This window comes from Schistocerca americana, chromosome 11 (assembly GCF_021461395.2).
Source record: "Schistocerca americana isolate TAMUIC-IGC-003095 chromosome 11, iqSchAmer2.1, whole genome shotgun sequence".
In the NCBI taxonomy this organism is placed as follows: Eukaryota; Metazoa; Arthropoda; class Insecta; order Orthoptera; family Acrididae; genus Schistocerca; species Schistocerca americana.
Genome location: NC_060129.1, coordinates 36,123,129 through 36,195,217, shown reverse-complemented (window position 1 = coordinate 36,195,217; position 72,089 = coordinate 36,123,129). Strand labels below are relative to the sequence as shown.

Genomic DNA, 72,089 nt, shown 5'->3' with positions numbered 1-72,089 from the left:
TAGGGCATTGCATTATGTTCAGGTGTAGTTGTCGTATCCAAGATGGTGACTAGTGGGTCGTAAAAGGCTTCACTGGACTCATCAATGTCGTAGATGTGTACATGGTACCTGTCTAAGATACGCACTATATCGGCTTGCGCCTTTACCTTCATGAGAGAATGAATAAAAGAGCGTCGGCGACGGGTGTGATGCCGAAGCAAATGATATAAGGAAGTTAGTTCCTCCGTCACCAATGAGCGCGTCTTCGATCGGATTTTCAAACCTTCCATTTGCATTCTCTTCAAGGTCAACAATTTTGCCATTACTCGCCTAATATCCACAATTCGCAGAGGTTCGTGATCCGAAGCAGCATAAAGCTCACACGGCATGGAATAGTAATATTCGTAAATTCTTCGCAAGTGTCGCGCTTTGGCAACACAGAAAAGTATCACAGTTTGCCTGAGTCTCGCTTTTGCCAGCTGTGTCCACCAGTCAACAGTGGAAGAGTACCACCCAGTGGACCGTAGAGTACGCTCCCACACGGCTCACATCACGTCATCGAGAGAGCGGTCAGCTAGGCGGTTGACGTTCAACATCCACGAAGGGCAAAACAATTTTACTGGTTGCCGTTCATGATTGAGAGTCCTTGGCACAGCATAGTGCACCGGAAAAGGAAGATGGGATGGCTACAACATTAATAATACTATATCTCAGGCACTCCGATAAGTAAAATCTATCTAAGCTGCTACTAGAAGTCGCAGTAAAGTGGATAAATTTAACTAACGTCTGGTATTTCCATATCCAGACTTCTTTCAGGTGCAAGGAGCGGACCAATTCATGTAATTCACGAGAGAAATTAAAATTTGAAGGTTAGTCGGTAGGGCGCAACACACAGTTGAAATCACAACTCGACAGAATACCAGCACGACTTTACGCAACAAATAAAGAATTTCCTCTTTGTAAAAGCGCGGTCGATCTACTATCCGACCAGTGCCAGAAGAGGCATATAAAAGAACCAAGGTAAGAGAACCTATGCCATTGCCAGAATCTAACATTTGCATATCAGCAATAGAAATGCCTTCACGAAAGAATAAGGCAGTCTAGGTAGAAAATTTGGGTGCTACATTTAAGATTACACGATAACCGGGTATGGAGAAATGTCTAAATAACACATCCGACTATGTCCGCACATGTATCATAAATGAACTGACGCAGCGATGCCAATCGCAGTTATGATTCCACACAATTAACATTTAAGGAAATTGAACGTGTAGGTTTGGGTTACTGATCACAGCTATACAGGGATATCGAGCAGAATTAGGCTGCGTGAGGGTCCATTGCGGAGTCTGTAGATGAATCGGACATCGCCGGGGACTAGAATCCCCGTCACTGCAATCTTTTTTCTTAGATTTCTTGCGTGCCACCGCACGGTGTGGTTGTGTACGCTGTTTCTGTCAGCTACGTGGCATGGCGGCCTCTGCAGACGGAGGTGTGGGAGGGGTCGTAGGCACAGCTTCCTGACCCTCAGAACAAGGGACATGTAATGCAGATCCAGTCACGAAGGCGCAAGCATTCTGTGGAACTGGCAATGCAACAGGTAATACTTGGTCGCTGATTTTATTCTCCTCGGGAGTTGGTGTAGGCGGCACATTCGGGAAACCGTCGGTGGCTGGAAACGAAGGAGAAGGAGGGCACTGCATCGTCTCAGACTGTAACGGAGGACACAAAGACAAAGGGGGGGAGGGGGAGGGGGGAGCGCTCTCTCTCAGCATCTCAGAAGGAGGGAAGTTGGAGATAACTTCTTCGCCACTCACCGTACCACGGGTGGGAGGTATCTTAATACCGAGAGAGCAGGGGAGATAATCGATGCGGAGGAGATTGGGGCAGATGAAGGCACAGCCAAATCCTCACCCTCACCATCTTGAATCTGACGTCTTGTTGCAAACCTGCAAAAAATATTGAAAATTCGTAAAGGCATACATGTCCGATACTATTAGACTTTGTACTGAAACTTCCCAGCAGATAAGACCGGTTGCCGGACTGAGATTCGAACTCGGGACCTTTGCCTTTCGCAGGAAAATGCTCTACCGTCTGAGCTTACCCAAGAACTACTCAGGACCCGTCCACACAGCTTTACGTCCGTCAGTAGCTCATCTCCTACCTTCCAAACTTCACAGGAGCTCTCCCGCGAACCTTGCAAGACTACCGCTTCTGGAAGAAATAATACCGCGGAGACACGGCTTAGCCGCAGCCTGGGGGATGTTTCCAGAAGGAAATTTTCACTCTGCAGCGGAGTGCGCGCTGATACGAAACTTCCTGGCAGATGAAAACTGTGTGCCGAGCCGAAATTCTTCGAAGTACTTGGGTCGAATTAGTATATTGTTCCTCAAAGGCTGTTGGTATAGATTTTTCTGAAATTTAGTCACGAGCGTTGTCGAAACATGTCACAGGCAAAGTGGTGATTCGTATTCGCTTCTCCGTCCTGTAACCACGTGCTCTACTTACAAACGGTCTGTTGTTCCGTACCCTATCTTGATGTCAGCCTGTTGCACTGCCCAATTTAAATGTGATGGGTTTTCTGTGCGATTATTGATAATTTCAGAGAATCTTATACATTATAGAAAACAGACAGGCATATGCAAAGCGTATTGTGTCTTCTCCGTCTGTTTTCTCGTGGAGTAGGATAACGATAGCGTTGTAGCGAATACTTCGCGACGGTTGAGAATCTGTTCCAGACCTCGACGCGAACCCGCCTTTTGCATCCAGGCGCCTTAATCGTTTATTCTCTTTAGTCTTTTCTTGTTATCTTAAATTCAAGAAGAGTTTATTATATGTTACTGTCCCCCCAACAACTACTTACAGGAAGACGGTCCCGTCTGACACATCAATGGAGCTGAAGACCGTGCGTGGTGGTTGAGAAGACTGACGTTGCAGGCAGAGAATAGCGCCGTGTCCTGCTGGAACATGGCGTATCGCCGATGTTGTGCGACCGACATAGGGTACTCTTCATTTATACTGCACACTGCAATACTGCCGTAGAAAACACGAGAGGTTATTACAGTTTATCGTCCCTACAGAATAGCACTCAAATTTCGTCTTGTATATCACGCGCAAGATGCTTAGGATCCCACATGAAGGTTGAGAACAGTAACTTTGTAAGCAACTACTGGTGCATTGTGCAGCTTGAAAATCAAGGGCTTCTTGACGTTGCGGGAGCTGAAGCAGTATGGTCTTTATGTGTGCTCAACAGTTGAATGTTCACCCCACAAATGGGAAATGATATTTCAGTTTCCTGTCGCTCACAGTATATTATCACTTACTTATTTATAAGTATTTACTCATTTATATATCAGATTCTCTGTGACTATACGAGCCAGAGATACATTTTCTTGGAACCAATCAGTCCATAGTTTACCGAATTCTGATTACATAGTATAAACAAAGAATTGAGCACCGGTAATCACAACAACATGAAAAAGAGCATAAATATATAACGCATTAGAGAGAATAGTTATCACCTACTGTCAGGAAAATCTGCGCAGAGTAGGTGAAGAGTGCCACAAGGAAACCCTCCCAGTTGCGTTTGACTCCCAGGATTTTATCACTCATTTATCTCAGTTGTGCTGGAAGCCTGTAGAGTATCAAAAATGCTGAATATTGCATACCATCTGCACTTTCCTTAAGACCAGCATCACTGCATGCAAGCTACTACCTGTACAGTCATGCTCAAAAGTATCCCAACGACCTGAATTGCATTTCACCTGATTTCCATGCAACCCGCATAACGTAGCTGTCTAGCACGTCCTCTAATCGCTGCTCGGTACAGTCGTTTGACTATTGAAAATGGTTCCACCAAGTCACCACTAGAAACCACTGCTCTGTATCGCAATCTCTCAAGATGTAAAGTAATACCGCGATACGACAAATATCAGGGAACACCTTATCACAGATAATACTGTCCTTAAGGCTTGTAAGCTCACATTTATTACAATAAATGACGTACCTGAAATGTTACCACTCTCATTATTACGTCAGGTAGGTAATGCACGTAGTAAGTTCGTCGTATTCATGATTTCCTCTTCAAAGTAACATACCGTACTTATTATTTAACGCAAAAAGGCATTAAAATGTAAGCTATTCACGAGCAGCTACTTGCGAATATGTATGAAGATTAAATGACACGACGAACCGTCTCGTTCTGCATATGGATTCAAACTCAGGTCATGCAGATTAAGCAAAGATTTCGTGACTGACAGAAACTAACCGTCATTCCTGACTAGGCAGATAGAGAGCAATATACCTCGATTTTAGACAGTATCAAGTACCAAATATCAACTTTAAATTACATAATGTAAACATTTTTAATGGACGCTAATTCCTATCGAGCATCTATTGTCCATGTTAACGAACTACGAGAGATGTTAAATATTGCTTCTTCACACGCAACTTACTTGAAATGCTGTGAGGTAAAGATTTGTGTTGCACAGGGATTCGAACCCAGAACCTAATCGGATTGGTATTGAAGCTTAATCAATTGTGACCTATCGGATTTTCTCGGCAGTAGCTAGATGTTTTAACTGAAATGACGAGACGAAACATTAATTTCTTCCTACCCAGGTCTCCAACTTGGCACCTATCGCTGTTATATTCTAGGGAAAACGAACGTTAAATATGGGTTTGTTACACCAGTGCTGACTGGGAATTGACCCCCACACATATCGTTGTTGACTACAACAAAGAGACGCAAGCAACCGAATTTTTCTCCACCAACAGCTCGGAATAACATCCTTGAAATTACAGTGATCTCGAAAATAGTTCTGCGTCTCTCTGGGAGACAAAACCGTCAGATATCGTTAGTGTTGACAACGAATGAAAATACATTAAAAATCAAAATTATTATACACCAGCAGATGGGTATTCTCATGCTAGAGCTTGATAATACATAATGAAAACTTCAGTGCCGGACCAGGATTCGAACCGATTAACACACAATATGTAGAGATGTTGAGGAATCCGCTGTTTTGAACAAACAACAAATTGTAGTCGAGCTGTGTTGTCACAAAGGGATCAAATTCAGCATTAAGGGCTGTCTGAGTTGCATTCCCAGTTGAGAACCAATTATATCGACATGCAGAAGCTCAAATAAAAGATGGAATAAGTGTCCTGTGACCCTACATGGCGTTTGTTTCGTCACTAGAAATAAATAACTAGTATAAGAAAAGAAACTGGTGATAGAGTTTCTACATGTAGCCACTCCTGACTTTATTGTGGTTCAACCTAACATCTACTTGATAGAGAAGGAATAACGTGTTTAATGTGAATTTCAGACCACAAAGGCATTATACCTTCTTCTGGCGTTGCCAGAAGAGAATAGATTCTGTCTCTCCCTATCAAAAACCATCAGCAGAAATTGGAATCGAACCCAGACTATAACTGTGTGAAACTATCATCAATCCAACATACCACCAAATCCTCTTCTCTGTGACTCATTTTTATATCGTAACGCCGTTGCGCCACACTGGATGAGAATTCTAACACACAGGCTCCCTGTAGTGGTTTGCAACATGTTCAATACATTCCTTTACTCTACTGCGCTATCTGTTTGTTGAAAACATCGTGCAGTGCATAAGAAAAGCTGTAACTATTTGTCTCTCAGAAGTCTAGATCTGGCCGTATGCATTATCTCACAGCACTGTAGAATGCGGAAGTTCTGGAGGAATTGTTGTTGACTTCTGGAGTTGGTGTAGGTGCGTGGCAGCTAGTAGCGTAACAGTAAGCGTGATACACTGTAGATAAGAGATCCCGAGTTCGAGTACATTCACTGTCACATTTTTGTTAAACGCAATTCTGCTGTCTGCTGAAGTTATCAATCTAACAGAACTTTGAACATAATTCCATTCACTTCTCAACCGATAATAGTCGCATGTGGAAAAAAGGCTAACTTCTGCGATATTATGTTCTTTTCAGGTTTAATAGAGGGCCAGTCAGCAGATGCATCTCGAAACTTTTGTATTATGTATGGAGAGAGCGTGTCGTGCCTAAATACGTAAGAAAAGTATTTCCTACATTAACTGTCGTGTGGTAGTGGCATTTTATTCTTCTTCAAACCTTGTTTGACAGCTGTAACTCAGAACAAGTTTTCTACATGCATGTAATCAATAAACTACATGCAAATTGTCAGACTGCTAAAGATAACATCAAAGAATTCACATATACCGTTGATGACTAATTTCTCTCTCATGTTTACTATTGTTTTAACAACACTAAAAGAAACCTTACGAAAATTGTGCACTGTATTATAAGAAATGAAATAAAACTACCCACGATAACCTTACAACAAAAGTCTGCTTTAATAAAACTGAATCTGTTCACAAATGTGCCTCTGTCGGCATGTATTAGTAAAATACTACTCACTTAGATTTCGATTGGGTCTGTGTTTAATTGGTATGCTGCGTCATACTCGAGAGGTATGCAAATGTGGCATTTCGTAAATAAAGTTATGTATTCCCAGAAACCCAAAATTTGCATGTCAGCAGCGGAAGGAGGCGTTACCTGTTGTCCAGCATTGTAAGTTTTTCACCATTGCACTATGAGCCAAAAGTATTTTCTTGCATTTTCCTTATCAAAGTTTGATCTGATTGCTTGTAGCTCTTTCACAGAAGGGATTAAAACGTTACATTCATTGACACTGAATCTGCGACCCTAACAGACGCTTTTTACAGGTCAGCATGTTACCACAGAGTTAGCAAAGAGGAATGTGTCTTGCTTTCCTCTTAGGAGGACAATGGTGGCTAGAACTCGTATACCGCTATTTAAAGGACGAGATTAGTTGCGATATCCACGTTCAACGACTTTCTTGGGCTGTAAACCGTAAATTTACAATCTTTTGTTACACCAGAAGCGACAATAACTCAGATTATTCAATGGAAATGACAGGAAACATCAAGTGAAATTTGATGCTTGATTCCGTACATACCAGAAAGTTACTCGTGTGTCACAGAGTTCCCAAACATACCTTGCCTTGTTGCCAAATCTCAGTTACAGTTCCAGCAGGAAGAAGACGAACCGATGTGATCCTGCAGTGGGCTGGGAAGTGACCATAGCTGGCGTCTCAAAGACGCGTCTGCTGTGGCCTGGAATACGTAATGCGTCTGATTCGCATTTCTGTAACTAGGTATAGGGACTGGAGCGCAGTTACTAATAATCCTCAGATCTGACTGCAAACTAAGCATCACAAATCAGTAACCTCTTTCCTAACTGTACTCAAAACTAAGAAAATCATTCACGGACGTCTTCGTGGCTTGCCGATAGTCGAGCGCACCAAACAAATAAAAATAAAAAAGAAATGTATGTGTGTGTGTGAGAGAGAGAGAGACAGATAGAGAGAGAGAGACAGAGAGAGAGAGAGAGAGAGGGAGAGAGAGAGAAATAAAAAGGAATGCGAGAGAAGGTAAAAAACTGTTGTAAAGAAATTGAATACTGGTGTGTAAAGAAGTCTTTCATTACAATGACACGTTCCACATAATTGCGAAATGTCGTATTCATGATCTATGGAACAAGTATTGGCTAAGTGGTTCAAATGGCTCTGAGCACTACGAGACTTAACTTCTGACGTCATCAGTCCCCTAGAACTTAGAACTACTTAAACCTAACTAACCTATGGACATCACACACATCCATGCCCGAGGCAGGATTCGAACCTGCGACCGTAGCAGTAGCGCGGTTCCAGACTGAAGCGCCTAGAACCGCACGGCCACGCGGCCGGCGAACAAGTATTAATCTAATCTAATTATATCATATCATATTGCTGACTAGCCGTGAAGAGTCATGAATTACCGAAATTTTCGCAAGTATCAGTAACGAAATCTAAACTTGGAAGTAAAAGACGGCAGTTTTTGTAATAAACCGGTACTCCTATCAAGACCCTATCATCCCTGATAACTAACCACGAAAGATGTCTGATATACCTCCATTCAGAAGTAACAAAGTGTGTATGCATTTAAAAATGAAGCGCATGATGGGAAGTTCTGTGACGGAGATATGAACCCAACACGTAATCGAACTGTTAACTATTTAAAATCAAATGTTTACATATCGGTTTGTCTTACCAGCTGCTAAGTGTTTGTATCTAAAATGAGGATACAAATTTTTGTGCCTGAGTGACAATCTAACCACACTCCTATCGTTCTTTTTTATCGTCCACGAATATAGCTTAAGTATCAATTTCTTACTCACCATTAGTAAGATGTCTGCGTGTTGGACCAGAAATTGTTGACAACACATGAACAGACATTAAAAACGCACGTTAATTTTCACTAGCAGGCCGGTGTGCACGTGATAGGGCTTGAAATGAAATTATGAATATTTTTGTACTGGATCAGGATTTGGACCAACATACTTACCTTTGGGAGAGACCTAGTGAAGATTGCAGTCTTGCGAAAAGGAACGAAATGATTGAACTACACTGTTCCGAGAGATTCATATCCTCGAAAGAGAAGTTACGAATTCGAATCACAGTCCAGCACCAAATTTTTCTACGTCTCTGATTCAATCAAGTGCAAGTAAAATAAGAGCCCTGTTCCCTTAAACGTCTATCGGTTCACCAAATAAAATAAAATTTCCTAGTGTAAGTAAGTTTACCGACGACAGTATTTCTGTTTACCATGACATCCGGCTAAGTCATTTCCCAACGTAAACCAGCTCTGCCCAGTTGGTAATGAAGGAACGTGATGTTTAATGCGGATTCTGGATTATAATGTCTTTCTCCTGAGGTTGCCAGAGGTTAAGTAAATCTGTTTGTGCCTCTTAGAAGTAAATGCCTGAACCCATGCATTGAATCTGTGATAGTTCGTTCCACCAGACCATTGTGGCCACATTTCCCAGCCCAAGGAGTGTGCTGTGATGGATGATGTGCTTAGCTTACAAAATTAGTCACGGTGGAAAAAATGCGAGTCTATTAAATATGTAAGTAGAAGTAAGCTTCTGACACGGAGATTATGCTATTCTCATGTCAGCAGGATGTAAAGACTCTTCTAGGCCTCATAACCACGATATGAAGCCATTTTGAAATTTTCACTAATTCAGCAAATTTCTTAGTTCGAGAAAATCCACTGTGAAGTGTGAGGTTACCGGATAATTCGATTATTACCGTCATTATTAATATTATTTTCTTTATAACACTGCTGGAACACATGTGCTTGAAGATCATTTAATACCTTTTGGTCATTATAGAAGTAGTTGCCCAAGAACAGGTTCGTTCCCCGTCTACGGAATCCTTTTCATGTTATTATCAAACATCAGCAACTACTCGTAGATTACATTAAAACTAAACTAATTGTTCAAGACGTTATTTGTTAAGAAAAACGCGCTACCTTTCTTCATTTACTTGCGCCTAGAAATGGCTTTCGAATACTGCCAAACCAAAAGCCAAGGGATCTTACTGCCTTCTAATATACGTCGATCTCAGTTCTTCCATATGATTTGGTCGACATGACCTGTTTCAAGTTGTGTATGACAGAGAATGCTTTAGAAAATCAATTGTTTTCCTTTGCAATGAACAGAAAGATTTTCATTCTAAGCTATCCAAGTTCAAAATTTCTGCAATATTAGTTGAAATTTAATATTCGCTTCTATAATGTAGGAAAGCATTTCTCAGTTGCAAAACCCGCATCCGACTCATTGACCTTACACTTAGTTGCTGACCATAAATTCTAGCTCAGAGTGACGCCAGTTTAAGTAACCTAATGTAGCGAAGACTGATTGCCAGTGCTCTTTCTCACCGGGAAATACGCAATTCACTCATTGGGTTCCATACGTACACTGTAACAGTAATTTTATGTGTATACAATGCATACGGATTGTAGAATTTACTGGTGCTGTCTCTCCCACGTATGTACACAATATACCTGACCTAAACGGGCCCTTCATCATTACAGGCCCTGGGTAGTGCAACATCATACTGACAACAGTAATGTGCTTATACTGACCACCTCACTGTTCGTTTTACCTGATTTTGTAATCATTTAAATAAAACAACATGACATTCCAGTGGGAGACATTTTGTCCCCATTTTTCCTTCTGTGAAATTTGTCAGTAAGCTTTTTGCCTTCCAACCAGCGAAATGCGGCAGAGTACGGCCGGTAAACGTTTCACAAACCACGATTTAGTGCTGTTAAGACGATTTCTTTAAACATTGTCATAGCTGAAGAAATTTAGTTTCTTCTTAAAATCGTTTTATGCAGCAGCAACGGTCAAAGATATCTCAAATAGGAAAAGCTCTTTATCGAGGTACGAAGCTTGTAAAACAAACTTCCCACTGCTTTGTCAGGTTGATCTTTTCGTCTGATAGCACTGCGTAAGTATTTTGTCCAAGAGGTATCACAAGTAGTGCTCCTGTAGCTGTGGGAATCATTGGTTGAAAACGAGTTTAACACCAATGGGTACAGTACTGCAAATATTCAAAATGATTATCAACCTAAACTTGAGTTCATTCACAACCTGAGGTGTATTTATAATAATGAAGCTAGACTGTGTATCCTTGTGTTCCTTGAGTGGGCATTGGAAGGCATTTACACACACGTATACGATACTATGAAAACTTCAAACGCTATAGTTAACGTTGCTCTCCAAAACTAATTTTGTTTTTTTAATTCTTCGGGGTCTTCAGAGTTGAATATGTGTTGTAGATACAGTCTTAGACAAAAACAATGGATCGCCGAGTAGTTCACGTAAGGTGGACAATACAGTCGTGCTCCCCTCAGAATTCTATGTCCGGGAATATGCTCGATCTGGAAACATCGTAGACTGTGCTACTTCCTGGAGGAAGTCTTGACTGCAGTCTGAGTACATCATTCATGACTGTGACTTTAGTCTTGAGGTAAAACGTGAGATTAGCTAATATGACGTCCTGCAACCGAAAGTACACGTCGACAAAATTTTTACCGCCCCTTTCCCCTTGGTGCTGAAGCTGTGAGTGTAATTTAAGCGAATCTACAATGTATTTCGCTTTCTGTCACATTGGTAATAACAGTTTGGTTCAACAATATTTTAGCGAGAGATTTCTTTGCTGACCATCTGCCTCTGAACACCGCATGCGTCTGAGTTCTCTGGGACCCGTTTGCCTACAGGCACTGCGCTGCCTCGCCTTTTGCCCACAACGTCTGCTCCACTCCTCACTCTCGACAGTGTAAAATGCTTTAATATGGTTGAGTGGTGACGCATAAAATCTGTCTACGATTTGTGTTTCACACTCGATAGCAACGAAGGCACAAAACCATTTTTATTTGATGAGTATTTTATTACACTAATATGAATACATCAATGTGGCACAGAATTAATTTCATTGTTTGTGATCCATTGTGCTATAATTAAAGCATCACTTCCTGTTCTTTTTCCTTTCACAGGAGATTCTTCAAATAATTTATTTTTGTCATGGATTCATATGTGTTAGTCAGGTCACAGAGAGTAAATGCAATGTAACGTGTTTGGTTTCTCTCTTTGATTCCCTATGGTAAATGGATGCGAAGCATTGTGTCAATAACTTTCAGAACCTGTTCTATAGCTACTCAGGTAAATCGCTTGTTTTGGGGTCCATACATTAATTAATGGAGAAGTGAATGCTGTTCAAAAGTGATATTTAAAACATTCGATGGGATTTAAGGCGACAAAATTCCCCATATTTGAAGCTACCCAAAGGAAAAAGTAAGTTGCTAGAGCTGCTGTTAACAAATTTCTGCATAGAGTTCCTAATTACTACTGTGGAAATTCAACATAGAGGCCCTATAGTAATCAAGAGGTTTATTTACTTCATACTTATCATCCTGGCATGTGAGTCTTAAGTGATGAACAATATTGAAATTCGTATTGTTGACGGTCGATTCGAATTTCTTCAGAGACGCTTGTATTGTGAAGCAGCTTGTCAGTCAAAAAGCCGAGATCTATTACCATTAACACAACTTACTAAGTCGAGCTACCCAGAGGACTTGTTGTGTAAGGGTTTTCTTCCGATTTCATTACATAATTTTTTTTGGAAATTCGCAGCTCAATAAAATAAATCAGAAAAAAAGGCTCACACACGGTGGCCCCTACCACGGTTAGAACTGACGACTCATTGAGAAGTTGCGACACGAGACGCGGGCGGGTACCATGGGTCTACAGACACACTGCTGCCAGAATGCCATTCTCATCATGGTATAGGGCGCTCAGCCTCATAACGCATCGTGAAAGATAATAAAAGTTGTCACTTATGTGAAGAATAGCACTTCTTTAGCCAAAAAATTGAATTTTCTGTTTCAGTGTCCTAATTTACGTGAGGATTACGTAGCACGAGTCATTCAAATGGAAAGGGAATATGAAGTGAATTTAGTGTGTCAATTCAGTACCATATACTGAAGTGATTTCAGTGTCACAGTGTTGCCAAATGTTTCTGACGATGTTGCCAATTCTCAGCTGTGCTAGAAACAGCTCTGTAGCGGTAATCCTGTGCTCGTGTCATAGGAGGATACGGAGAGGAGGCACAGGTTTTGATTAATATGCAGTGTTTTCTCCTACCAATTGTCTCAAACATTCAGGTGTATAATCTTCCATCACGATTACAGATTCCTAGAAAATATATACGAATAAAACACTTACCTTGTTACTTTGTGACAAAAGTTTGTTTCAATACAATAAAAAGTCATTGGGAATCAACTTTGCCCACTTGTCATGAAAAGTAAGATAACAAACACTTTGCACCTCGAAATCGATTGCATCTATGTGCAGTCTTGTGATTATACAAGTAGAATTTCATGAATTGCACTGGAATGTAGAAAGATGTCGGTGCAAATGGAAGCTATAAGAAACACAGTTAACTAATTATTCTGTGCCACGTAATAATCAATTCATTTGAAAATTCAGAAGAGAAGAAATTAAAAATTATGCCAATTAAGAGAGAAACTAAAGTGCAGATGAGAGCACTGTGCAGATCTGCGCTTTTTCATCTTCAGATCTATACAAATAATGTATACTAACCAGAGTACTCATTGCTTTCGTAATATTTCCCTCTTGTTTAGTCTTCTAATGATGAACTGGATGCACACCCATGAGTCTGATTGTTTCTTTGTATCCTATCTTTGCGTGTTATTGCTCGGTGTTCAAAAAGCAAAATATTATGCTGTCATGGTGTTAAGTCGACAGAAATAGTTGGGTATTATTGCCTGCATCACCGGCATCCCATTGTCGTCATCCCTTACTGAAATTTTCATATTACCCTGAAGACAAGATACCGAGATAAATGTGTATATTCTCCGTGACGAAACATCCCACATTCCATTCATCCTGATCCATTCATTATGTGCATCGGCAGCAATGAGTGATTGGGAAGCTGTTGTGAGGTGACAAATAACAATAACAATGGTAGTAATAACAAATCAGTAATCAAAGATGTTTACTGCATTACAGACAATTGTTAACGATTAACAAAATAACCAAGAAAGGCTGAGTGTTTAATTGGCGCACTGCATAGGTGTACTTACCACTTTGTTACTGAATTCTGTTCTGGTTGTTTGCAGAGAGAAAAGAAAGAACCCTGTAGCCATACATATCGCTAGTGCAACGAGATAATGCCTATCAACTATCCTTGCTTTACATCACGAGACGAACATGGCGTCACCGAGCTGATATTTGAAATAAATTTCTGTTTTCTCTGTGTCTCCCCCTCTCTTTTTACTTTTATTTTTATTTTTTAAGGAAAGCATCGAGAAGCGCGAGTGATAAGCAAGTAGGTATATAATCTTTTTACAGTTATTTTCATCGGCATAAGTAATGCAAAAATACGCCTTCTAAGTGTATTATTGCGTAATTCCAATTATTGACAGTCTGTTCGTGAGCTTTCTCGCATTCAGTGGGGTGAAACCTATCACAGAACCAAGCAAAGCAAAAATTTTTATTGTACCATGTCCACCACACAATCGAAATCTCGCTGCACTGACATGTTGTCCGATATATAGCTCGGAAAACATATCTGATTCATGTTGCTAAAAGCAGCTCTATCAGATATCAATTTGGATGCGTGCCAGGTGTATAAAAGTACATTTTGAAATACACAAAAGGCACATATTGGTATTCGACTGAAACATAGCCAAGACTGTGAATGGGGTAGACAGCATCGTCGTCTACCACCTTGACAACTCGAACGGTGACAGTGCTCGGCCGGTTACTTACATTTACTGGAATCAAAGCTACATCATGAAAACATAAAAACGTTAATAACCTGAAGACCATTAACTTTGGAACCCATAGTAAAGTAAAGCCGTCATCAGTCGGAAGATTGGTTTGAACACCACAGTGCTTTAATAGGCTTGTTGGAGGTGGTATGCCGTTGCTTTCCTCCAACCACTGAGTTGACTTACCTAGCAAGTTAATAGGGGAACCTACAGTTTAACGTGGCTATCGTACCACAGAGCAACTCGGCATTTTTCATATCAACAAACAGTGCCCGAGGGGAAATAAGTGTAAAATGGACATAAAGATGGTGGGAGTGACCAGAGATCGAACCCAAGATCTTTATATTCATAGTCTTGCTCTTTACCACTTTGCCACCATGTATCCACTACTGTGGCTTCTTCTTGGCATTAAAAGTAAAAATCTCTCGCTTGTGCCTGCGTTAGCGGTTGCGTTTCCCTGCACCAAAGTAAAGAGAACTTAATTGAATGTAGTGCCAATGTTTAAAGAAATCGTCTTGACGGCACTAAATCTTGGTTTGTGAATCGTTTACCGGCCGAATTCTGCCGCATATCTCTGGTTGGAAGGCAAAAAGCTTACTGACAAATTTCACAGAAGGAAGAGGAGGACGAAATGTCTCCCGATGGAAGGTCATGTTGCTTTATTTAAATGATTACAAAATCAGGTAAAACGAACAGTGAGGTTGTCAGTGTAAGCACATTACTGTTGTCAGTACGATGTTGCACTGCCCACGGCCAGTAATGATAAAGGGTCCGTTTAGGGGCACAATGGTCTGGTGGAACGAACTATCACCGGTGCAATGCGTGGGTTCAGGTATTTACTTTTAAGAGGCACAAACAGATTTACTTTACCTCTGTGAACCTCAAGAGAAAGACGTTGTAATCCAGAATCCGCATTAAACATCGCGTTCCTTCATTACCAAATGGGCAGAGCCAGTTTACGTTGGGAAATGACATAGGTGGAAGTCATGGTAAACAGAAATACTGTCGCCAGTAAACTTACTTAGAAAATTTCATTTTATTTGATGAACCGCTAGCCGTTTAAAGGAACACGGCTCTTATTTTACTTGTACTTGATTGAGCTACAGACGTTGAAGGATTTGGTACTGGACTGCGATTCGAATTCGTATCTCCTCTTTCGAGGATCTGAATCTCTCGGAATAGTACAATCATTTCGTTCCTCTTCCCAATACTGCAGTCTTCTCTAGGTCTCCTCCAAAGATAATTATGTGGGTGCGAATCCTGATCCAGTAAAAAAATATTCATAATTTCATTTCAAGCCCTATCACGTGCACACCAGTTTGCTAGTGAAAATTAATGTGCGTTTTTAATGTCTGTTCATGTGTTGCCAACAATCGCAATAGGTGTCGTTATTTCTGGTCAAACACGCAACCATCTTACTGTTGGCGAGTAAGCAATTGATACTTAAGCTATTTTCGTGGATGATAAGGAAGGACGGTAGTTACTTCCTGGTGTGCATGGAATTAAACCTCAGAGTTCGCTTGATTTTTCCTGTCATTTCCATTGAATAATCTCAGTTATTATCACTTGAGGTGTAACAAAAGATTGTAAATTTACAGTGTTCAGCCCAGGAAAGTCGTTTCACGTGGAAATCGCAACTAATCTCGTCCTTTAAATAGCAGTTTACGAGTTCTAGGCACTATTGGTCTCGTAAGAGGCAGCCATGACATATACCTTTTCGGTAGGAAAATGTCCTGAAATGCGAAAAAGCGTCTGCATGGGCTTGTGGTTCCAGTCCCGCTATCCCTTGTGTGAAAGAGCTACAAGCATTCAGATCAAACTTTGATAAGGAAATTGCAAGAAAATACTTTCGGCTCATAGTGCAATGGTAAAACACTTACAATGCTGCACAACAGGTAACGCCTCTTTCCGCTGCTGACATGCAAATTTTGGGTTTCTGGGAATACATAACTTTATTTACGAAATGCCACATTTGCATACCTCTCGAGTATGACGCAGCATACCAATTAAACACAGACCCAATCGAAATCTATGTGAGTAGTATTTTACTAATACATGCCGACAGAGGGACATTTGTGAACAGATTCAGTTTTATTAAAGCAGACTTTCGTTGTAAGGTTATCGTGGGTAGTTTTATTTCATTTCTTATAATACAGTGCACAATTTTCGTAAGGTTTCTTTTAGTGTTGTTAAAACAATAGTAAACATGAGAGAGAAATTAATCATCAACGGTATATGTGAATTCTTTGATGTTATCTTTAGCAGTCTGACAATTTGCATGTAGTTTATTGATTACATGCATGTAGAAAACTTGTTCTGAGTTAAAGCTGTCAAACTAGGTTTGAAGACGAATAAAATGCCACTACCACACGACAGTTAATGTAGGAAATACTTTTCTTACGTATTTAGGCACGACACGCTCTCTCCATACACAATACAAAAGTTTCGAGATGCATCTGCTGACTGGCCGTCTATTAAACCTGAAAAGAACATAATATCGCAGAAGTTAGCCTTCATTCTCCATGGATTATTTTGGGTTGAGAAGTGAAGGGAATTATGTTCAAAGTTCTGTTAGATTGATAACTTCATCTGACAGCAGAAATGCATCTTGAAAAATGTAGTAGTGGTTGTACTCAAACTCGCGACATCTTATCTACAGGGCATGGCGCTTACTGTTACGCTAGCAGCTGACGTTTAGCTACAGCAGCTCAAGATGTCAACAACAATTCCTCTAGAACTTCCACATTCCACAGTGCTGTGAGATAATGTATATGGCCGGATCTAGACTTCCGAAAGACAGCATTTCTTTTGCACTTCTCGACGTTTTCAACAAACAACTAGCGCAACAGAGTAGCTCAAGTGGAAAGGAAAACTTCCTGTTTAAATTTCTGCATCCTACACTCTTAGCAGTTCTGTGTAGGTGGCAGTTACGTGATTTTATTTTGGGTGAGTCGAATGTATGCACTGGGTAGCCGAGGCAGTTAGTTCATGGCAATTCAGTCAACCAAGTAAATGAATGTACTGAATATGCTGCAAACCACTACAGGGAGCCTGTGTGTCAGAACTCTCATCCAGTGTGCCGAAACGGCATTATGAGAGAAAAATTAAGCACAGAGATTGGGCTTTGGAGGTCTGTTGGATTGATGATGGGTTTATATACTTTTGGTCTGGGCTCGATTCCAATTTCTGCCGATGATTTTTGATAGGGAGAGACAGATTCTATTCGCTTGTGGCTACGCCAAGTGAAAAAGATATAACGGCATTGTGGTCTGAAATTCACATTAAACACGATATTCCTTCTCTATCAAGTAGACGTTAGGTTGAACCACAATAAAGTCAGCAGTGGCGACATGTAGAAACTCTGTCGCCAGTAACCTTTCTTATACTAGTTATTTATTTCTAGTGAGGAAACAAACGCTATGTAGGGTCACAAGACACTTATTCTATCTTTTATTTGAGCTTCCGTATGTCGATAAAATTGGTTCCGGACTGGGAATGCAACTCAGACCGCCCTTAACGCGGAATTTGAGCCTTTCGTGCCAGTGCAGCTCGACTACAATTTGTTGTTTGTTCAAAACAGCAGATTCCTCAACATCTCTACATATTGTGTGTTAATCGGTTTGAATCCTGGTCCGGTACTGAAGTTTTCATTATGTATTATGAAGCTCTAGCATGAGAATACCTATCTGCTGGTGGATAATAATTTTCACTTTTAATGTATTTTCATTCGTTGTCAACACTAACGGTATCTGATGGTTTTGACACCCAGTGAGACACAGAACTCCAGAATGAGATTTTCACTCTGCAGCGGAGTGTGCGCTGATATGAAACTTCCTGGCAGATTAAAAGTGTGTGCCCGACCGAGACTCGAACTCGGGACCTTTGCCTTTCGCGGGCAAGTGCTCTACCAACTGAGCTACCGAAGCACGACTCACGCCCGGTACTCACAGCTTTACTTCTGCCAGTACCTCGTCTCCTACCTTCCAAAGTTTACAGAAGCTCTCCTGCGAACCTTGCAGAACTAGCACTCCTGAAAGAAAGGATACTGCGGAGACATGGCTTAGCCACAGCCTGGGGGATGTTTCCAGAATGAGATTTTCACTCTGCAGCGGAGTGTGCGCAGATATGAAACTTCCTGGCAGATTAAAACTGTGTGCCCGACCGAGACTCGAACTCGGGACCTTTGCCTTTCGCGGGCAAGTGCTCTACCAACTGAGCTACCGAAGCACGACTCACGCCCGGTACTCACAGCTTTACTTCTGCCAGTACCTCGTCTCCTACCTTCCAAGTTTCATATCAGCACACACTCCGCTGCAGAGTGAAAATCTCATTCTGGAAACATCCCCCAGGCTGTGGCTAAGCCATGTCTCCGCAGTATCCTTTCTTTCAGGAGTGCTAGTTCTGCAAGGTTCGCAGGAGAGCTTCTGTAAAATTTGGAAGGTAGGAGACGAGGTACTGGCAGAAGTAAAGCTGTGAGTACCGGGCGTGAGTCGTGCTTCGGTAGCTCAGTTGGTAGAGCACTTGCCCGCGAAAGGCAAAGGTCCCGAGTTCGAGTCTCGGTCGGGCACACAGTTTTAATCTGCCAGGAAGTTTCATATCAGCGCACACTCCGCTGCAGAGTGAAAATCTCATTCTGGAAACATCCCCCAGGCTGTGGCTAAGCCATGTCTCCGCAGTATCCTTTCTTTCAGGAGTGCTAGTTCTGCAAGGTTCGCAGGAGAGCTTCTGTAAACTTTGGAAGGTAGGAGACGAGGTACTGGCAGAAGTAAAGCTGTGAGTACCGGGCGTGAGTCGTGCTTCGGTAGCTCAGTTGGTAGAGCACTTATCCGCGAAAGGCAAAGGTCCCGAGTTCGAGTCTCGGTCGGGCACACAGTTTTAATCTGCCAGGAAGTTTCATATCAGCGCACACTCCGCTGCAGAGTGAAAATCTCATTCTGGAAACATCCCCCAGGCTGTGGCTAAGCCATGTCTCCGCAGTATCCTTTCTTTCAGGAGTGCTAGTTCTGCAAGGTTCGCAGGAGAGCTTCTGTAAAGTTTGGAAGGTAGGAGACGAGGTACTGGCAGAAGTAAAGCTGTGAGTACCGGGCGTGAGTCGTGCTTCGGTAGCTCAGTTGGTAGAGCACTTGCCCGCGAAAGGCAAAGGTCCCGAGTTCGAGTCTCGGTCGGGCACACAGTTTTAATCTGCCAGGAAGTTTCATATCAGCGCACACTCCGCTGCAGAGTGAAAATCTCATTCTGGAAACATCCCCCAGGCTGTGGCTAAGCCATGTCTCCGCAGTATCCTTTCTTTCAGGAGTGCTAGTTCTGCAAGGTTCGCAGGAGAGCTTCTGTAAAGTTTGGAAGGTAGGAGACGAGGTTCTGGCAGAAGTAAAGCTGTGAGTACCGGGCGTGAGTCGTGCTTCGGTAGCTCAGTTGGTAGAGCACTTGCCCGCGAAAGGCAAAGGTCCCGAGTTCGAGTCTCGGTCGGGCACACAGTTATAATCTGCCAGGAAGTTTCATATCAGCGCACACTCCGCTGCAGAGTGAAAATCTCATTCTGGAAACATCCCCCAGGCTGTGGCTAAGCCATGTCTCCGCAGTATCCTTTCTTTCGGGAGTGCTAGTTCTGCAAGGTTCGCAGGAGAGCTTCTGTAAAGTTTGGAAGGTAGGAGACGAGGTACTGGCAGAAGTAAAGCTGTGAGTACCGGGCGTGAGTCGTGCTTCGGTGGCTCAGTTGGTAGAGCACTTGCCCGCGAAAGGCAAAGGTCCCGAGTTCGAGTCTCGGTGGGGCACACAGTTTTAATCTGCCAGGAAGTTTCAGACACAGAACTATTTTCGAGATCACTGTAAGTTCAAGGATGTTATTTGAGTTGTTGGTGGAGAAAAATTCGGTAGCTTGCGTCTCTTTGTTGTAGTCAACAACGATATATGTGGGGTTCGATTCCCAGTCAGCACTGAACTCTTCGTCATTTAAGCTCTAGTTCAAACATGCTCACATGTCGCTGCTCGAGTAACAAACCCATATTTAACGTTCGTTTTCTCTAGAAAATAACAGCGATAGGTGCCGGGGTGGAGACCTGGGTAGGAAAAAATTAATGTTTTGTCTCGTCATTTCAGTTAAAACATCTAGCTACTGCCGAGAAAATCCGATATGTCACAGGGATTAAGCTTCAATACCAATCCGATTAGGTTCTGAGTTCGAATCCCTGTGCAACACAAAGCTTTACCTCACGGCATTTCAAGTAAGTTGCGTGTGAAGAAGCAATATTTAACATCTCTCGTAATTCGTTAACATGGACAATAGATGCTCGATAGGAATTAGCGTCCGTTAAAAATGTTTACATTATGTAATTTAAAGTTGATATTTGGTACTTGATACTGTCTAAAATCGAGGTATATTACTCTCTATCTGCCTAGTCAGGAATGGCGGTTAGTTTCTGTCAGTCACGAAATCTTTGCTTAATCTGCATGACCTGAGTTTGAATCCATATGCAGAACGAGACGGTTCGTCGTGTCATTTAATCTTCATACATATTCGCAAGTAGCTGCTCGTGAATAGCTTACATTTTAATGCCTTTTTGCGTTAAATAATAAGTACGGTATGTTACTTTGAAGAGGAAATCATGAATACGACGAACTTACTACGTGCATTACCTACCTGACGTAATAATGAGAGTGGTAACATTTCAGGTTTGTCATTTACTGTAATAAATGTGAGCTTACAATCCTTAAGGACAGTCTTATCTGTGATAAGGTGTTCCCTGATATTTGTGGTATCATGGTATTACTTTACATCTTGAGTTACTGCGATACAGAGCAGTGTTTTCTATTTGTGACATGTTGGAACCGTTTTCAGTAGTCAAACGTCTGTACCGAGGAGCGATTAGAGGACCTGCTAGACAGCTGCGTTATGCGGCTTGTATGAGAATAAGGCGCAATGCAATTCAGGTCGTTCGGATACTTTTGATCATGACTGTACATGACATTTGTACCCTGTTCTTCTGTTTATCTATGTAGTTAAATGACATCAATGTTACATATGTCGCTTTTTTCGTCTATCTAGCACCTGTATCCCGTACTTCAGTTGACCTATGTACGTAAGTCCGTCTTTTCGCCTTCAGTAGTCCCTGTATAGAACTGAAAATATCGTTGTGATACTAGTACTAGGTAAGGGAAGAAGAGCAACGACCACAAAATTTGAATCCATACTTAACGCAGATCAATGTAATACAACAAATAAATACATCAAAATAGACAAATTCAGTACAACATAAAATTAAAAAACTAAACATACAATACGCAAACTCCTCAGCGAAAAACCGAAGCTCGCCTTGAAACATGTCAAGAAAAATCACATATTAAAATACAAAAGAATCATAATATCACCAAAAAACATACATACACACATGCATACACACATACATTCAAATATATGAACCCAAAAATTCACATTACACATGCAGACACACATACATTCAAACATATAAACCCAAAAATTCACATCAACCAAATGAAGCAAAATAATAAAAAAAAATCTACAGAAGAAAATGACCTAAGAAAATGAAGAACGATGGATCAATCCCAAAGAATCCAAATCAATATTTTAACCATCCCCATCACACCAACCCTTTTCCCTAATTATCAGTTACATTCCGTAACCGCCATCCCAACCTGAAATTAACGAACGAAATTGGACGATACATTTGCCCAACACGTTCAAGGAAACACTTAAATGGGCAATATGTACCGGGTACACTTCACTTCCATGAATATTCATCCAAATGGCTCTGTAGTGTCGAAATGAGTCGTGTCCCCCTCCCTACAACTGTTTTTATGGCTGACCAGAAACCTTCTATACCATTGCTACAACCACCAACTGATGTCTGGCCGCTGTGGTCGAGCCGTTCTAGGCGCTCCAGTCCGGAACCGTGCTGCTGCTATGGTCACAGGTTCGAATCCCGCCTCGGGCATGGATGAGTGTGATGTCCTTAGCTTAGTTACGTTTAAGTAGTTCTACGTTCTAGGGGACTGAGGACCTCAGATGTTAAGTCCCATAGTGCTTAGAGCCATTTGAACCATTTTCAACTAATTGTTGAAGATCTGAATTCAATATTATGATTCACGACAGGATGCTGAAACACCCTATTCCCCATATCCCTACATGAAAAAAAGAAAAACATCGGAAATAACTACAGAACCCTTTGCAACATGATCCTCAATTAATTTCACCAACACTTTCTTCGTTCGATTAAGAACTACTTTAACAACTACATCTTCACATTGTGGACCTGAAATTACAGCCCCAAAACCCATAACCCCACCGCCGGTCGTCCCCTGCTGTACTTGGTTTTGCCAAAATGAGACTCATCGATTTCGACTGTATCACCCCCACGTTCCCGCCCCCAAAGGCCCCCTATACTTTATATATTCCCAAAATCTTCGCTACGAAACGAATACCAGTCTGAAAAGGTACGCTCACTCACACGACTCACACGACAGTCACACAGGATACCTCAAACACCAGCAGTATGTAGGTTTTATTATATCCCTCAAGGCCAGCGTCGATTTCTCAAACCACGCTCTTCGTTTAATTGAGCATCATAGTCGATCCTTGCTAAACCTCCGCATGAATAAATCGTGAGTCCGTCGAGCAGACACACTTATATGGCGCATATGCTCGCCGCACTCACGACATCGAACGTAATCAGCAAGAAGACCAGACATTTGCAAAAATCGAATGGTTGCCATCATATCTACGCCCAAAGCCTGCTGTAAGTCTTCCATATTCATGGGAATAGATAAATACACAACTACGAACGAAATTGAAAAACTAAACACTCTTCTAAATGAAAAGCTATTCTTCCAAATTGTCTCAAACTTACTAAGAACGAAATTGAATACCGAAAGAGTAGGAAAGAACCAATTATTTAAACAAATGCAAAGGAAAAAAACTCTTACCCAATATTTAGCGCTGTCTTTTAAAAACACATTGAGTCACTTCAGTTTACAATGATGGCGCTTGTACGCAGTAGACAACCGATTTATTATCCATGGCTCGAAAGTAAAGACATTAATATCTATGAGCAAGCTATGATGTCAGTTGCCGAAGTCGACGGGTTGTATCCCGTTCTTCAGTGGACCGCCCACTGTTTAATTAAACAGTTTACTGACTCACCGATTCGCGGAAAACCAGCCAGACAGCTCGCCTCGTGCGGAACGTCGCCGGAACTGGGACGCTTCGTTGCCCGCAGCCGTTTCCGTAGTAACGGCTCCCCCCCTCAACAATGCGCCTCGGCGCGATCTCTCCAGAGCTGGTGAGCTGGACGCTTCACAGACTCCAGGCCCGCCGCTGGCGTCGGAACGCGTCCCGTCTGCGTCTGCACACTGCGTGTCACAGTGAGGTGTGTGACGGAGGATGCTTTCTACTGAACCCTGCATTACGGCTACTTTCCTTTACTGTTTTAAGAGGGAGAGCGCTATAAAATTGCAGGATACACTTTACGTCTGACATCAGCGATCCTCTGCACATACGAAACGCAGCAGTAGTATTGAGTCTAGCTGGGAAGCTGACACACCCAGTCCCCATAAAAGCACGTTGAAGCGGAAGTGTACCCCACCTCGCACCGTATTTAATGTCCACACACAGGTTGCTAATCGCAGATGGAGTTTTATAGTGAATGTTGGCCTACTGCTGATTTATCTGCCACCGTTAGAAGCACTTCTCTGTGCTGACAACCTTACAGCGAAAATGGCCTATCAGCTGTATAGGGATCCAATAAAATGGGTTGCACTAGTATAGCTATGGGGCCTGCAGCCCACTTTGGTTACATTGTACATTCAGGCCCGCTCTTTTTGTTTCTGGGCGGGTGGTGGGAAACAATTTCACGAGCACGCGGTACAACACAACACCCGCGTCGGCAATGAAAAAAAAATGGTTCAAATGGCTCTGAGCACTATGGGACTCAACTGCTGAGGTCATTAGTCCCCTAGAACTTAGAAGTAGTTAAACCTAACTAACCTAAGGACATCACAAACATCCATGCCCGAGGCAGGATTCGAACCTGCGACCGTAGCGGTCTTGCGGTTCCAGACTGCAGCGCCTTTAACCGCACGGCCACTTCGGCCGGCAGGCAATGAAAAAGGCAAGCCGCTCTGTACCTGATATGTTGTAAGCTGCGAAGTGTGCCTCGATCTGGGCGATGTATTTTGGCCAGCGTTCCACGTCAGGATTCAAGGCACGAAATGGCGGCGCCGTCGGTAGAGGCGGCGGCGTCGGAGGCACCGAAGTAGCTGCAGTTTGTAGCGAGATCAGTCCACTTATGGCAGCAAGCAGCTGCGTCATTTGCTGAGCCTGAAACCGGACAAGATTGGACAGCGAAGCCCGTTCCTGTGGCGAAACCACGGTTTACACAAATGAAAGGCTTATCCTGAGGCTAGCACGAAAAGAAAGCAGTACCGAGCAAAGAAAGGAAATGTTAGGCGAAACCTCGTCGCCAACTTTTGTATCCTGCCCGGAAGGCGGCGCGTGGGTAGGAGCAGTAAAAGGCAAAACACCTCGGTACTGCTTTTCAAATATAAATCACCTTTACTCTAGCAAGAAGAATACATAACTTTGCAATGTGATGCGAAGTGTCCCGGCCGTCTGCTCTCCATCAAATAGGCAGAATGTGGAGCGGAGCTCGTAGATCTGCACAGCTCCGACTAGAGGGCGCTGTCGTCGGTGTCAGTCGTCGTGCCGACCTAATAACTCTAATACGCCCTGGCATCGTTGCTATCGATACCACAAAAAGAGTGGGCCTGAATGTACAATGTAACCAAAGTGGGCTGCAGGCCCCATAGCTATACTAGTGCAACCCATTTTATTGCATCCCTATACAGCTGATAGGCCATTTTCGCTGTAAGGTTGTCAGCACAGAGAAGTGCTTCTAACGGTGGCAGATAAAACAGCAGTAGGCCAACATTCACTTTAAAACTCCATCTGCGATTAGCAACCTGTGTGTGGACATTAAATACGGTGCGAGGTGGGGTACACTTCCGCTTCAACGTGCTTTTATGGGGACTGGGTGTGTCAGCTTCCCAGCTAGACTCAATACTACTGCTGCGTTTCTACATCTACATCTACATTGATACTCCGCAAGCCACCCAACGGTGTGTGGCGGAGGGCACTTTACGTGCCACTGTCATTACCTCCCTTTCCTTTTCCAGTCGCGTATGGTTCGCGGGAAGAACGACTGTCTGAAAGCCTCCGTGCGCGCTCTAATCTCTCTAATTTTACATTCGTGATCTCCTCGGGAAGTATAAGTAGGGGGAAGCAATATATTCGATACCTCATCCAGAAACGCACCCTCTCGAAACCTGGCGAGCAAGCTACACCGCGATGCAGAGCGCCTCTCTTGCAGAGTCTGCCACTTGAGTTTATTAAACATCTCCGTAACGCTATCACGGTTACCAAATAACCCAGTGACGAAACGCGCCGCTCTTCTTTGGATCTTCTCTATCTCCTCCGTCAACCCGACCTGGTACGGATCCCACACTGATGAGCAATACTCAAGTATAGGTCGAACGAGTGTTTTGTAAGCCACCTCCTTTGTTGATGGACTACATTTTCTAAGCACTCTCCCAATGAATCTCAACCTGGTACCCGCCTTACCAACAATTAGTTTTATATGATCATTCCACTTCAAATCGTTCCGTACGCATACTCCCAGATATTTTACAGAAGTAACTGCTACCAGTGTTTGTTCCGCTATCATATAATCATACAATAAAGGATCCTTCTTTCTATGTATTCGCAATACATTACATTTGTCTATGTTAAGGGTCAGTTGCCACTCCCTGCACCAAGTGCCTATCCGCTGCAGATCTTCCTGTATTTCGCTACAATTTTCTAATGCAGCAACTTCTCTGTATACTACAGCATCATCCGCGAAAAGCCGCATGGAACTTCCGACACTATCTACTAAGTATGTGCAGAGGATCGCTGATGTCAGACGTAAAGTGTATCCTGCAATTTTATAGCGCTCTCCCTCTTAAAACAGTAAAGGAAAGTAGCCGTAATGCAGGGTTCAGTAGAAAGCATCCTCCGTCACACACCTCACTGTGACACGCAGTGTGCAGGCGCAGACGGGACGCGTTCCGACGCCAGCGGCGGGCCTGGAGTCTGTGAAGCGTCCAGCTCACCAGCTCTGGAGAGATCGCGCCGAGGCACATTGTTGAGGGGGGGAGCCGTTACTACGGAAACGGCTGCGGGCAACGAAGCGTCCCAGTTCCGGCGACGTTCCGCACGAGGCGAGCTGTCTGGCTGGTTTTCCGCGAATCGGTGAGTCAGTAAACTGTTTAATTAAACAGTGGGCGGTCCACTGAAGAACGGGATACAACCCGTCGACTTCGGCAACTGACATCATAGCTTGCTCATAGATATTAATGTCTTTACTTTCGAGCCATGGATAATAAATCGGTTGTCTACTGCGTACAAGCGCCATCATTGTAAACTGAAGTGACTCAATGTGTTTTTAAAAGACAGCGCTAAATATTGGGTAAGAGTTTTTTTCCTTTGCATTTGTTTAAATAATTGGTTCTTTCCTACTCTTTCGGTATTCAATTTCGTTCTTAGTAAGTTTGAGACAATTTGGAAGAATAGCTTTTCATTTAGAAGAAGTATGATGAGGTGACCGATGCTTTGAGCTCCCACTTCCGTGAGAGTGTCAATGAGGTGGCTGCACGCTACAAATTCTTTCGCCACCGGCGTGGCCCTACTCAGCCGAATAAATCTTGATTAGCCGACCTTCAGGGACTAACTTCTGATTCCGACTTTAATTGCTCATGTGGACGCTCATATATGGATGTAATGATTGGAGACGCTATTGCGCAGAATGTGGCGGATCACCGCATCCGCGAACAAATCCTCAGATTTAACCCTCTAACGGTAAGGTTGGGGTCGGATCTGACCCTAGTGAGTCTGTTTTGTTTGTAACTCCCCACTCCCTTTTCTGAGAGCGCTGTGGTTCCAGCTACCCTGCCAGCCAGTCGTCCCGAGAACGCCGAGGCGGCCACGTCAGTCTGATGGGTGACGTGCAGCTACCCTCTCTGTCCGAAACCTACATTACCCGCGCTCGCGTTGGATCCGACCCCACCTTACTGTTTACGTCACGAAACTTCACCTTACCGTTAGAGGGTTAAAAACCCGTCTTTGCAGGAAGTAGAGGACTTGCTAGACAGACAAGATACTTTAGACATGGCTACTTCCGCGTTCGACGTGACCCCGGGTCTGTGTACTGTTAGCGTGCCACAACACGGGCCCTCCAAGCCAGCCACGCCGCGTAGCTCGCGCGCTCGTAAACACATCTGAAACCAGGCACCCTCTAAGAAACTTAAATCATGTGCGAACTGCTTTCGTGCCCACCCACGGGACAATTGCCCATCCCGTCAAGCACAGTGTTATTTTTGTAGTAAGAAAGGACATGTGCAAGCTGTGTGTAGTAAGAGAAATTCTTAGCCACAACTTGTCTCGCGTTCGCGGAACTCGCGTGGGTGTCACCGCAACGGCAACCGCCATGATCATGATTCACATCAGCCTATGGACGTCAATGCCATTTATTCAAAGCCTTCTCCTTCACGTGCTTCGAAAGTTCGTCGTGTGAATCAAGTTTTGCTAGACACTTCCTCTCGCATTCAGCGCGATGCGAGGAAACTTTTTGTGACTTTGAACATTTGTGGACGTTCTGTTCGCTTGTAGCTGGACACTGGTGCGTCAGTTTCCTTACTGAACAAATCTACGTATGACTTGCTTGGTTCGCCCCCGCTTCGTCGTTTGCATTCCAAGCTGACTGCATTTACTGGACAGGAAATCTCAGTGCTCGGCGTGTGTAGTTTGCTACCCACGTATGGTGCAACGACCCGTACAGTGTCTTTCCATGTGCTCCGCTCTAGTGATGCTAAGAACATTTTTGGCATGGAGGCGTTTGAACTTTTTGGTCTCGCAATTCAACACAATGTACTTTGCATCAACGCTAGACAGTGCAGACAGTGTTGCCGCATTGTGCGATGATTTTGCTGAACTCTTTTCTGATGGACTTGTTTGTGCCAAGCACCTTGCAGCGCATGTTGTAGTTAAAGACAGTGCCACGCCTATTTTCCGGCGTGTACCGCACGCCCTGCGCGACGCCGTAGCTGCTAAACTTAACGCATTTGCAAGACAGCGGTGTCATTGAACCTGTCTCTGCTTCACCATGGGCTTCGCCTATAGTGTGTGTGAAGAAACGAAACGGTCGTCTCCGTATTTGTGCTGACTTTATGTCTACAGCAAATCCCCAGTCAGTGGTAGTAGCTACATTTCCCTTACCGCGTCCTGAAGACATTTTTGATGAGCTTGGTGCGGGAAAAATCTTTTCCACGATTGACTTGCGGGACGCATACTTTCAGATTCCGCTCGACGAACAGTCGCAGCGCTATTTTGTGATCAACATCCACCTTGGATTGTTCAAGTTTCGCCTCCTTCCGTTCGGTTGTGCTTCGGCTCCTGCTATTTTTCAGTCTTACTTGCTGCAGTTGTGTCCCACTGTCCCTGGTTGTTGCAATTATCTGGACGATGTAGTTGTACCAGGTCTCACCCCTGACGAACATTTGCAGAATTAGCGTGCCTTATTTACTGTACTTTTGCAGGCAGGACTAAAGTGTAACAGAGACAAATTCAAATTTTTTCAAACTGAGATTCTGTATTTAGGACACATATTAACGGACAGGGTATCAACCCCTCGCCGTCACATCTCAGTGACATTAGAAATTTTCCAGCACCCAGGAACTTCACAGAACTTCACAGAACTTCAATCTGTGTTGGGCAAAATTACAAATTATACCAAATGCAGCGCCTTTGCATCGCCTTCGGCGTAAGTACGTTCCTTTTGTTTGGTCTTCGGAATGTGACGCTGCTGTCGACAAGCTCAAATCTGCTTCGTTGAGTGATCGCCGTTTGATTCCTTTCGACCACTCCAAACCAGTTGTTTTGGCTGTCGGTGCATCTTCTCACGGCATCGGCGCGGTTCTCTCACACCGAATTAATTCTGTCGATCGCCCGATTCCTTTTGCGTCTAAGTTGCTCAGTTCTGCCCAGCAAAACCATTCTCAAATCGAGAAAGAAGCTTTAGCTATTGTATATGGAGTGACAAAGTTTCATGATTTTTTGTACGGTCGCAAGTTCTATTTGGTCACCGACCATAAGCGTTCGACGTCGTTGTTTCAACTGTCAAAGCCAGTTCCGGCCCGTACTGCACAAAAGTTGCAGCGTTGGTCTTTGTTTTTGTCTAGCTACAATTACGAAATTTTGTTTCGGCCTATGGCCCAGCATGATAATTCCGATGCTTTGTCTCGTCTACCTATCAGTCCTGACGACGAGTCTGATTCTTCCGAATTGTCATGCATGTTTAATGATTCGCAAGATAAGGTTAGCTGATGGTTTTCCGGTGGATTTTCGTCGCATTGCTTCCGCGACGGCCGCCGATTCTTCTTTGCAGACTGTTTTACGGTTCCTTCGTACTCAATGGCCTCCGTCTGCTATGCAGATTAGTGATCCCCTTGTTCGACGTTACTTTGTGCAACGGCACAACTTGTCTGCACACCACGGTGTTACTTTGTTACGAACTGACAATGATCAGTCTCGTGTGGTTGTACCTTGCTCTTTGCAGTCGGAAATCCTCTGCTTACTGCACGTTGGTCATTGGGGGTATAGTGCGCACGGAGCAATTAGCGCGTCGTCACTGCACTTGGGTCGATATCGATAAGCAAATTGAGAATTTGCTTGCTAATTGTTGCTCTTGCGCGGAACATCAATCTGCTCCCCGCCAGCGCTTCTTTGCGAGGCCGACTCCTACTGCGCCTTGACAGCGCGTTCATATTGATTTTGCGGGTCCTTTCTGGGACCCCCGCTGGTTGATAGTTATTGATGCGCACAGTAACTTTCATTTTGTTGTGTCTATGTCTTCCACTACATCTGCCAGAACTATTCTGTCTCTGACGTCTATATTTTGCATTGAGGGCCTTCCTGAAGTTATTCTCTCGAACAATGGCCCCGGTTTGTGTCCACCGAGTTTGAAGTGTACTCTGCTGCTAATGGCATTCGCCATCTGACTTCAGTCCCATTCCACTCTCAGTCGCACGGCGAGGATGAACGCTTTGTGCATACGTTTAAGTTGTGCGCCACGCACTCTCGCGAGCACACGCTATGGACTTCCCTTGCTTCCTACCGCTCCCAACCATGCGGCGCCCATTCCCCAGCGGAATTGCTACATGGCCGCGCCCAACTGTCGCTATTGCAGCTGTTGCACCCACCGCTGCTTGCTCCTGCTGCTTCGCCTCATTCTGGCTTGGCGCCGTATGCTTTGGTTTTCTATCGCGTTTTCTCTGGCAGGTGGCACTGGGAGCAGGGGCGCATTCTTTGCTGTCTTCACCGCGTCTTGTTTGTAATTCCTGGTCTGGCACTGTCCAGTGGCACCGGAACCAGATCCGTTTGTGTCGTCCTCGGTTTTCTGCTGCTGGTTCTTTTCGGGCAGAATTGGATGCTTAGCAGCTTCAGCCACCTCAGCCCACGACTCCACCGACGGTGCCTCTGCTGTTCCCGCCTACAGTGTGGGCTCCCTGGCCTGCACCTGTGGTCCGGTCTGCCACGCCAGATGGGCGCCTTTCGCCGCCGCCACGCCCCCACCTCCGGCCACCACTGTGTTCCTCCGTGGTGCTGGAGCCAATGGACGCTGCCGTCACGTCGTCGCCGACATCGCCCTTGGAGGTTGTTGCTCTGCCTCCTCGTCCGAGCATACCCAGTGGCGGTGTGCGTCACGGGCAGGTTCTCAACGGGGCGTTTTCCTCGTCCCCTCTCGAGCAATTCGGGGACGCAGGCGGGCAACACGCCCTAGCAGTTTCCCTGTCCACCCCCTCAATTGCGCCGCCCCTGAGTCTCTCCGACCACCGTCGGAAGCCCTATTGCAACACGGTGTGCCGTTTCAGGGCGGAGGGGTGTGGTATCGATAGTTACAACGCCCCAGCGTAGGTGCACGCTCTTAGGTTGATAATACGACAGCGGTCGAACTACGCTGACCACAGCGCCCTATAGCTGACACTGTGGAGTTCTATGAGCGCCCCTTCATATTCAGCCCCAGCTGATCAAGAGCAGACGACCAAGCAACATAGCTTCTACATCGTAGGGGGCTCACCGTTACAGACTTTGCCTTTGTTACTTCGATGATAGTTTGTCCAACTACTACTAACTGTTAGCTTTGATACACTAACAGCTTCACACCTACGTGCTCATCAAGCCTAAGTTAAGTGTATGTCTTTGAGTAATATTCTCTATTAAATGTGCTTTTACTTTACTTGCAGTACCGACGTGCTTTACCTCAAAAATTGTTCAAATGGCTCCGAGCACTATGGGACTTAACATCTTAGGTCATCAGTCCCCTAGAACTTAGAACTACTTAAACCTAACTAACCTAAGGACATCACACACATCCATGCCCGAGGCAGGATTCGAACCTGCGACCATAGCAGTCCCGCGGTTCCGGACTGAAGCGCCTAGAACCGCACATGCTTTACCTCACCGGCCGCTACTGGCTTCTCTCATTGAGCCTATTTTGCAGATCACAGGAGCAGGCCCACAGACCGTCGTCCAGGCGTGATACAAAAATGTGTTTTAAGGGGCACTTGACCACATTTAAGTTTCATAATAGCAAGGAAATATGTCATAGGTGCCGACCCAAGCAAGTTAAGAGCTAGTTAGGGGTCAACCTGGGTACTGGGTCTTTCCGAAGACGGGAAAAATGTAGTGGTACCACCGTTTAGGACACGGAAAGTTAGTTTTGTGCAATATTCTGACCACAAGTTACAGCAAGGTACAGGCTGGATTGCAGTGAGTTACACAACCAACAGTTGCGAAGTAGAATGGAGGCCACAGGGTTGTCAAATTGCTGAAATAGTATATGTAACGATTTTGCATGTCACAAGTCACAGGCCGCGTGTTTTGAGTACGTAATGTGAGGCAGCACGTATGGCAAAACAGAGGTGCACAGTCATGTATAAATAGCTGTGGGTTCCTAACGAGATTCATTCAAGTGGGGCAGCTCTCCTGGACGGCGGGCGTGTCACACCAGCAACTACAGGCAGCCGCAGATGGGGCGCCAGCATTCCAGCCCACGGCAGATCGCTGGTTCGACCCTCTGTGGCAGATGCAGGGTCCATAGCCTGCCAGCAACTGGCCAGTCCACGGCTCGCTACCGCGGGCACTCGTCCTGGCTTCCAACACACTCCGGAGGCGTCCCGAGGAGGCCCGCAGATTGGGATGCCGGATCACAGGCGCATGTCGTCGCCGCGGCCTCAGCCAAGCCAGCGAGGAGCACGCATCTGGTCCCCTGTGGCTCACACTGAGCGGCGCTGCCACCATCCTGACGTCGCAGCAACTCCGCCGCCGTACCAGGCCGATGCACAACAGTGCGTGCATGGGTCACTGAGGCAGCCATTCAGCACCAAGCCATTACGCAGACAGCGAAGTGGTGTCCTGAGCATTGTGGAACCCAGTGACCCAGAAGTAGGGAAACACGGCACTGTAGCTGGAAACAATAAATCACTCGGAAAGCTCGCATGAGTCTTATACGGTGCCTTCTACCTCTTCCTGCTACATTTGATCATCCTGATACATTTGGTGAGAGAAGTTACCGCTAAACAGTAAGCGGGTTGTGCTGTAGAGGAAACAAGCTAAGGAACTCCCAGGATGGAATTCATCTGGTGACTGTAGCCACGTTAGTCTCTCAGAGAGAGGTCATCATGGAGAAGTACAATTCAATCACGACACAATTCCTCTGACGCATCATCAATCTGAGGTTGAGAGGGTTACAGTAAATGGGTTGTGGTGCATCAGAAACAAACTAAAGGAATCCCAGGAGAGGTTCCATTCCGTGACCGTAGCCATCATATCCTCTTGGAGAGAAGACGGCATGGAGTGTGAAGTATTCAATCGTGATGCAATTTCTGTGTTGCATCGTCAATGTGAGGGTGCGAGAGTAACAGTAAACAGGATATTGTGCATCGAAAACATGCTACTGGAATCCCCGGAGAGGAATCATGTGGTGACTGTAGTCACTTATGTCTCTCGGGGAAAAGTAGTCATGGAGGCGGTAGTATTCAATCGCGACGTAATTTCTGTGTCGTGTCGTCAATATGACTGTCCGAAGGTTCAGAAAAAAGGTTATGGTCCATCAGAGACAAGCTAGTGGACTGCCAGGAGATATTCCATGCTGTGACTGTAGAAATGTTAGTCTCTCAGAGACAAAACAAGCATTGAACCTGTATTATTCAATCCCAACATTATTACTTGGTTGCATCATCAAGGTAAGGGTTAGAGGCTTACAGTAAAGGTGTTGTTGTGCATCGGAACAAGCTAATGGACTTCCAGAAGGCTTTCGATGTGGAGACCGTGCACATTTAGTCTGTTGGAAAGAATTCGGCATGGAGCCTGAAGTATTCAGGTGTCGGGCAATTTCTGTGTTGCATCGTCAATGTGAGGGTGCGAGAGTTACAGTAAAAGGCTTGTGGTACATCAGAAACAAGCTAATGGATTCCCAGGAGAGGAACCATGTGGTGACCGTAGACACATTAGTCTCTCGGAGAGAATTCGGCATGGAGCCTGTAGTATTCAATCCCAACGAAATTTATGTGTTGCATCATCAATGTGAAGATCCGAGACTAACAGTAAATGGGTTGTGGTGCATCGGAAACCAACTAATGGTCTCCCAGGAGACCTTCCATTTGGTAACTGTAGACATGTTAGCCTCTTGGAGAGAATTCGGCATGGAACCTGCAGTATTCAATCCCGATGTAATCTCTGTGTTGCATCGTCAATGTGAGGGTGCGAGGGTCACAGTATAAGGCTTGTGGTACATCGGAAACAACCTAATGGACTCCTAGGAGAGGTTCCAAGTGGTGACCATAGCCACGTTAGTCTCCCAGAGAGATGCCAGCATGTAGCCGCTAGTTTTGAATCGCAACTCAATTTCTGTGCTGTATCGCGAATGTGAGAGTGCGAGGGTTACAGTAAATGAATTGTAGTGCATCGGAAACAAGCTATTGGAATCGCATTAGAGGTTCCATGCAGTGACCGTAGCCACGTTAGTGCCTTGGAGAGAAGTCGGCATGGAGCCTGTAGTATTCAATCACTATGCATTTCCTGCGTTGCACCTTTAATCTGAGGTTGTGAGGGTTGCAGTAATTGAGATGAGTTGTATCGGAAACGTTCTAATGGACTCCCAGGAGATTGTCCATTCGATGACCATAGCCACGTTAGTCCCTCCGAGAGAAGCTGTCATGGAGCATGTAGTATCCAGTGGGAACGCAATTTAGGTGTTGCATCCTCAAAGTGAGGGTTACAGCAAACGGGTTGTGTTGCTTCAGAAACTAGCTAATGGACTCAAAGGAGAGGTCCATGCGGTAACCATATCGACTTCAGTCTCTTGGAGAGAAGAGAGGGTACATGTGGTGACTGTAGACACGTTAGTCTCTCGTAGCGAAGTCAGAATGGGGCCTGTAGTATTGAATCGTTACGCAATTTCTCTGTCGTATTCTCAATGTCAGTGTGTGAGGGTTACAGTAAACGAATATGGTGCATTGGAAACAATCTAATGGACTCCCAGGTGAGGTGTCATGTAGTGACTGCAGAATTGTTAGTCCCTCAGAGAGAAGTCAGCATGGAGCCAGTACTAACCTAATGCGTCGCAATTTCTGTGCTTCATCGTCAATGTGCGGGTGCGAGGGTCACAGTAAACGTGTTGTAGCGCATCAGAAACAAATCAATGGATTCCCAATAGCGGTTCCATTTGGTGACAGTAGCCATGTTAGTCTCTCTGAGAGAAGTCGGCATGAAGCCTGTAGTGTTCAAGACTCAATTTTTGTGTGGCATCGTCAATGAGAGGGTGCGAGCGTTACAGTACACAGGTGGTGATGAATCGGACACAAGCTAATGGACTCCCAGGAGAGGCTCCATGCGGTGAATGTAGACACACAAGTCTCTCGGAGGGAAGTCTGCATGCAACCAGTATTATTCAATTGCGACGCACCTTCTGCATTGCATCGCGAATGTGTGGGTGCGAAGGTTACAGTAAACGGTTTCTGGTGCGTTATAAACAAGCAAATGAACTCCAAGGAGATGTTTTATGTGGTGACTGTAGAAACGTTAGTCTCTCCGAGAATTGTCAGCACGGAGTCTGCAGTATTTAATCGCGATCCAATTTCTGTAACGCACCGTCAATGTGAGGATGCAAAGGTTACAGTAAATGGGGTGTACTGCATCAGAAACTAATTAATGGACTCCCAGGAGAGGTTCCATGCGGTGATCATAGACACATTAGTCTCTTGGAGAGAAATCAGCATGGAGACTGTAGCATTAAATCGTGATGCAATTTCTGTGTCACATCATTAATGTGAGTGTGCGAGGGTTGCCCTAAACAGGTTCTGGTGCATTGGAAATAAGATACTGGGCTCCCAGGACAGGTTCCTTGCAGTGACCATAGCCATGTCAGTATGTCTGAGAGAATTCGGCATGCAGCATGTAGTTTTCAATAACGACACAATTTCTCTGTCGCATTGTCAATGTGCGAGTGCGAGGGTTACAGTATATGGGTTGTGGTACATTAGAAACAAGCTAATGAACTCCCAGGATAGGTTCCATGCAGTGACCGTTGTCTGTAGTATTCAATCGCGACGTAATTTGGGTATTGCATCGACAATGTGAGGTGCTAAGGATTCAGTTAACGGGTTGTGGTGGATCGGAAACAAGCTACTCTTCTTCTAGGAGAGGTTCCATGCAGTGACCGTTGCCACGTCAGTCTCTCGCAGAGAAGTTAGCATGGAGCCAGTACTAGTCTAATGCGTGGCAATTTCGGTGCTTCATCGTCAATGTGCGAGGATCACAGTTAACGTGTTGTGGCGCATGAGAAACAAGGTAATGGACTCCCAGGACAGGTTACACTTGGTGACTGTTGACACGCTAGTCCCTTGGAGAGATGTCGGCATGGAGCGTGGAGTATTCATTCAAGACTCAATTTCTGTGTCGCATCATCAATGTGAGGGTGTGACGAGTATGGTAAATGGGTTGTGGTATATTAGAAACAAGCTAATGGACTCACAGGATAGGTTCCATGCAGTGATTGCAGACACGCTAGTCTCTCGGTGAGAAGTTGGCATGGAGCCTGTAGTATTCAATCGCGACGCAATTGCTATGTTGTGTCGTCAATATGTGAGTGCGAGGGTTACAGTAAACAGGTTGTGGTGCATAAGAAACAAACTACTGGACTCCCACGAGGTGTTCTGTGCAGAGACCATGCGGTGAGCGCAGCCACGTTAGCCTCTCGGAAAAAAGTCGGCATCGAACCTGTAGTATTCAATGGCGACGCAGTTTCTGTGTCACATCATCAATGTGAGGGTGTGAGGGCTCCAGTAAATATTTTTTGGTGCATCAGAGAGAGGATACTGGACTCACAGGACAAGTTCCATACGGTAACCGTTGCCACATTATTTTGTCTGAGAGAAGTCAGTGGTGCCGATAGAACACAGAAATTTCGTTGCCATTCAAAACTAAAGGGTACATGCCGACTTCTCTCTGAGAGACTAACGTGGATACGGTCACTGCATAGAACCTCCCATGGGAATCCATTAGCTTGTTGCGACTCACCACAACACGTTTACTCTAACCCTCCCACCCCCTTTTTGACAATGCTACACAGAAATTGCTTCTTGATTGATCCCAGCAGGCTCCATGCTGACGTCTCTCAGAGAGACTAACGTGGATATGGCCACTGCATGGGACCTCTGCTGGGAGTCCAGTAGCTTGTGTCCGCTGCAGCACAAACCTTCTAATGTAACTATGGTGTCACCACCAGACACCACACTTGACTATGCAACACAGAAATTGCGTCGCTACTGAATACTACGGGCTCCGTGCCGACTTCTGTCCGAGAGACTAACGTGGCTACGGTCACAGAATGGAACCTATCCTGGAAGTCCAACAGGTTGTTTCTGATACACCACAACCCATTTACTGTAACCCCGGCAAAATAACATTGACGATGCAACGAAGAATTTGCGTCGCAATCTTCAATGTGATGTTGCGAGGGTTACAGTAAATGAGCTGTGTTGCACCAGAAAAACGCTGCTTCCTCCCAGGGGAGGTCCCATGGTTTCAACCTACTCACATTAGTCTCTCGGACAGAAGTCGGCATGAAGCCTGTAGTATTTAATTGTGACGCAATTTCAGTGTTGCATCGTCAGTGAGAGGGTGCGGACGATAACCCTCTCGCGGGTGCAGCGGCCGAGCGGCCTGGCTGTGCGGCCGGATGACGGGAGGAAACGCAGTGCTGGCCTGGCCAGTGGGAGGCGGACTCAGCCCCGTGGTCGCTGTAGGCTGCGGCTGCGGCTGCTGCAGGCTTCCCGCACGTTTCTAGTCGCACACAACCACTGTTCAGTAATTTTTTTCCTAAAAACAGCATACCCTGTGTGGCCACAGTGGTTATAGTTTCTGATAACCACGAAAGAGACCTTCAAAATCAATCAACACTATCAGTTATATGTTTATTATGGGCTGGAAACATTTGGTTTAGAAAAATGATGGGAACTTGTTTAATAGTAATTACTGTAACCTGAGACTTACACCGTCGATGTATGTATCTACGACATATTAAAATTTCACTAACATGGGACGAATGTGTTTCAAGATATACAGTTTTAAAGTTAGTAGTCCGTAGCGAAAACCCCCTAATATATATATATATATATATATATATATATATATATATATATATATTTCCCTGGATATACTTATCTCTGAATTGTAATATCATTACTGTTACGTTTCTGTTTCTGTTTGAATCAATAGTGTGTCTGAGAGACACATGTACAATTTTGAAGTCAGTAGTTTCCTAAATTCATACTAGTTAATGACAGGCCAGTTATTATTGTGTGTTTAATGACCTGAAACGGATTCTATTGATGGTGGTAATAGAACTCCTTCAATGACAATAGGTCGATGCAGCAATTAATTTCATGTATTAATTTTATTGATGTGTAGTAATGAGTTATTGTGTTTCTAATTATTTGAGGCAGATGTCAATCTGTTGTAGATGCCAACTAGTTCAGGGATTAGCTCGTGCCCATTCGTGACTGTTGCTGCTCCTGTCTGGGGGGGTTCATGTCGAGCCCGTATTGGAAACAGCTGAACAGGCGGGTGTCCGTTTTCTGAGCATACTTGTTGAATCTCACGAGCTTGTTTGCTCACATGAAATTTTATATGTTATATGCTAAATTATGTGGCACCTGCCATTTATCCGATCTGTTGTGTGCCATGGTATCTGATTGTTGCCTGAACTCTGAATTAACAATCACTGTCACAATGAAAGAGTCTTTCTTTCTTTCTTTGTTTGGGCCTTGGCCCACAGTTACGCAGGGTTGGCCATGGTTAATCGGATGTGGCATGGCAAGTTTAAGTGGTGGCCGGATGCCCTTCCTGCCGCCACCCCGTACCCCCTGGGAAGGAATCAGTGTACCCCAGCTGTCTGTGTCTAATGTAAGCCATGGAATAATGTGAATGTGTTGCAAATGTCTGCGAGCAGTGTAACTGAGATGGAACGTGGCGACCAGCCCAGTATGCACCTACGGGGATGTGGAAAACCGCGTAAAAACCACATCCAGGCTGGCCGGCACACCGGCCCTTCGTAATTAATCCGCCGGGCGGATTCGAGCTGGGGCCGGCGCGCCTACCCGAGTCCAGGAAGCAGTGCGTTAGCGCTCTCAGCCACCCTGGCGGGTGTCATAATGAAAGAGTACATTAGTTAAATTTTAGTAAATTGTTCTTCAGCCTAACTATAATTTAGAGTATATAAAATTTAACTCATTTCAGTAAATGTGTAGTAGGACATTAGTGCCGTGTTTTTATGACTGTTAAAATTTAAGTAATTAATTTTCACCTGAATGGTAATTTTTAAAGATGTGTGGTAGTTTTAAACGTGTGATGGTTTTATTTGTCAAGTTCTCTTGTTTAAAGGTACCAAATGCAATTTTAGTTGCAAATGTCGATGGTGATTGCCTGATATGTTACTTTGGTCCAGCCCTACCACCCTACAGCCTAATGTGCTGAGTTCGTGTCGTTGCGAAAAAGGTGTGATTACAAGTTGTCTCGACATTTCATTGGTAGCAGAGCGTGGTTCTGTTTCTGGTTTCCTGTGTCAGGCATCACCATCCATTGTTGTATCTGGTGATAAATTAGGTTATTTATCTTAACTTGTAGTTTTCTTTGTGTGAGCAATCTCTGTTGGCTGTATTATGTTACAGGACGATGAAACCAGTCACCCTCAGTCCCGGGATGTCCAGGATTGAGGCATTTGAGGAGAGAGCAGCTAGTTTATGAGCTTACGATACGTGGGGCGGCGACTGATGGGACGGTGAGGGATCTGAGCACACGATTGCGGGGAGTTTTGAACCGTCCGGTATGCCTCACTGGGGAGGGCAATGGTGAGGTAGGTCCAGTGTTGTCCATGTGTGCTGCGTCTCTTTCCAGTGTTTGGTAGAATCTTGAGCTTATAAGGGATAGTAACCTTTCCCATATACAGATTAGCTGGGTTCAATCCCAGCTCATTCACTGGATTTTTAGATTGGGAGATTTAGAACAGTTGAAAGTTACACCTGGCAAAATGTCTCAGAGAGCTGTGGCACTGCAGTTTGATCTTAACGCAGTAGTGTTTCAGGGGGAAGAGAGCGTAGGAGGAGGTACATTGGTACAAGAACCAGTGAATGAAACGGAGCTGGAGGGAAATTAACGAAGGTTGGGCAGCCATTGTTTGAGCCATTTGCTAAGTTACCTGAGCAATGCTCACTCCGAACTATGGGATTCCTTGAGCTTGGCTGTTTATCTGTGTTTGGTTTCCCACCGTTGTTGCGGTTATGTGTATCGATATTTGCACGATCTACCATCTTTGGTCTTGTGCCTACAAACTTTTAAATTTACTGTTAGACATATTCGTGGTAGTGATAGCCTACAAACTGAGATCTTGGTACACTTTGAGTTTTCATGTACCAACTGGTGGCTAGCAAGTCATTTGTTCGGTCGGTCTGTGACTGTCTCTTGGATGGGTTACTGATGGCTAGTGGGAGTGTGGGCAGTCGGTCGGTTGGTGCGGACCAGGGAGGATATCTCCATGCGGTGCAGTCGGCTGGGTCCGCTGGTGGTCACTACAGTGTAGGCGCGTGGGTGTAGCTGTCCGATCGCTACGAGCTTCGTGGCTCGCCGACCCAGGACGTCAAAGTTGAGTGGTGTCTTAAGTACCCAAGCCACGCTCATGTTGTGTCGTTCGTTTCGGTGGTTCGCTGATGAGGGGCTTTTCCTGTGAGCAACACTCAGTGTTTGTAGTGGTTAAATCGACACGCCATGTGGTGGAATTAACTACATTGGTTCACTACAATTCAAGTGCTTCAGCGGAATTTTCTGCCTTGTGCCCGTTAGTGCTCTGGTTACCTGCCCTGGCCACTGACGTAAATTCAGGCAGTGTTTTTTTGGTGGAGTTAACTATGTTATCTTATTTCAAATTCAAATACACTAACGGAATTTTCGGCCTTGTGGCCGTTAGTGTTCCAGTTACCTGCCATGGCCACTAACGTAATTTCAGCAGTGTCCTTTCCTCACCTGTTGTCGCTGTCCAACACGGTGTGTTGTTTTGACAGCTTAATACATATTTCACTGTGGATAATCACATCCGTAACAGTTCAGTCTTTGAGTTTTCATGTACCAACTGGACGCTAGCAAGTCATTTGTTCGGTCGGTCCGTGACTGTCTCTTGGTTGGGTTACTGATGGATGAAGTGTACTTGGGCCCACCTCCTTTCTCACCTAAGTGAACGTTAATGCTTCGAGGGCAGACCCAACCCCCCAACCCCCTGGAGGCGTCTGAGTGCCATTGTCTATACTGACCCTTTTCATGAGTGTTTAATGGTCTGTTGGTAATCTATTTAGCCAATGCTTCAAACAAAAGAAATTCTTATTGTGTTTTATGTAAATCAAGGGCCGTCAGCCCATATAAGTAAGTTTGAATTGTGGTAAGAGGATATTTTACTGAAAGTTACTGTTGTTGTATTATATATCTTTCATGTAGCCTGCTGTCAGCCACTTAAAACTTGAAGGTTTAAGGTATTTTGAATTTTTGGAAAATCAATTTTGGGCCTTCAGCCTCTTAAGACCTTATTCTTAAGTTTGATTATCGTCATTGCGTTGCCTTTTCACTTAGTGTGCTCTCGGCCACTTAAAACTTAAGGTTTAAGCTATTTTGAATTTTTGGAAAATTAACTGTGGGCCTTCAGCTGTTTAAGGCCTTATTCTTAAAATTTCCCCTTAAGCGAAAACATTGCAGCCTTCTGCCTCAAGAGATTATGGTAGTATATTTTAAAATTTTGAAATTTAATGGTGGCCTTCAGCCATTGGTATTGCACCTTGTTTATGTTTGTTCTGTCCTCTTTTGCCTTGAGGTTTTCAGCCTAATTGTGATTATACATATACATTTTAATTATTTTATTTGCATTTGTAACTGCATGTCTTTAGTCACTTGAAATTTATCTTGTTGATTTTGAAAATTTCTTGTTTGGAGTCCTTCAGCCATGAAATAACTAGATTTTGAAAGCCGTAGTTGTAAAGGTTCAGCTATGTGCCGTTTTGGTATCTTGTGATAGTATCAAAGAAGAGTCGTACTAAATCCTTAGCAAACACAGTACAGTCGCCGCCAGGAGCCTCTGCTTGAGCAACAGAAGACTTTCGTCTTTAAAAGATAAGGCCTAACTACTTTACTCTTCCAATTCTGTTCCTTTAGCTGACTAAAGGTGTATTGGCATCCTGTTGCTCCCTTACATAATTGAATAATAGCAGACGCTCAGTCAAAATGGCACCCATAAGCTCTTCTGGCAGACGCTCTTCCTCCTCTGGGAAGGACTCTTACCATTCCTCAAAGGCCGGCTGGTGTGGCCGTGCGGTTAAAGGCGCTTCAGTCTGGAACCGCGTGACCGCTACGGTCGCAGGTTCGAATCCTGCCTCGGGCATGGATGTGTGTGATGTCCTTAGGTTAGTTAGGTTTAATTAGTTCTAAGTTCTAGGCGACTGATGACCTCAGAAGTTAAGTCGCATAGTGCTCAGAGCCATTTGAACCATTCCTCAAAGATTCTGCCACCTCCATCGGCCACAACGTTATCACTACCACGAATATGTCTAACAGTAAATTTAAAAGTTGACAACCAAATACCCATCATGCTATATGGCCAGCGCACTGCGGCCCAGCCTGCACCCAAGTGTCTGGTTATGTCTCCAATTTAAACTGCTGATGCTCTAGATAATTTTTTTCTGTTGTAAATAATACAGCAAATGCCTTAACTTCATAGAAATAATATTTTGCTTAGAGAGGGATCAGCGCCCTCTAAGAATATGTGGCAGTGCAGCTGCCTCCCACCCTATCCAACCCCCGCCCCCCCCCCCCCCACCCCTCCGCCCCCCCCCCCCACCCATCGGTTCCTGTACCAGGATCACAGCCATTTCAGACATCGATGGATTAGTTTGCACTATGACACCTCAGTTAAAATCTGGTTCAGCGAATACCGATGCTCTCGTTAAGGCTGTTTAGCCTCCCAAAGACAAAGTATTGAGAGGCCCTTCCTGTCTCATATCATTAAGTGGATCTGCCAATTGCGCAAAATTCGTCTCAAATCAATGGAAAAAGTTCGTCATCCCGATAAAGTGAACCAGCTCCTTCACATTTGTTGGGTGAGAGGGGAGCGGCTGTCAAGAGCGAATGCCTTAAGTGTGTTGCTGGTCAGTTTTCACCACTATTCATAAAATAGGTACTCCCAGAAAGATATCTCCAGCTGAGCAAATCATACTCGCGATTGTTTGACTGTGAAGCCAGTTTCCCTGAGCCGCTGAAGGACCTCTATAATATGCAGTAAGTAGTCGTCTAAGTAAGTATGACAATATGGTCAAGGTAAATACAGTGGCTCTTGAATTTGGAAAGCATCTACTCCAATATACTTTGGATTACAAAGTGGCTCCTGTGGACAATCCGGATGGAACCCAATTGTATTCACAACAGTTACAATCTGTAGTAAAAGTCGTTACTTGTTCCAAGGCCTTGGCCAAAAAAATTGCTAGGATGTGTGACTAGTGTCACCTTGTGAAAGCACCCAAAACATGAATGAAGATTGGACAATGGAATGGAGTGAACCACTGCCTTTGTGTTTAACTAACTCTAATCCACTACTGGATGCACTCTATCCTATCACTTTGATGCAACAAGAATGGGCACCAGATAGAGTGAATGCAGTTGCTGAGGATTCCCCAACTACACTCACGTCTTGCCACCTTCAAGCACTGGAAGTCTACAAATCCTATACCAAGCTAATCAGGTTACTTTAACTCTCCAAATCTAAAAGCGCATATACACACACTCCTTATTGAAACTTGCCCGTATATACACGATACATTTGACCCTGGTGTGCACTATTCGCATAGAACATTCCCTTCCCATTGTGTCAGATGCCTCCCCTACTCCGAAGCTGAATGCAGTTCTTGGCTTCAATACCTTTACTTTGGCCCCAGTAACTTCTAGCTACGGTCCAGCTGGGCTGTCCTCATAGCCTCCATAGCTCAGAAAACTCATGTCAAAAACTGAAAGTAGACAACACAGCAGGTAGAACCTTTCTGCACAGTTAGCACCGAAGCAAAGAGGACGTCAACTTTAGTTAATGGTTCGCTGGAAGCTGTACAAGCGCAAGTGAATGCAATCTGAAAGCGATTGAATGCAGTTTGCCCACACACATCAGATCGACAATGGAGAGAATTTTCGTTCGCTGTTGCACATTTGCTTGTATGCATGGCTGTATAAAGGAGGAGTTTTGTTAATGATGTGGATAGAACTGCAGCGGTATTTAAAGCTGGAGTAAACTGTAAAACATTCCTTGATTAAAATGCGGGAGAGACGTAATGGCGCAGCTCAAAGGTGCGTTCTTAATAAATATTATTGCGCTCCCTCGAATGGAAAGTAGAGTAAATGGAAACAGTTTCCTTATACAATACATAGTTAATTTGTGTGCTCATATTAAAGATGTGCTGGTTGTTTGAATTTCAGATTGCACCAGAAATCAAACTTTAATTTGACTAAGTAGTTAATAACTCTTCTTAATGGGTTGCACATGACCATTACACTTACACGTCCGTCAAGGCAGAAGTACATTGGATGCAATATATACATACACTGAGGAACCAAAACGTGACCACTGGCCACCACTAGAATGTATGCTATTTGGCTGTGTTGTGGGCACATGACACGATAGTGAAAGTGTATAAGCAGATCAGAGGCGAGTGAGTACTCATTTTAGTGGTAGTATGGGCCTCAAAAGGAGAGATCCAATATTCTGAATAACTTTGACAAATGGCAGATTGTTATAATCAGGCGCATGTGAATGGGAATTTCGGATATGTCTAAGCTCATCGACTGTTTGCTTGCTACTATCCTGGGCATCTATGGAAAGTATCTAAAGGATAGCGAAACTGTGAGTGAATTAAAAGGTGTTCAGTGCCTAGGTCTCATCACAGAATATGGAGGTTGGAGGCTTGTCCACTCAGTCAAGTATGATAATAGGTGTTAATCTATGGCAGAGCTGTTGACTAGAGTACAGTACTGGAGCAGGCACAAGAGTTTTGGAGCACACTGTTCAGTGCACGTTGTTGAACATGGAAGATGATGTCAACGTATTCACATGTTGACCAAATGAAATTGGGCACAGGTTCATAGAGACTGAACAATATGCCAGTGTAAATGTATCACATGGGCGAATGAATCACACTTCATGTTACCACTTCATTGATGGTCATGCCTGGATAAGCCGTGTCAGTGAGGCAGCTGCTGTAAACATGCAGTGTTTATGGACGTAGCCACCGGGGCAATATGCAATGGGAGACATTTCCTGACTTTCTACGGGACTTGTGGTGAACTCAGGTTGCTGTCTTGCCCACAACAACTGCCTGATCTGCACCCAATGGAACACATGTGGGGCACCAACTTCATGCCCATAAGCCACCGGCCTGTCACTAATGAAAGTTCTGTGACCCGTGAGTTGATATATACTTGACATATACCTCCAGAGCCCTACCAGAGATTTCTTGAATCCATGCCATGCTGAATCTTTGTTACGTTTTGTTCCAAAGATGAAACAACAAACTATTACACAAGTGGTCATAACGTTTTACCTAGTGTATATATATATATATATATATATATATATATATATATATATATATATACTGTCTTTCCCACTGTCTTTATATATATTTATATGTGTGTGTGTGTGTGTGTGTGTGTGTGTGTGTGCGTGTGCGTGTGTGTGTGTGTGTGTGGGTGGGTGGGTGGGTGGGTGGATGTGTGGGTGTCAGAGAGAAAGTGGGAAAGACAGTGGGTGTGAGAGAATGAGAGAGTGTGTATGTATGAGAGTGTGTGCTTTTCGCCTACAAACTGAGGTCTTGGTACGGTACACATGATCCAGAAATGGCCAAGTACTTTCTCAGGTCCCTCTGTTCCACGAGCGATTTTTGAGACAAGCGTTTTCATAAATGCAGGCAACTTGTGACATAGCAAACGCATTTCCAAAATTGGATACGTTGGTGGGCTAACTTATGCAAAATCCAAAATCAGATGGACATTAATGGAGTACGCAAATGAATATACAGCACGGCAAAAAAAAGGACAGAATATCATTTTGCGCGTCTCTGCAGCCAATATCAACAGAGACAGCACACAGTACGATTTTTTTAGCATTAACCTGACAAATGCCGTAATGATTTTAACAAGTGAGGCAAGTACGTTGAAGACCACACATTGTCTTTTTTCATTGATCAGGACAATAAAAGAGAAAACTAATCACCAATAGAACAGCTAACTGGCTGGGACGGAATATATCGCAGTGCCAGACATGGGAAGCAATTATACAACTAATTTTTACACATTTTACCACTAAATATGTGAATTCAAAGAACAGTAGCACTGCATGAGGCTTTTGTTACGGGAGAATTACTGCAGAATGTAATGACAAAATCTGTAAGATGATCAAATCATCTTCAAAAATAAAGCATTAAGCGTTGATGGAATGCCTGTGAAATTTAATGGGCACTTATTGTTGATGACTGACTGACAGTTTCAGCTGAACCAATATTTCCTAGAGATTTTGTGGATGGGCCGTTGGTGTTAACATAAAAGAACAAAGATTGTCACTGCAATATTGTAGACTAACATTAATCAGTGAGCATGTGTTATACATAGCGGACTAAAACCATTACTGAAAAAATCAAAATGTGTACCAATACAGTATATCAAAATTTATTACTGGAACGATCTATTGAAAAGAATATACAATTGTATTTTGCATCTCACCGACAAGCCAGACGTAGCCATAATGTTCGTGAACTTTGGCAACATGTAGGAGTGATTTAACTACCAGAAGGTTTATGCATGATGCACAACTTTATAATGGATGATACCTCCAGAGTAATGCTTAACAGGCAGCTTATGACACCTTTGTCAACAATAAGCCAGATTTGATAGGGATATACGTTACGAATAACTGGCATGGAAACCATCCCAAAACATTACAATAAATCTCTGTTTCCATCATGACAACAATATCTCACGAATATGCACATGAAACGAGTTTGCTCATCAGCAAGAAGCGAGATATGTGGAAGAGCAAATAAATTTTAACACATGTCCAAGTGACATAACCAAAAATGTATTACAAAAAATCTCACCTGACGGTTTCAGGTGTTCCCTTTAATAGTCTCAAGATGTACCGCTTTAAGATGACAGAGATATGGTTTCCGTTAACTGGGATCGTAAACTTGAGGCAATGCTTGCAACGATGAACGACCATGATATAAGAATTTTTCATGAGACAAAAAAATTAATCGTCATCAATGCATATGCCATCAGTAAAACGAATTATTTTTACAGCAGTCCTTCCACGATCCATCTCATTTGCTAACAGAACATGGGCAATGGCATGTTGCTTAGTGTGGTGTGGCAAAATGTTCAACTCTGCCTTTGGTACTACAACACTACAGCGCCCAGAATTACTACTGGTACTTGAGGCAGGTACTGAAACTCAAGCAATGGCGCTGGACATCAAATAAGACAAGAAAACACTACACAAAACCACAATTCTATAGCCAAGTATCCCTTCATGTCGTTGTAGCCCCATAACACGACTTTCTTATCAACATAACATAATTAGTGATACGATCGCTGTCAGAGAGAAATTGTACTTCATTTTATCAAGTCTACATCTGCAGTACATGTAATGATGTTTAATAGACTAATTGCTTAACAAAGCTGCATTCGGGAAAAAATTGCTGTGATCAGCCGAGCAAGTGACATGCATTCTGAATCGAGACGCAATCTTGAAACAAGTTGTAACTATCAATCTCACCATAAGTAACGAAAAGGAAAATAGAAGACACACATGCTTCAGGAATAAAGAACTCATTATTATCTGTTAGAGTGAAAGATTTAAAGAAATGGGTACTGCAAGTACTGGCACTAAATAGGAAATCAGGATTCCAGTGCTGGTCTGGCACGAATTTTCAGTTGTTTCCAAAGTTTCTTTACATTTCTGGTGCCCAGTTTGCAATGATATCGTTTCATTTCAGTGCATTTGATTCATTTCACTTACTTTTCCATTATGTAAGGTGCCTTTTCACATATTGAACACATGATAAATGGATGATATTTTGTCATAAGACTCTTGGTGCTGCCAGCTATCATCAAATGAAACTCTCTAATTTCTTACACAATATTTTCGAAGAACTATTCTTTTCAATGATGTTGATATGTGTGTAGTTTATGAGCAAAATAATGATGATGATAAGAGAAAGAAATTGAAACGTTTTGGAACATAGGAAATAAGAATGCCTCCTTATTCACACATGTGATTACTCAATGCCTTGTCCATGAGGGCTACATCATATCGACTGCTATCAGTGGTAGGAATGCCACTCACGAGACAGTGTGGTGTCATGTGGCAGCTCTTCAGAGAATCACATTTCACCTTTACAGTCACTTAGACGCACTGTAATACGTACACCAACATTCCAGCATACAAAATGGCTCCCACTAACTCATCGTTCTAGAATGAGCTAAGCATGGGTCGTGGAGTTGAAAGCAATGATGAGGCAGTGAGCTGCTAATTTAAGTTCTGAGCAAAGAAAATTCACTGTAATAGTGAGAGAACACGGAGGACAAAGTATCTACAGACGTCACTGATCCCAACTACTTTTCAACTGATGACCATTAGAACAGCATTGGTGGATGTCTGTGTGTAAATCACGTTTGTTGCTCCATATGAGTGTGTGTGATTTCACAATTGACAGCTTTACCCACATTTGTAGGATCATTAGACATGGCTTTCACATCTGTCACTACTTCGTGTGTTTTAAAATGAAATACTACCTCTGTTATCACTCCATGTCATATTTTGCCTCCATGTAAACTGGTGCACACTCCAGAGGCAGCCAAAATTGTATCACCTCCACCAAGGCAACACATAGGAGAGGACTGTGGGGGTTCAAAGTACCTCCAGGCATGACAACTGCACAGTCTTCCAAAATTCACAGTGACTATATCGCCACTTGATAGAAACTTCAACAAGCCTTTCACATAATTTTCAGAACTCTAAATTCATTTAGAATATGTGAACTGTGTGAGCTCATAATGAATTTGTTTGTACTAACTCATTTCCAGGTGAATTAGTGACATCAGCATCTGCATTTAGTAATGAAATTTACAGTAAAAGAACTGATTGTTTGGTTTGTAGATGTTGGATTTATCAGCTGTAACATCCCTCCTGGCAGAATGAGCAAACGACTTTGTTCTTAACTGCCTTTGATTTACATATACGTTGCTGCACTTCACTTGTCAGCACATGTAACAAACGATTCGTGATATTAGAATGTAGATAATGTCTGTTAGGCTCACTGCAGTTAGTTGTCACGTGGCTGTGATGAGTTGGTGGTTCGTGGTACCTACATCAATGCCTTGAGGTATACAATGATATCAGGATGATGAAATTGGTTTATGGAAATCCACCAAAATTTTGGTTTACTCTCAGAGTCCATATGTTTTACTGATGGGTTTATATAAATGGAAACCAGAAGAAACTATTTAAAATTTGTGTCTACGTGTGTGTGCGTGCATGTGTGTGTGTGTTTGTGTGTGTGTGTGTGTGAGAGAGAGAGAGAGAGAGAGAGAGAGGGAGAGAGAGTGAGTGAGTGAGTGTGCGTGGTGAGAGAGGCACAATTGCACTTTCCTGTCTGTCCATATCTGGGTGAACTTGGCTGTATGATTGTCAAGATGTGCATGGACATTCTCCCAGTGGATGATTTATGTGGTTGCAAATGTGATAATTTGCATGTAGCAGGACATACGTAATATGTTTTAATGGATGGGAGGGAACGCTGATATACTGTCATTATTGTATATTAAATATTTTGATTAAATGAAACTAATTTTCTCTAATTAGTGATGTATCGAAGAACTTACATATAACTGGACTGAAATTTTTGCTACACTGTAGGGATATTATCTTCAAATACCTAGAGGCAAGACTAGTTTCACGTATTTCCTTTTTAAGTGGCAGAATGAATTATGGACCCATGCAGCTGGTGTTCTTTGTATTATGTGTACGTTTCAGCGAAGATAAGCTATTGCTTAACAATAAAATCCTGAACTCAAAGGAAATCACGATTTGGAACTAATTACGTCAAAATGTGAGAACTGAATTAATTGTGAGAAGGAATGTAGGAAGTTTTAATGGAAACTGGATGAGGGCTACCTTATATGCTGATTTTTTCAGCGCTCTATATTAACGAAGGAAAACCTGTAGTTTTAAAATTTGTCACTGGACGGATTCTGAATGTTACAGTTTCACATATCTGACAGTTTCCTTCAATTTTCTTGTGTGTGTGTGTGTATGTGTGTGTGTGTGTGTGTGTGTGTGTGTGTGTGTGTGCGTATGTCTAATAGTAGAGTGTAATAATGTCTGTGACTCGTACAGGAGTCTTTCTCGTGACGAGAAAGGCAGGAGGCTTATCCAGGCAGCTCAGGGCGGTGAAACGGAAGAGCTGAGGGCTCTGCTAGCAGCGGGGGCAGATGTGGGGTCGATGGACGGCGACAGGAGGACAGCTCTGCAATGGGCAGTGTGGGAGGGACACGAGGAAGCGGTGACGTATCTACTGGAGAGTGGAGCAGAGGTGAATGCCCGGAACGTCAGGCACAACACGCCTCTGCACTCAGCCGCAAGTGTTGGCCATGCGGCTGTGGTGAGGCTGCTTATGAGGGCCTCTGCTGACGCCAACATCAGAAATCTATCGGGATATACGCCGCTGCACTGGGCGGCACAAGAAGGCCACTTACAAGGGGCGACTGTGCTGCTGGAGTTTGGAGCCAACATGGAGGCTAGGGACGATGAGGGGAATACACCCCGTCAGCTTTCCAGGAAGAGCAACCATCAGCAACTGGTACAGTTGCTAACATGAAGCTTCCAGTTCTATAGTTCTACAGATACGTAACAACGTAAGCTCCAAATATTATTTTCCCTTTCTTTTAAAATAATATAAAAAATTAGTCCTATTTTCATTCATTTGCACCTATCATTACATAGCAGGTAGAACTGATCTAGTAACACAAGAATGATAACAGAAGATAACCATACACTAATATAAGTAACCTTTCTGTATAGGAGACAGTACGAAAAATATTTATTGAGCTAAATTTATAGAAGTCAGTAGCAAATGAAAAACATTCCCTTCGTTACCAAAAGACAGCAATACTGTCTGAAGCTCAAGTTTCTCCTGGTCCATACATTGTTGAAATAACTTATGGTTCAAAAGGCTCTGAGCACTATGGGACTTAACATCTATGGTCATCAGTCCCCTAGAACTTAGAACTACTTAAATCTAACTAACCTATGGACATCACACAACATCCAGTCATCACGAGGCAGAGAAAATCCCTGACCCCGCCGGGAATCGAACCCGGGAACCCGGGCGCGGAAAGCGAAATAACTTATGCGAATGCAGTTATGTGATGTCTTCATCAGTCACTGATGCTTTGGCAGAAGACACAGTCATTTATTTTTCAGTGCACAGATGGTAACATGGTGGCTGTCAAAGACGTCATCTGGCTCAAACCCTATACGTTGTTTGAACTAATGTTCCACAGTATTTAATAATTAATATGTCCTTGGTAGGACCATATATGATGATATCCCAAAGAGCACACACTGTAGAATATACAGATTGCTATCATTTAGGCTGAATGGTTAGGAAGAATCTTTGATCTCAGACAGAGTTTACTTCAGTGTAGATGATGGAATAGCTTTCCTATTTAATTACATTGAGACGCTGTGACCAATGATCACATACGTATATTTGCAATTGTATTATCATTTTTTCTTTAATTACAGGGTCAAAGAACTAACTCAAACGAATCCTTTCCCACAAAGCTTTGATGCTTTTCTCTTCTGTCGGCCTCCCCTTTTCACCTAGACGTCATACCAGCAGAGCGGCAGCAGGGGTCCCGCAGCAGCTCTGGCCGTATAGGTGTTGCTGCCGACTGTACCCTGACAATTCCAGCACGCAGTCTGCCAGTATCTCATAATGGGAGAGTGTTACAAATTTATGCAAGCATATCACAGAACTAAATACATCGCATGAGAGATGAATGCTACTCGAGTCTAGAAGAATGAAACACATTGCCGTTTGTAGTGTTTATCGAAGTTACTACTACCATTTGCCATTGTGAGGAATATTACACTACATCATACACCTAACGTCAGCAATTGTACACTATGCGATCAAAAGTATCCGGACACCTGGCTGAGAATGACTTAGAAGTTAATGGCGCCCTCCATCGGTAATACTGGAATTCAATATGGTGTGGCCCCACCCTTAGACTTGATGACAGATTCCACTCTCGCAGCCATATGATCAGTGATGTGCTGAAAGGTTTCTTGAGAAATGGGAGCCCATTCTTCACAGAGTGCTGCACTGAGGAGAGGTATTGATGTCGGTCGATGAGGCCTGGCACGAAGTCGGCGTTCCGACACATTCGAAAGGGGTTCTATACGATTCAGGTCAGGACGCCGTGCAGGGCAGTCCATTACATGGATGTTAATGTCACTTAACCACTCTGCCACATGCTGTGCATTATGAACAACTGCTCGATCGCATTGAAAGATGCAATCGCCATCCCCGAATTGTTCTTCAACAATGGGAAGCAAGAAGGTGGATAAAAAATCAATGTAGTCCTGTGCTGTGATAGAACCACGCAAAACAACACGGGGTGCAAGCCCCCTCCATGAAAAACACGACCACTCCATAACATCAATACCCCCGAATTTAACTGTTGGCACTACACACACTGGCAGATGACGTTCAGCGGGCATTCGCCATACCTACACCCTGCCATCGGATGGCCACATTGTGTACCGTCATTCGTCACTCCACACAACGTCTTTCCACTGTTCAAACGTCCCATGTTTACCCCCCTTACACCAAAGCGAGGCGTCGTTTGGCATTTACCGGTGCCATGTGCAGCTTATGAGCAGCCACTCGACCATTAAGTCAAAGTTTTATCAACCCCCCACCTAAATGTCATAGTACTTGCTGTGGATCGTGATGGAGTTTGGAACTGCTGTGTAATGTGCATGGGGGCTTAATTAAATAAAATGCAAATAATTTTAATTTTTTTGTCGATGTTTGTCCGATTACGAAGTCTCGTAACCGGTTGGCCCTGACTGGTATTAGTACGCAATCTGACTGCATAGAATAACAACAAAAAATGAAAGGAAATTTCCGTTAACACAATTAATTAATTAAGTCGCCAGCAACTATAAAAGCTACGAAACAAAAACTACGAAACAACAAAGCACAAGTGTAACTGTTCTGTGTGGGAGGAAGTGTGATTCAACGTACACATCTGGCACGGCTCTTCCTCAATAAGACAAGGTATTTTAAGCACCATTTACACTGAAATAATTAAAAAAAAACAGAAATACTATAATTGCCCATAGAAACCAGAATTACACTGTAATACATGAACACAATCCAGATGCTTTGTTGACTGAACCTGTGACCAAGAGACATATGTTAGTTAGGAAATTTGAAATAAAAAATGTTTTTTTTACCTTCATATATATTGACGAAAAATACACTCTGATCATTACAACATCCCCATTCGAACAGAATCGGCTGTCTAGCCCATCAGAACAACTGCACACGACATGCTCACAACTAGTACTGCTATCGACATCCTCTCAACAAGCACTGACTATGGCAACCTCAGAACTCCTACTGCCCACGGCAACTTCTGAACAAGCACTGCCAGTTGAGGCGGCTGAATAATACTCTTTGGCGCAATCTCTAGCGCTGTGACGCAGTGAAGCAACCTTTCATATGCCCCTCCTCCACAGGCTAGAATTTGATGGTATTTTTGACAGCATTGGTGGTGAAAATACCAACAAATTCGTCCAAAAAAAATGCAGACAAAAATAAAAGATAATATTAATAAGTAAATATCACATAACTAGATAAATTTTGGCTTTGCACTGACTCTTCAATAACCTAATATAAAATACGGTAGGGAATACAAATGCTTGCATACATGTGATTTACATAATAGTTTACACAAGTATCATTCAATCAATGGCACCAGCAATGACGAATAGGTGTAGGTAAGAGTCTCATAACATTTCATAAACAGTAAATGCACAAAAAATCAGTTTGTACAAATATTCACATAAAATCTTTTCAGTAGTTCAATAAACAGGTAGCACTTCTCAGAGTAGTTGATAGTTCCAACAGTAGCACCCAGCAATGGTCAACAGGTGCAAATAGCAGTCTCATAATATTTCAGCAGCGGTATTTAAACAGCTCCAACAGTGGCACCCAAAAATGGCGAGCATGCGCAGACACCAACAAATGACGTTATCTCAGTAGAAGCAGTTCCATTAGTGAGACCCAGTAATGTTGACAGGTGCAGACACCAACAAGAGAAATTATTTCAGAAGAACCAGTTCCATCAGTGGCACTCAGTAATGTTGACAGGTGCAGACACCAACAAGTGACATTATTTCAGTAGAAGCAGTTCCATCAGTGGCACCCAGTAATGTTGACAGGTGCAGACACCAACAAGTGACATTATTTCAGTAGAAGCAGTTCCGTCAGTGGCATCCAGCAATGTTGACAGGTGCAGACACCAACAAGTGCCATTATGTCAGTAGAAGCAGTTCCATCAGTGGCATCCAGCAATGTTGAACAAGTGGAGACACCAACAAGTGACACGTCAGTAGAAGCAGTTCCATCAGTGGCACCCAGCAATGAAGAACAGGTGCAGACACCAACAAGTGACATCATTATAGTAGAAGCAGTTCCATCAGTGGCACCCAGCAATGTTGAGCAGGTGCAGGTAACAGTCCATAAGATTCACTATCACTAATCAGACAGTTCATCAGAGTTCATTAGCAGAAATTAAACATTTCCAAGTGGCACCCATCATGTTTAACAAGTGCAGGTAACAGTCCATAATATTCACTATCACTAATCAGACAGTTAATCAGAGTTCATTAGCAGAGATTAAACATTTCCAAGTGGTACCCATCATGTTGAACAAGTGCATGTAACAGTCCATAATATTCACTATCACTAATTAGACAGTTCATCAGCAGTAATTAAACATTTCCAAGTGGCACCCGCCAATGTTAATACGTGTAAGCACGAACAACAGTTTGAACGCACACAAATTGCTTTTACAAAATTGTTATCAATGCTCTTACACTAAACATACAAATTATAACAAACACACAAATGATATCAGATAATTGTCATATTAAATATTACAAATACACAAATATCAGTAAACCTGTAATATTTATGGGTGTCAGTGCAAGCCGCAACAAACAAGTAAAATAAATAATATTTAGGAGATAGGTCAATACCAATTATTTGGGATTAGGAAAGGAAAACACACAAAACACACTCACTCATCTTTCATCCGCATTAAGTGCTACTGTGTAATTGAATAGTGTTATACTGTGTAAATGCAATTATGTCAAAATTTGATGTTCAACATGTGTATCAAGTAGTAGTGGCAACAGTGTATAACAGTCAATAATAGTCAGTCAACGTAATAGTCATCATGTCAAGACCAATGTTTGCCAAGCCAAATCAAAATGTACGGTTGCTGAACAACTGTCAGTGTGCCAAGATATGCAAATGCTTTCTCTCTCCAAAAAAAAGTATATACTGCTTAGTGATTTAACAAAGTGTGTGTGTAGACAATCTTCCTTCTACTTGAGTGTTCTAGTCTGCTATCTTCATCCTCCTTGTTCCATATAAACCAAAACAAAGAATATGCTCCTCACTTACTTTACCTCTTATCCACAAAACCTCCAATAATCATCAGCATCACATAATCTTAATACTTCAATAATACCTCTAATGTCGATACATATAAACCTTATCATCAATATCTTTTACCTTACCTCTTATCCACCAAAACACAATCTCAATACCTCAATACCTCAATACCTCAATAATACCTCTTCAATACGTCGACACATATAAACCGTATCGCCAATATCATTTCACTTCCATAACAACTCATTCCTCTAATCAGTCTCCTCTAACAAGTATAGATAAAATCCTAGTGCAAACTTCAATTTATCATCCCATACAATCCGAAGACACAATGTCCACACACAACCTCTGTGTAATCCATCTGACCCAAATATTCTACTCATTATGAATCATAAAATACATTTTGGTTACCTTGTCCATCATTAAATAAAAGAAATGCATACATGACCTCTAACAGCCTTTAATTTGAATAACTTCCAGTAAGTAAGTACGAGTACGGAGTATGAATGATCATAATATTTACAGTGTGTACACCACTTCAAGAATCATAGCAAAACAGAAGCAAACATGTGGAGTATTTCTTGTGTCAAGTGTCACTTGCTATTTCAATTGCTCACGAAGAATGCAGTGTAATAACTGTCAATGGTCTAAACCTAGTGTTGGTATGTCATGGCGTTAGCTTCCTTCCTATTAGCATAAATTTATACAGCTTCCATAAAACCTCCAGCTAATGTGACTTCAATGAAGTTTCTTGTACTAATGTCATTCGTAGAATTATAGCAGTTCATTGTCTTATCTTAACATATAAAGCACTGAGCGAAAGCAAAATATGCAATAGCGAGTAAATATACCAGTAGAGAACAGAATGTCAACAAGTGGATGCAATCCATACGCAAAGCAGCAAATATGTATCTGACATAATAAACAGGTCATTAGCATCATATCAGCATAAGCAAATAAATGTTCATATGTAATCTTAATAAGTAAACATAAAGGCGCAAGCAGATAAATGACAAAGTATAACTTACGTACATAACCATATCAGCACAACTAATCAGGTGACAATTATAATTTAAATAAATAAGCACAGCAGGCACATAATAAAAAAGTGACATCATTGAAAAAGCAGTGTAGCCAAGCGATGCATAATATACATAAGTAACAACCCTCTTCATTAATCAATCATTGTCAATATCAGTTAACACGGAGTATGAATAACGTAATTGCGAGCAGGAAATTACGTATAAAAGTACATACCTAAGTAAAAATATGTTACCTGAAAAATAAACTCAATCAATAGTTACCTTTTTAGTTTATTAGTTTCTTCTTCGAAATTACACTCTTCCTGAAAATTTCTCGATAGCAAGTCCTCTTAACGTCGGACACACACTGAATTTACCTGAAGTTTTTAAATATTTTATACAAGCGTATCCTGAAAAATACTGAACGTTAATAACATAATTTATCAAGTCACTATAGCTTTATACTGAATTTAATCAGAGAAATTAGACTGTGTAGTTGTTTACGGCTGTCAGTGCATTCGCACTGAGCGCTCAATCAGCTGTAGGTACGCGTGACGTAGGAAGTAATTGTTGGCGATCAACGACTGCCTTGTGCGGCGCGCAGACTTGACTGTTGCTTTGAGTATGTGCCGCCGCCAGAACACGGCGCGATATCCTTGCATTCTCCGTGTGTTTACATATAACTGTTAGTATCTCAAAAGTATGTCATTTCACTAAAATTTTAACGTTCGATATATGATGTATTCCCTTAGAGCATCGAGATTTAAGAGTTTGTACTTCGACAGTGTTATCATGAATAATTTTGCGAACTCTATATGGACTGTTATAAAGCAGAAAAAATTTGCGACACAACCCCTTTCCTTTGTGAGACAAACGATGAGACTTAATTAACACCTTTTGACCAACTGACAAGATTTTTAAACGACCGGAACGTTTAGCTGATTTCTTTCTTCTAGCATCCGCAGACGCAATATTTTGTAGAGCCAGGTTGACAACTTCAGAATGCCGCAGTTTCCGTGAAGGCGGAAAGGAACGATTTCAGAAATGCTATATGTCGGTGCTTTATTTTTTAATATGAATATAGGCGGTAAAGAAGTTGAATCGTTAGGGAGTTCATTCAGAATGTTTTGAAAAATATGAAGATACTGATCCCAAGTTCTGTGATTCTGATGACAATAAAGTCGACACAATTTATTGATTTCCTTCATCCATCTCACTGAAGCGTTAGATTGAGGGTGAAAAAGTGAAATGAAAATTGGTTTAATCTTACGACGCCGTAGAGTACGAAGCCAAATTTTAGAGCGAAACTGTGATCCATTATCTGATATAACCTTATCAACATGTCCCACTTCTTTAAGAAAATGTTTGATGAAAGCATTAGATACTGAACGACCTGTTGCTTTGTGTAAAGGTGTAAAACGCACATATTTTGATGTCAATTCCACTGCTACCAAAATGTACACAAAACCATTAGTAGAATGAACCACTGGACCGAACAAATGGACTGCAACCACCTCCTTTAATTTCGCTGGAATGATTGGAGACAACGGTGCTCTGTGAGAAATAGTTGGCGGCTTAGCCTTTTGACATAATTTGTATTTGGCAAGAACAGATCGAATACGTTTTTCCATATTACTGAAGTAGCAATTTTCTCGTAATTTATGAAAGCATTTTCTGGGACCAAAGTGTGCATAACTGAAATGTGTATACCAAATCAATTTATTTACCCACTCATCAGGAATGCTAACTAACCAAACAGAGTTGTCAACGGATTTTCGTTTAAAAAGAATATCATTACGAACTAAATAATACTGTCTAATCGCTTCGCTTTCCTATCTCCTCCACTTCTCCTTAATGTCCTTCCAGATTGGATCCTTATTTTGCTCCTTAGCGATGTCCTGGACCAAAGAAGAAATAAAATTTTCAAACCCAACACCTTGAATTTACATCAAACAATAATTGTTTTCCTTGCTGTCCTCCTCAGCACTTTGTTTCAAACCCATAGGTGCATGTGATAAAGCATCAGCAATAATATTTGAAGAACCCTGTATGTAAACAATACTAAAGTCAAATTCCTGTAGATATAGCGCCCATCGTTACAATCTTCCATGAGTCAATTTTGTTGACATAAGAAATTCCAGAGCTCGATGATCGGTGTAAACCTTAGTATGTCTGCCATACAAAAATACGCGAAATTTTGTGAAAGCCCATACAACAGCCAAGGCTTCAAGTTCCGTAATCGAATAATTCTTTTCTGATTTAGAGAGAACACGACTTCCAAATGCAATAGTTTTCTGTACTACAACGCCGTTTTCTTCTATCTCTTGAAATAAATGTGTACCTAGGCCTTTGTATGATGAGCCCGTCGCCAAACAAAAATCTTTAGATAAATCCGGATATGAAAGAAGTGGAGCAGTAACTAAAGCATCACGAAGTTGTTCAAATTCTGATTGAGCTTCCTCATCCCAACACCAATTAGAATTCTTTCCAGATAGTTCACATAAACGAGGTGTGGCCAAATTGTCCAATCTAACAAAGCGTCTAAGAAAATTACAGACAGCAAGGAAACTACGAACATCACGTTTTGTAGTAGGAACAGCATAATTACGAATGGCACCTAGTTTCTCTGGATCAGGAAGAATACCTTCTGTAGAAATAGTATGACCACGAAATTTCACCTGAGAACGACCAAATTCAGATTTATCCAAGTTCACTGTAATGCCAAATCTTGCAAAAATACGTAATAATGAATCCAAAATTTTGTTATGCTCACTCCAAGAACGTTTAGCAATAAGAATGTCGTCAACATATGAAGTAATATTGTCACGAAGATAAACAGGTAAAATTTCGTTTAAACTACGAATGAATGCTGCAGAAGATATACTAAGTCCAAACAGTAATTTCCGAAATCACTTTTGTGTAAAATAGTCATATCCGGTTATTCTTTACCGACTGTCTAGATAGACTGATAGTTGAAGAGTTGTTTTGATAGATACAAAGAATAGTAAAAGAGTAGGCAGCAGTGCAGAAAACTAAAATGGAAATAGCACTACTACAGCTCGGGGCCCTGTGCACGCTACGGCACATATTCACTTAGTGTAGTGAATCCCCTGAGGACTTAAATAGCCACACATAAGTTCCAGTTTGTGACTTAGTGGCAAATTTGGCGGAAGTGCGTACATAAATTGATCTAACCATGAACATGGATGTATGTCATTCTTAGAATTGCGGAAGATCTTAAATTTCCGAACAGTTAAAAAGTGTTTATAGTCAAAGTTTTCGCCTCATGGCGACAAAGACCTACTGCGTCTGTCCGAGTCCGAATGTCAATTATTGTCGAGTTCGCGCGCCTGTCGCTCTCTTGTTGCATCTCGTAAATGAAACAAATTATTTTCTTCAAAACCCGCTGCTATCTGTGATTCTAAATTTCTTCTGCTGTCTTTTCCTACGATTTCGCTTTCAATTTGTTTGACTTGCTTTCGTAACGCCACAGATTCCCTTTTAACGCGTTCATTAAATTTTCCCTGGTTTTCAACATGTTTATTTATGTTCTGGTACTCTTCGGTTTCTGCAAATGGCAATGGAGCTGTATCATCTGAATCTCTGTCCCCATTTAAACTAAGACTTGTCAGTTTATCTGAAATCTCCTCAACTCTTTCCGATAAGTCACCTATTTGTTCTTTCTGTTTATTTACGTCTTCCGTAAGTGTCGTAACTCTGGTTTCAGTATTGACACATTTAGTAGTTAACTGTTCATACTGTTGTGTTAGGTTATTTATTCTGTCATTTGGTACGGATTCCTCGATTCTCTCTAATATTTCTTCCTTATTGTGTGCACGATGTAAATTTAACTGTGAAAATTTTTGTACTAGCACGCGATCTCTTTCTTCCTGTTCTCTATCATGTTCCTTTTGTCTAATTTCTATTGAAATTAATCTATTATTGTGAGCATTAAAAATCGGTTGTGCGTCTTCTCTAATTTCTTTCTTTAATTCATCTTTCATATTTTTAAAACATGTCCCTATTTGTGAGTCTAACCGTGTTTCCATCTCTGTTTTAATTGTTCCTATTTGTGAGTCTAACCGTGTTGCCACTATTTTTCATTCAGATCCTAACTGTGATCCCAGTGAGACTAACCGTGTTTCCATTGTTCCCATATCAGTTCCTAAACGTGTTGCCAAAATTCCCATCTCTGTTTTAAATTCAGATCGTAACTGTGATCCCACTGTTTTTAATTCAGATCCCGAATTAAATATTGCACTCACCAACTGCTCCATATTAACTGTTTCGAAATTCTTTTCGCCCCTAACATTTCCCGCAAAACCAACTTCTTCCGTCAAAGCTGTAAAGCTACCTGTGTTTGATACTATTCCAGAATCTACTGTCGTTAATCTCGTATTCTGAAAATTCTTTAATTGTGAAAAGTTTTGAACTGGTTCCGGACTATTTTCCCTGCTTATTAAATTGTTTTCTACTTCATTATTCATCATACTGTTCTCCTGTGTTGGCGAGTTCGCCATGTTAACAATTTCGTCATTCTCACTATCCATCATTTTTGCCCTTTTCATAGATCGCGTAATCATTTACAAAACATACAAAACTCGTCACTATCCGAAAATTACACACAATGACACATTATCTCCAACAATACCATTCACACGAAATGCTTTCCGACAAACACGATTAACGAACAATTGAAATCTTCATAATTGCACAAAATTGTCAAACCCGTACACAAGACATCAAAAATTAAATTCTGCAAAAATACCATTAGGAGAATGACAAGACAACTACAAATGTTCATTACCAAACCTACACATGCAATACAGACTACAATTACTAAACTACAAATTGCTTCAACAATACTACTGTCTGCTATTTTTACTATCAAAAGAATTGCAAGGGACGATCCGAAGCAGCGGTCGCCACACGCATGGGGCCTTAATTAAATAAAATGCAAATAATTTTAATTTCTTTGTCGATGTTTGTCCGATTACGAAGTCTCGTAACCGGTTGGCCCTGACTAGTATTAGCATGCAATCTGACTGCATAGAATAACAAGAAAGAATGAAAGCAAATTTCCATTAACACAATTAATTAATTAAGTCCCAAGCAATTATAAAAGTTACGAAACAAAAACTACGAAACAACAAAGCACAAGTGTAGCTGTTCTGTGTGTGGAAGTGTGATTAAACGTACACATCTGGCACGGCTCTTCCTCAATAAGACAAGGTATTTTAAGCACCATTTACACTGAAATAATTAAAAAAAAACAGAAATACTATAATTGCCCATAGAAACCAGAATTACACTCTAATACACCAACACAAGCCAGATGCTTTGTTGACTGAACCTGTGACCAAGAGACATTGTTAGTTAGGAAATTTGAAATAAAAAAATGTTTTTTTACATGCATATATATTGACGAAAAATACACTCTGATCATTACAACATCCGCATTCGAACAGCATCGGCTGTCTAGCCCATCAGAACAACTGCACACGACATGCTCACAACTAGTACTGCTATCGACATCCTCTCAACAAGCACTGACTACGGCAACCTCAGAACTCCTACTGCTATGCATATAGAAGGAATAGATAGTAAAACAGTGTCGTCATCAGTCTCAGTTGTCAAATGGGGTTGCTACTGACTGCCAAGTACTAACTACAACGTATGTTACAGTTGGTGATATAATGACAATTTGCCATAAACCTATATAAAACTCAGAATGTAGCTGCCAAAGATCCATTTTGTTTCTTGTTATACAGCTGAAGAAGTGACCAGAAGCAATAACATAATCGATTCATGTAATATTGTCGTGTGTCCTTTTTGTCAATAAAACACAACAGTACAAAGAATTTAAGTTGTAACTCAGACATGAGATAGTGTTCCACTGTAAACACAACTGAGAATAAATGTATGTCACAATCCTACATATGATATGTGACACATAGAATGGTACAGGTAACAGCAATGAAGATTGCAAATATAAAAAAGTGAAATGTTCTGATTTGACCCACACATCAAGTAAATAATTTCAATTGACAATGCAAGCCTGACAAGTAAATCACTGTTAAATTATTTAATTGAAATATACAATTTTTGTCAATGTCAATCGTATATTTTCGTTGATTTTCATGGAATGTTAAAGGATGATATTTTTTCCTAAAATTTTTCAAATGTAAGCTATTTCATATCGATGCAAGCAACATCATCAGCACATAATTAGCCTTTTATATTTGCTGCACTAACTACGCTGTGCAAATAATAAGACACCAGACCACCTCTTTTGAGAAGATTTCATTGGAAAGGTATTTCAAAGTTGTTTTGATGTAGATAACTCAGATTTTGTATCTACAATGTACAGCTGGTACTTCGCTAGGAGGGCAGTGGGGGCATATGACCTCAGCTACTCTACATTCTGAAGTCCCAACAGACAAAGTTGGATGGGAAATATAAATCTGACAACCTTTTGTACAATCATTAAATGAATAAGTCCCACTAAATGACCCCCGGATGTCATCAAGCACAGATTTTGAATATACCGACCAAACCCAACTAGTGCTTTCCTCACATGCAATACTGGAAGCCTTTGATAAAGGCAGTCATATGAGATATCAAATGGAAATTTGGACCTGACTAATTTTTTCTCAGTAGGGAGGAAGCAGCACTTTATCCTGGATGGGGAATCATTGGCAGGAGTAGAAATAATTTAAGGCAGGCATACTCCATGGAACTGTGCTGCCACACTTAATATTCCAATTGTATATAATGACCTCACAGGGAATATCAATAATGACGTGGAAAGAGTTATCTATATCTAAGTGCTATTGGTGCAAAGATTAGCGATAGCCTTAATTGTTTAGAAATATAGTATCTGCACAATTCACAAAATGTTAACATACATACTATACTATGAATACAATATCACTGACTCACAACTGGAGTCATGCACTTGCGCAAGTACCTGGGTGTAACACTTTGTGGGGATACAAAATAAAATCATCACTTAGAAAACACCTGTGTGTTTGGTTGGGGCATGTGTGTGTTCACTCGAAAGATACTGAGAAATTACAAAGAGCTAATTTTGTGCTTTTTCTTATAGTACTCTAGTGTGTTACACCCATGGCAGATTTAACTAACAAAGAAAGAATGCCAGCAAGAATGATCATATGTTTGATGCATGAGAGAGATTCATGGAAATTATGGAAAACTCGAAGTTGCAGGTGCTTAAAAATAGGTGTCAACCATTCTGTGACAGCACACATAAAATCTTCAAAAACTAGTATTACTTGAAGAATATACAAATTATCACATCCATCTGCGTAAAGGACCAAGGCAACATAGGCTTTCCCGGTGTATCAGTACATCAAATTCTTGTTGGGTTTCGAGCCGGATCAAACTGAAATATGAACACAATATTTCAGTGGTCCACCTGGCCAGCATCATCAGGTAAGAAAAGCTATGCTCCTCTCGCCAATAACTAATTCTACTCGCAAATGACTGTACCTGTATATGCATTGGAAGTACAAGAGAGCATGTGCTAATTTTTACAAAAGTTAATTTCACAGAAGACTCTTCTTGAATGTGCTCTATTTATATAGAAAAAAATTTATTAGATTTGTGAAAAAGTAAATTTTTATAATACTTTTTTAATTTTCATATTTTTTATAATTTTTTACGATTTAAATATATAATTAATCACTATTATAACCATATAATTCTGCTTCACTATAAACTGCTGCTTCATCTTGAGCATCAAACCAAGCATAAATATCAGTTATTTTAACTGTTTCTGGTTCTTTATTTTTAACAATAGTTCTATAAAATTGACAATCGTCTTTTTCTCTTAACCATTTGTAAATACAGTCCTTATGAAAGATATGCTTGCAGCTTGTTTTGACAAATTAATTATTATTTTCACTACTTAAACAAATAGGACAATCAATGTTTTCATCACCTTGCTCAATTAGTTCATAAGTATCTTTTGCTTTAGCTTGCACTTTGTTTAGGTTTTCAATTATAAGAAATAACTTTTATTAGAGTTATAAAAATAAAAAGTAATAATTTTCTATGAATCATTTAGCTGTAAGTTAAAATTACAAGTTATTTTTATTTTTGTAAAACTAATAAAATATTTTTCTATATGAATGGAAACTACTTTAATCAAGAAGCTCAACAATGTAAGTGTCTCGAAAGAGATTAAATACATATGTGAGCTACAGGTAAATGTTTTATATGATACTACGAACTGTGAGTATTTAAATACTAGATATGGAGAACAACTTTGTCTAGGATTTAATAATGATTGTAAGATTACTTTACTATAGAGATTTTCTAAACAAACTGATGATTTAGATTTTGAAATAATTAAAAAAGGACAAATGAAATTAAAATATAAAGGAATGAAGAAACTTAAAAATAGAAATAATGAATTTCATAGTATTTACTTAGCAAATAAAGTGGATAGTTTTTGTAGGTTCTGGGTAATTAGATCAGTTTTATGGAAAATAGAAAACTGTGAGTGTTAATGGGCAATTTTTTCATTTTTTAGAAAACTGAGCTAGTGAGCCAGAACCTACAAGAACGATCTACTTATTCACCACTGGAGACGCTGCAACTCTTTTTGTCCCACGGGGCAGCAGGAATGATTGAGGGCATGCGCACTGTATTTAGTGCTTGTGCTGTTGTACTTCTGATGCATATCAAGGTACAGTCATTTGCGAGTGGAATCAGTTATCGGCGAGGGCACTGTAGCTTTTCTCACCTGATGATAGAGGCTAGGTGGACTGCTGAAGTATTGTGTTCAGATGAGAATTTGATCCGGCTGGAGACCTGACAAGAGTTTGAAAGGGACCAAGACAAGATTAGACTAATTACAGAAGCCATTATGTGACAATTCTTCGAAAGCAAATGGAAGTCCAAACGCTAATGAAATAGGAATAATGTTTACTATGCGGTTCCATGGAAAGCATCCTGTGCCATGCACTTCAGCGATTTACAGACCATGCATATTGATTCGGAAATGTTCAGAAACCTACCTGGGTAATGTACAGTAAATGGAAGAGTGTACTCTATATCGCTCCTGCACACCTGAGTCAGGGAACGATATTGTCTGTATTGCATCCATATGTGGCATAATGTCACTCTTAGTGTTCTGGAAGACCCGTGCAGGTAAATGAAATAGCCAAAACAAATGTTACAATTTTTCCTTCAATACCTCTTTCCAATATTTAGCCAACGCAGTTTCGCAAAAAGCTTGCCTTTCTTCAAAATGGTCCCATTTACATGCCTTGATGATCCCAGTTACATCTTCCTCTACGGATTATTGACCAAGTAAGATCGTTGAAGTGCGCCTTAAAATTCGTTTATTGTTTCGAATCACGCCTACGTAATAAGAATTGCAAACACGGGGGCAGTGCACTAAAATAGGTTGTAGTAGTACAATGTATGTGAATTACTAGCAGATGCACTACACTTTCAGAGAATCCTCCCAGCAAATGTAAGTGTCGCATGCGGTGAACATGCTGAAGAAGTAGGTAATAGATAGCCTGACGCTAACTTGTACGCCACAATATTGCCATAATGTTCACAATCATGGTAAAAATTTGAAAGGTAGAAACTGTTAATCCCTCCAGTCTTAAAGAAGCGAGTATAGAAAAGTTTAGTGGAAAGCATTGTGTCATATAGGGCATAAATGTCAACACTTACAATCAAAACTAGACAAATGCAATGGAAATTATGTACAGGACAAAGTGTTGCAAAACCGCAATAATTCTACAGGCTAGGATATGAAGACATCAAAGGAATGGTGGGAATACGCTCAACACTTGTATAGATGAGAGAAAGGATGGCTGACACGAAACATGTGTCTAGTTACCTCTGTGCTTTTGACAAATGAACTATCTGATCAAGCGCAATGAACACTGAAACTTAGTCAACAAAAGCTATCGTGAAAACTGACTGAAATATTCTTCTGCAGAAACTGTGTAACGTTGGTCGTCCGTATGCTGTAAATTCGTTCTTATCAGATCCAGATTCGACAGCAAACTGAAGGGACCACTTTGAAAAATAGGTCTGTGGTAATTTGCAGTAGTCACAAATACTAAAACCAGGTAGCTATTAAGGAATAAATGTACAATTCTCACAGTACTCTGTACGAGCAGTAACGTTTAATTCCCTCTAACTCTACACTTACTAGCTTCTACATCTATATGGACACTCCACAAATCACATTTAAGTGCTTGGCAGAGGGTTCATCGAAGCACCTACACCTATTATACCAATCTCGTACAGCGCGCAGAAAAAAAAGAACACCTATATCTTCCAGCGCGACCTATGATTTCCCTTATTTTATTACGGTGATCGTTTCTCCATATATAAGTCGGCGTCAACAAAATATTTTCACATTCAAAGTTGTTGATTGAAATTTCGTGCGAAGATTCCGCCGCAACGAAAAACGCATTTGTTTTAATGATGTCCACCCCAAATCCTGTATCATTTCAGTGGCACTCTCTCCTCTATTTCCCGATAATACAAAACGTGCTGCCGTTGTTTGAACTGTCTCGATGTACTCCGTCAGTTCTACGTGGTAAGGATCCCACACCACGAAGGTGTATTCTAAAAACAGTGCCGACAAGCGTAGTGTAGGCAGTCTCCCTAGAAGATCTGTTACATTTCGTATGTGTCCTGCGAACAAAACGCAGTCTTTGGTTATCCTTCCCCGCAACTTTTTATACGTGCTCGTTCCAATTTAAGTTGTTCGTAATTGTTATACCTAGGCATTTTGTTGAATTTAGGGTCTTTAGATTTGACTGATTTATCGTGTAACCGAAGCTCTTCTCTAAATCATTTAGCAATTTTTTTTATCTTCTGATGAGTTTACTAGTCGATAAAAGAAAGTATCATCTGCAAACTACCTAAGATGGCTGCTGAGATTATCTCCTAAATCGTTTATACAGATAAGAAACAGTAGAGGGCCTATAACACTACCTTGGTGAACGCCATCACTTCTGTTTTATTCGATGACTTCGCGTAAATTACTACGAACTGTGACCTCTCTGAAAGGAAATCACGAATGCAGTCACATAGGGGAGCGATATTCCATAAGCACGCAATTTCACTAAAAGCCGCTTGTGTGGTACAGTGTCAAAAGCCTTCTGGAAATCTAAAAATACGGAATCAATCTGAAATCCCTTGTCAATAGCACACAACACTTCATGCGAATAAAGAGCTAGTTGTGTTTCACCAGAACGATGTTTTCTAAATCCAGGTTGACTGTGCAGTAATAGACAGTTTTCTTCGAGATAATTCGTAATTTTCGAGCACAATATATGACGGGCTTATTTCAATAGTGGTACAAGGCCATTACCTCCACTTCTGTGCCTATAATGCTTCTGAAATTAATGATCCAAACTAACAGAAGGAAAGTTTCATCTCTAGCAGGAAGCCATATGCTTGAATATTTCTCATATCTCAACTGCAGATTTTTCAGCACTCATTTAACTTTAGGACTCTGTATCTCAAAATGAACAAAACTGGACTTGTGCCACTATTGAAATAAGCCTTTCATAGGTTCCAAATTCCTGCTGCATATCGACGTCAACGATGTGGGCCTGTAAGTTAGTGGATTACTCCTACTACGTCTCTTGAATATTGATGTGACCTGCGCAACATTCCAGTCTTTGGGTACGCATCTTTCGTCGAGCGAACGGTTGTATACTATTGTTAAGTATGGGGCTATTGTATCAGCATATTCTAAAAGGGACCGAACTGGGATACAGTCTGGACCGGAAGACTGGCTTTTCTTAAGTGATTCAAGTTGCTTCACTCCTCCGAGGATATCTATTTCTACGTTACTCATGTTGGCATCTGTTCTTCATTTGTATTCTGGAATGTCTAATTCGTCTTCTTTGGTGTACGAATTTCGGAAGGCTGTGTTTAGCAACTCTGCTTTGAGAGCACTGTCGTCGATAGTACTTCCATTTCTATCGCTCGGAAAAGGCACTGATTGCGTCTTGCCGCTTGCATACGTCATATACAACAAGAATCTCTTTGGATTTTCATCCAGGTTTCGAGACAAAGTTTCCTTGTGGCAACTATTGTACGAATCCCGCATTGAAGTCAGCTCTAAATTTCGAGCTTTGTAAAAAAGATCGCCAATCTTGGAAATTTTGCCTCCATGTGTCCATATCAAATCAATGATCTATTGGTTAGAAACAGCAACTACATTTAGTTTCTAAAATTGTTTTCGTAGTTCTCAGTGGTAAGATTTGCTTGCCATGATAGTTCGCTGTTCCTTATCTCATAGTGAGCTACTATTTCCGAGCATGTACAGCAGTTCAACAAGAAAAGCTTTAAACAGCAATATTGTTCCATATGTGAAGAACAAAAGTGAAGACATTACTTTTATGGTATATCAGCTGTTTCATAAAACTTTTCAGTCAATATATGTGGCTGACTACCTGATTACACAACATTGTGTACATGCCTATACATACTTGAATGCTTGCTATTTTTTGATTAATTCTTCACATGTACTGTTCAGTTACTGCATCACATATTCTGCCAGTCAATATATACTAGTAAGCAAAAACTACTTCAATAAATGTGCCAAATTGTTCACAATAACCTAACGTGTGCTTTAACTGTGGACTACTAGATTAAACAGAGTTTAGTTGGATCACTTTTATAGTAAGTATCCAGTAATATACTAGTGTACCAGGAAGCCAGTCTCTGCAGGAGAAAATGCAGCACTTTAAGTAAAATTGATGTCTCAGCAACCACTTAAGTCATCTAATTGAGAACTGAATGTGACCTCTATTGAATAAACTTGTTGCAGCTGGCATTCACAGTCATAAAGAATTTTTTGAACATCATCATCTTTCCGCCAATGCCTGTTATAAGTTTTTATTACACTATTGCAATTTCGGCCTTAGGCCATTGTCAATTGCTTTAAGCAATGTAAGCTGACACATTTGTATGTCGTTGTCAATACTGTTAAATAGACTCGTGACGTTGTTAAACAGTGCGAGCTAACGTTTTCAAACATCGTAAAACAACATAATCTGTAAGTGCACATGTTCGTTAAACCGTCACTAGTCACAAATGCATTAGACCACAGCTTGTTATTTGAAAGTGTTAGCTAAGGAATCATTACCACCGATTCACTGGAATGGCCAAAATTAGACGGCATGAAGCGTGATTTAGCGACCCAATACACGCCACCTGGCACCAGCATAGCATGGAACCTCTGCTTCTGTTAAAATTAGAGATATCAGTGGTGGTGAGCAAAGTTACTGGCCCGTACACAATGTGCCACGTGCTAAAGTGCTCAAGTGCGCATACCAGACCAAATTACTAACGGGCTGTTGTCACTCTCTGCGTCATAAATGTGGAGGCTGAGGTGGTGTTGCTGTGGCTGTAGCGGCGGCAATGAATACGGTGCCATAATGACAGAAGTAAGATGAGCTTTCAGTCACACATATGTTGCAAAGTAACAAATTATCTAAGTAAACGGAAAGATTGTACGGTGTAAGATATGAACAGAATTGAATTTCTGGTAGTGCACTATACCACTAACATATACATGACAGTTGCATCTGAATAACCTCCACTATTGTCTGTGTGGCTACTAGTACGGCTGTCAGTATTTAATGAGATAGTAAATTGTTTGATGTTATTTAGCACTACACAGTCATTTTGCAATCCTTTCATTATTAACTCATTTGTGTGGCTTTCAACATTAGGCCAATCTAACAATGAAGTTTAGTTTACAGCATCCTTTGTCAGACTTTTTTCTTCTGACAGCATGCAGTTCTGCATTTTTCTACGCCACAAAACCCTTAGCTCGAGCCCATATCAGTTGAATGACCTCTCACTGCCCTACATGTTTTGCTAAAAAATGATGAAAGCGTATCCTGAAGATGGTAGACAACGCTTGCCCAACTCACTTTAAAAATGCTTAAACTTAAATCACAAGTGTTCAGACTATTTGAAGAGAGTCACTCAAGTCATTAAGTGATTAGAAGGATATGATGAGTAAATGTGAACTATATTCCTAGTGATTTGTTCAGAACATTGCATAGACATATAATACCCCCAAATTTTGCTCCATTCCGATAGAGTTACATATGAGAATTAAGTTAGATTATATGTAAGCAGCATTCTAAATTCAGAAAAGTTCTCCAGTTTAAATACCATGGATCACGTTTCAACAGTAAAAATATCATAACAATGGATATAAATGAAAGAATAGCCTCAGGGTCAAGATGTCTGTACTCACTAAGCAACCCACTCAAAAGTAAAGCTTTGTCAATCACCACAAATATGAAAATATACAACACTATTATCTGCCCCATAGTACTATACAGTTCAGAAAGCTGGACGCTTACAAAGAATGAAAGAGAAAAACTGAAATGTAATGAGAAAAATCTGGGGACTTGTGTTGGAGAATGGCGCATGGAGAATTCGAAAGAACAATGAAATTTATCAGTTAATGGAGCAACCCACTATCATCTAGAAATTAAAGAGTAGGATAATGCAATGGGCTGGACATATGGCCAGAATGGAAAGCAACAGAATCACCAAGAAAGCATTTGAAGGAACTCTTCAGGCAACAAGGCCATTGGGCCGACCTCATACTAGGTGGGAAGATGACATAGAGAAGGACACCGCAGCATTAGGAGTTTCCGCAGGGTGGAGAGAGGCTGCGAGAGATAGAAGGCGGTGGAAGCAGATCGTTGATGCAGCGCGTGGTCTACAGGGCCAGTGATCGCTGATAAGAGAAGAGAGAAGATAGATATGTAAACATATGCCTTCTGAGATGGTCATCTTTTGTGTGTGTGTATTAAAACTGCGACACTTGTGATATTGCCCCATATATGCAGTAACTTCTCCATATGCGCCATGTCATAGCGAAATGTGCCAAATTTCTTAGGTTATCGGGGAAGGTGGAAGTGCTCCATAAAGACAAGGTGACAGTAGTTGTTATAGGTGAAATAGATCTAAAATCACAGCTGGAAAGTGTGATAATATTATTGGGCAAACACATTCTTGGGATTGTGGAGATTTTTAGTCCAACTTGGTATTACCTATTAGAAGTTGCTTTACCTGTTGTTTGAAAGAGAAAGGAATTAATAATCCATTACTGTCTATAGTCAGTGTTGAAGTCAGATGACTGTAGGAACATTCTGACTAGAAAAGATGAAAACAATAGTGAATGAACAAATCGTTACTGAACTTGAAATTTAAGTACGTCTGTAGCATTTTGTTGTAACAGTGCATACCGAATTATTTCTTTGTAGGTCATCTGAGTGCAAACAACTTTACTCTGAGATTCACGCTCAGGCACAGTGTATACTACAAAACTGTTAAGGCTTTCGTGGCCACTTGTTGA

General features: G+C 42.0%; 1 protein-coding gene across 1 annotated transcript; it reads left to right on the top strand.

Annotated features, from left to right (window-relative positions):
* The first annotated feature begins 24,401 nt into the window (after positions 1-24,401).
* On the top strand, positions 24,402-50,786 carry LOC124553211 (26S proteasome non-ATPase regulatory subunit 10-like). The gene is made up of 3 exons (XM_047127104.1): positions 24,402-24,445; positions 30,704-30,976; positions 50,306-50,786. Exons 1-3 carry the CDS (start codon positions 24,402-24,404, stop codon positions 50,784-50,786), a joined length of 798 nt encoding a protein of 265 aa, XP_046983060.1.
* The last annotated feature ends 21,303 nt before the right edge of the window (positions 50,787-72,089 follow it).

Excerpts from the sequence above, each read along its gene's own strand:
- LOC124553211 (XM_047127104.1), top strand. The coding sequence starts at position 24,402 with ATGGCGGCGCCGTCGGTAGAGGCGGCGGCGTCGGAGGCACCGAA. Across the intron at positions 24,446-30,703 it reads GCGGCGTCGGAGGCACCGAA|AATTGGATGCTTAGCAGCTT; the intron begins GTAGCTGCAGTT and ends CTTTTCGGGCAG. Across the intron at positions 30,977-50,305 it reads TCCGAGCATACCCAGTGGCG|GAGTCTTTCTCGTGACGAGA; the intron begins GTGTGCGTCACG and ends TGACTCGTACAG.